This window comes from Patagioenas fasciata, chromosome 4, assembly GCF_037038585.1.
Source record: "Patagioenas fasciata isolate bPatFas1 chromosome 4, bPatFas1.hap1, whole genome shotgun sequence".
NCBI lineage: Eukaryota > Metazoa > Chordata > Aves > Columbiformes > Columbidae > Patagioenas > Patagioenas fasciata.
The window spans coordinates 21,009,074-21,081,162 of record NC_092523.1 but is presented as its reverse complement, the minus strand read 5'-3'; the positions used below and the strand labels follow the sequence as shown (position 1 = coordinate 21,081,162).

The following is a 72,089-nucleotide window of genomic DNA, read 5'->3' as shown; positions in this document are numbered from 1 at the left end:
CTTTTTGTTTTCCCCTAACTTTAGGTTCTTGATTTATCTTTAAATTCTCAGAAATTTGTATGGCAACTTCCTGAATATTAATCTTACAGTCCATTGACATTTTGGATAATTATTTGGTAGGTATATATAGATTCAAATTTAAATCCTAGACTGGGAAAACCCCAGTTCAGTATGAAATATTGATTCTGGGGTGTTTTTGTTGGTTCTTTTGGGGAAATGTGGCTGCAGATATAAACACAGATATTTCAAATGTGTGCATATGTATATGTCATTAGCTTAGTTCAGAATTTTTGTCATTATTAAAAAAGGACATAACAATATAGATCCACATTGAGCCCATATATATGACATCTTTTATGTATGCTATACTAATATGTGTACTTCTTATAATTAAAAAGGCCTTTAAGGTATCATGTAATAATCTGACTTTGCACATTTTTGTAAAATTAAAGTATCCAGAATAGTAGCGTTCTAAAGGTGGACACAGCACAGAAAAAAAAGGTATTGTTTTAGAGTGACAACTGACCTGTGGTAATAAAAATAAAGGTTGTGTTCTGCTACTACAACTTGTGTTGAGTGGAAATATTCTTCCAAGAATGATGCAGTTGAAGGTAGATAAAGTATGGATGATAATTCTGTATCTACTCACATAAAAACATACCAATTTATAATTTTTGCTAAGGCCAAAAAACATAATGACAACCAAAGAATTAACATTTCTATTTGATGGACCTATACAATGACTACTTAAAATGTGTTCTAATAGCACAGAAATTGTCATTTCACAACACAGGAATTTTACCAGTTATAGATCTAAATTCAAAACAAGATGGTTTATTTTATTTTTATTTAGATAATACAAATTCTCCCTTGTGTTTAAGTGACCCAGAGATAGAAAAAAATAAATGATCATATTTGATATTATTATGGAAATATCTGTATAACGACAGTTTTAAATCTGTCAGTCCTGCACTAATGAGAAAAAAGACTGTTTGCAATGAAGATGCTGTTAAAAGCAAAATGAGTGCTGCAATGGTCTTTTACCTCTAATTGTATTGTGCTGACATGTGGTGTAATTATCTGAAGTTGAGTATAATTTTATCTTTCATGCCACTCAAAGAAATTCTGGAGTGAATTGAGGTAGCTATTTGTTTTCTGATGAATTTGATCACTTTATTTTACCCTAGTCTCAGGATTTAGTTAGAGAGGACTGAAACCCAGTATTTATCATAATCTGCTTCATTTGTTCAGTCCCCATGCGGCAATACCAATTAGAATTTTATCAAAGTCATCCTTACAGCAATAATGATAATCCTTTAGCATCTATCTGGATTAGGTCTCTGTTTTATTCTACTAATGAATACTCCAGAGGGGTCTGGGCAATTTTATAGAACAAATGAACCTTAGAGCATAGCCATTTAAAGTATTCATTATACTGGACACCTGCAAAATGTACTGGGCTTAAATGCAATTTAATAGACCCTTCTAGGCCTTCTTTAAAGTATCCTGAAGAGAGTATGAATAAGATTATATTTAAATTATGAGGGTTAGAATGGTTTTTTTTTTCCTAGAATTTTTGATAAATATCAGATGTGCTATATATGAAATATCAGTTTTGGAGTACATCAAACGTCATCATGTAAGTGCTACTTCTCAAATTTAGATTTAAAAGTTTCAAAACACTGAAATATGAAATGAATTTGTCTCTTCAATTCCACCTTTGTATATAGCATGCTCAAATTGAATGTCTTATTCAAAGGCTCCTATTATCACAAAAATACATTAACTGTAATTCTGAAATAGTTTTATAATGGAAAGGGATTGAGGAATAGAGGGCCGAAGAGTGGAGGGAAATGGAGAAGCTAATTGATATTCTCTGTTTTCAATGATTCGTTTCCCCAAACCTCTCTAAATTAAAAAAAAAAAAAAAAGTCAGAGTCTCTTTATTATCTCATTACGCTGAAATTATAACATACTCCAGTGCCAAGGCCCAAGAGTGATTAATTTACATTGTTCATCAATCTAAACTTTTGCCTCTAGAACTAAATGCAAACCCAATCTGAACACATCAGACACTGCTTGCATGACTATTAGTGTCATATTAATTCAACAGGCAAATAATTTGGTCTTTATTAACAGACTTCATATTTGAATGTTTTAAATCACCTTCTAAAATCATGGACAGATTTTTTCATACATGACCAAATTGTGGTCCTTCCATGTTATGAAGATTGCTGGCAGCACTTTATTGAAGGAAGACTTGCTGCATCCTTGGCTAGAATGAGAGAAAATGCAAGCAAAACCCCAAAGCAAGCAACTTTGCATATCTTCTTAATTTATTTCAGGACAGAAAAACTTAAGCAAAAATGTCAATATGTAGTTAGGTGTGGAAGCATAAATGTAAAACTAAGTAAGTATTTTCCTCATTGAAATCCCGAGCAAGCTCCTGTAGTAGAAGACCGTGAAAAAAGAAGGCGGCACAGAGGACGCTAAGATTTCTAAATTCAGAATGCACTGATGGGCAAACAGCGAAATACCAGGACTGAGAATTTCTGAAAAAAAATCTATATTTTTTCTAAAAACCCTGTTGGCATTTTTGCTTGGTCCTGAAATAAGCTACTATGACCTCACAAAAGTTTTCTTCACTCTGTTAACGAATTCTCAAACTTCCATTTATATAAACAATATAATTTTTCTCTGTGTTCTCTTTTTTACTTTTTTAAATGTGTTACGTATTTTAAAGTACATTTTAGCTAAGAATTGATGTCTATTGATCTATGTCTTCCATTTACAGGGGTTTTTTTTCAGTATGTTCCAAAAGATTGGTTGCATACTCTGCTGCTGCTGAAATCATGAATATGTTTTTACTTCTTTGATCCACTCTGCTCACAGTGATGCAGCAGCCACTATTCTGCAAAACAAGAATGTACAGAAATCTGTTGCTAAGAAGATCTGGAGTTTCAGTCAAGATTATACTTAGCTGTAAGTCTTCTTTGTGACTAATGTGATATACATATAAAGTCCTAATACAGACACAGCCAAGTTAGCTCAGGTACTGTGACACGTGAATTAGACTAGCATGAAGATGAGACAGCTGTGAAATGGCTGTCAGTGTCATGTAGATATGTCATGGGGGGACTTAGAGTGGGGTTATGTCAAGAAAAGAACCACATCATTCAGTGACATAAACTGAAATTTATTTACTAAGCAGGACGGGTTTACTGTGTGGATAGCAATGCCTATTACAAACTGTATAGTGTAAGATTTCTATTTGTCGAGGGTTAAGGTTGCAGGGTGACAATCAAACCCTGGCAGATGTATTGTTAACCTCCTCTCCCCCCCACTTCCCCCTTCTGCCCCTCCCTCTCCCCTCTTCCCACTCAGGACAGGCGATCGGGAGGGAAAGAAGGACAGAGAGAAGAGAGTTGGAAAAATTAAAGATATTTTACTAATGCTACGAATAAGAATAGAGAAAATAATACAAAATATACAAAACCAATCTTGAAAGTCTCAGCAACTGCAGAGCCAGCACCCAAAGTCCTGGATTAGACTCTGTAGCCAGCCGGAGCTGGATTCAGTCTCTCTAGGCCTCAGTTCGCAGGGACAACCAGCAAGGTCCTCTCCTAATGTCAGCCATGAGGAAAAAAGGAAAAGGAAAAGGAAAAGGAAAAGGAAAAGGAAAAGGAAAAGGAAAAGGAAAAGGAAAAGGAAAAGGAAAAGGAAAAGGAAAAGGAAAAGGGACGAGATCCTTGTGATCTCCCACTTTTATATGAAGTATTCACGTGAATGGAATGTTATACACCGTTGGTCAGTTCCTTGGACACTGGTTTCTCGTTGCCCCTCTCGTGAGATGTCCATCCGTGCTTATCAATAAGTTTGCATTCCATTGCTAGGTTTACCAAAACATGTGTCTGGTTCTCCAGGAAAATGCAGTTAATATGAAGGCTTTAGCTGACAGGCAAAATTCACTGAAAGAGAAACTTGGTTTTTAACAAAACCAGGACACTATTCGATGGCACTCACACACAACCAGTCAGGGCTCATGTCTCTCCGGTCCAGTTTAAACAGCCAGTGTAAACCCAGGGAAACAGCATCTTTCTACCAACATGTCTGAGTCCTGGCTAATATCCTGGTCTCCTCATGTTGCCTGCACTGGGGTTGGATGTTCATGCATAGACCCCTTTTCCCACCACCTCCACAGGGCTACTGTCTTAAAAACATATTTGTTTTTAAATTAGATTGTCAGCATAAGTCACCAACGGTCTTGCTAGTCTTACAGCTCCAGGATAATTTCTTGTTTTTCCCTATATTTAAAGCCATGTAGTGGTTGTTTTCCAAGGTATTATAATATCACCTTCTGGCTTCTTATCCCAAATGTGCTACAAAGATGTTAAGCCCTGTGTTTCTGTGCTTTCTCAGCTCATACCAGAGTACAGTGTGCCTTTACAGATAGAAATGGGCAGATGTGATCTTAGCCTCATTTAATTCCATGACGCTTTCAGGAAGTTTTTAGTCCCTAACAAGCTATATAAAAAAGACATAATGAAAAGTGGAAAGCAACTGAACATAACTTTATACCATAGCTGATCTATATATTTTCTGTAATAGAAGTGGTCTCACACACATGCAGAGAGGAATTTGTAAAGATAACACAGCTGTGAATCTCTTCTTCTTTCTAGGAAAATTGCTACAATTCTGTCCTACTCGAGCATGAGGACTCCTGTTTCAGGGTGGCATCATCCCACCAAAACAACTATCTGAAAATAAAACTGAAAATGTAACCTAAGGCTCGAAATAATATTTTAATTTGCCCAGGCTAGGGTTGCACTGCTCTTGGCTATTTTTCATTAAATTGAAAATTTCATCATTTCCCTTTTATTTTGAACAAACAATCCTTCCTATTTTTTCAGTTCAGAAACACTATTAAAAACAAACAAACCCCAAACCACAACACTTTCCCAGCTGCAGATAATATTTTAAATTTCTTATGAATTACATTCTATGAAAATATTGTATAGATTTGATTAATAACATTTTATATGTACTAAGTATCCAGGTTATGATTTTCTGAGAAGTAATTAGTTGGAAGTCAGTTATCATCCTTTACTTGGTTCTGATCTTAGCACACACTGGAAATACATAAGGTCTACACAGCAAATTAGTATAATACATACAATAGCAGTACAAAATTTGGCATATCTTACTTTTCTTTCACATTTCCTTCTTTTTTTTGTCTTTACACCAGGTGTTCCTTCTTTTGTCTTTTGCAAGGGTCATCAGGGCATGCACTATTACCCTTAAACATTTTTCCTGGGCTGTGCTTTGAATGTAAATTGTTGTTCTGCAGTACAATCAATAAAAAAGAGAAAAAAAAAAAAACACCCCACACATCACACTGGAAGGACTTACACTGATATTCTGTGGTCTGATTTTTGTGGTGTAACTTTGGGACGTGATAAAAAAGACTAGCTTTCAGCTGTTGGACACTGAGTGTGGAATTCAACTGCCTAAATACAGACTATCTGAGATGCTCTAGGGTAGCTGAAATGAGGCTAGTAGGTATAACACAAGACCTGCATGATAATTATACCTTTTTAGGGTAGTAGAGGCCCAATGGATCTGGAATATCTCAAGTTGCTCTAGTTACCTGTGCTTAGTCAGCTAATGGCCACACTCAGATGGTCTGAGAAGCCAGTGCTTGGCAACTGTCCTGAGCTGAACCAAAGGTGAGTTCTAGGAAATCATGACTATTAACTTCTAAGTATTCAGACCAGAGCTTTTATTTAGCTTTTACTTTTCTGTAAATAAGAGAAAAAGTCTAAAGATAAAAATAACAGAAAATGTGGTTTTGTTATGAGTATGCTGTAATAGTATTTCTTTCAAGTTTCTTCACTTACACCTTAAGTTTTCTTAGACACTCTGCAGGTACAGTGCTAAAATCCTCTGTTACTGCATTACATTAGGGACTCATTAAATAATCCCATCTGCCTGAAGCAGTAACTACTACAGGAATAAAGCGATTATCCATTGTTGCCTGATTTGCACTTCCTTTAAATCTAATGAATTTAAACACACTTTACTTGGTGTAAAATATCACCATAACTTTAGTTGTCATTTACATATGTTCATATAGTATCTACAATTCAAACTAACATGTTCTGTGATATAAAATCTGGTCACTTAATGCAGCATGGAAAAGCAATTAGAACTAAAATAAGAAAAAAAAAAAACATTGATTTTCAAGTGACTTGAAGGTACAGAGGATTAGTAATGAATAAGAACATATTTGCTACAGATCTAAAAATTATTTAGCATTGTGCATATGCAGTGGTGGTGAGCCTAAAGTGCAGGCAAAATTACCATGAAAATCATATAGCAAAAATAGACAATTAGATTTAAACTTTGAGCCTACGATACTGACAAGTCTAGATTCTCAGAAACAGCACAAGAGAATTGTCTCAGTCACCTAACTTGCACTTGCATGAGAGTTGCATTTATTCAGGCATAATTAATCTTCCTACAATAAAGAGGGCTTGGTAATGCTCACTTAAGTTCTAGGTTTATACATCAGATGGGGCCAGCTCCAGCCATGTCCTACTACACACATACTTTTGGATCCAGCAAGGATGACTCCCTGTCTATCCAAGGATAATTTTTAGGGGGAACAACAAAAGTAATTGCCCAGATGTCTAGTCATATGAGTTGTCTGGATCAGTATTTCACTGGAAGATTCTCAGATCCTGACATGATTAACAGTAGAATAGGCTACCTAGAAAACAAAGGAATTAAATGCAAAATTCATTCTGAAGATGATTCTTTGGGTGATTCATGAAGTCAAAGAGATTCTACATGTGCATCTGTCTGTCACTGTATCTATCTTGATGGGAAACTTCCATCTCTGTCTTAATTTGGGTGGAGAGATTTTGAGTATTTGTTGTCATGCTGGTTCAAGGGCTACATAGCTACACAGGAGTATTGCACAGCAGGGTTAAAAAGAAAATGTTCACAACAAATTACACAACACTGCATTGCTTTTCTGCACACACTTATGAAACTGAAAACAGTGATTTACACTTAACACTGGTTTTCGGTTTTGGTTTTAGCTAACTTTTATATAGAAGTTGATGTGTTCTTGGAGTCAGAATTACATTTCTGACCAAAACATAAACTTTTCAAAGTGATATTTAATATACAAGAGTGCTTTGTAAATCATAGAGAGACACAATAGAACCATGCATTTGTGAGGAACTTTAAAAATTAAGGAAAACAGTCTATCACCCTCATACTCTTAGGTAATTTTTTTTTTATTTGCTGCACTCTCTATTTTTGACAAGTAAATGGTATTCAAAATTTAGGGTAGATAAATGCTTCATTTATAAGATGATTTTTTGGCTTTCAGTGGCTGCCTGCCTTATATTGTACTCTGAAGATGGTGAAAACAGTCATGCAGCATAAATAGAATGTTTCTTAAACCTGCAGAGAACTTTGAATAGCATTTTTTCTGCTAAAGAATGGTACACGTGACAGCATTACTTGCAGAAAATGAACTTGATGCAGTGGAATTTCAGACACCAATCTTCTCTGCAAAGGGGAGTGAAGAGAAAAAAATTAGTATGTATTTTCATTGTATGCATAGAAAAACAGACAAAAAGGAGCCAAGACAAGGCTATTAAAATTACACATTGTAAAATATGCATTACCTTCACAGTAATATTTTACAGAAAACCCTGGTTTAAACTAGTTTGGCACTGCCCAAAGTGTGTGCTTAGTGCCAGTATCAGTGGCTGTCTCAGTCCAGCACAACAACTGCAGTTTCAATCTCCTTTAAATTTCATGTACTGTCATATGAGTTGCTTGAGAGTTATTCCTTTCTGCTTTCCTCAGAATATCATATTTTTGGTCACTAGACTGCACATATTTGTGGCTTGACATGGCCAATTACAGTTGGCATTTCCAGTTGCTAAGGGTTAGCCCAGTATTAATTAAAACATCATACTAGACTACTATCATTTTTCTTCTTCATTGTAATGGATCTTACACTATTTTTAAAATTCTGCTTCTTTCAGATAGAAATAAATCCTAATCTTACATTCCTAAGCAGAAAGAGCAGGTTAAATTAGCAATCTTACTGACACTTAATGAAGTTGTTACACTGATCTTACCTCTCCAACCCTTATTGCTGGATTACCCTTGATCTTTAAAGTTCTCAGAATGTGAAAGAAAAAACAGAGTGCCAAATTAATTGTTTGCGATTTAAACTGAACATCTATTTTCAGAACACCAAAATCTAATATCTATACAGAAATAGTTTTGCAAAACTAAGTCTGATTAAAACCCTAGTTGATCATTGAATGCACTCAGATTACAAGCTGACAGGTCTCATGACTAAACAATATATTCTTCTAATAAAAATCACATGTTAAGGAGCAGATTTACTATGAAAAGTCAATACTCAATGATTGTACAGTCTGATATATCCCACTAATTCCCTAGACATATCATATCAAGGTCATGCTTGGTTATCTTCATGACAATAATGAGAGTTAATTGCTTATTGCCTCAAGTACAACACCAAAGTATTGGAGCTTACTCCATCTGGTACCTCAGTCTCTTTTCGATGTCTATGTGGAAACAGAGGAGACACTCTTACGTGTGCCAGTCATGCCATGATTGGATCAAATACCCTTAACTTTATGTCAGTATAGCTTGAATTTCATCATTACTAGCGAAAATCCATTATCCAGTAAAAAAGTTAACAGCAAGAAAGATGTCTGACAAGTCTATGTAGGTCAAGAGTTAAGGTAGACTATTGCACTATATGTCTAGTTTGCAAGAGATAAACATTTCTTGATTTTCATAGAATCACAGAATCGTTTTTGTTGGAAAAGACCTTTAAGATCATTGAGTCCAACTGCTAAGCTAACACTCTCAACTCAGTCTTTAAACCATGTCCCTAAGAACCTCATCTATGCATCTTTTAAACACCTCACTGGAAATTTCTTAGAGCAAAAACCTAGGGCCACAAAGACATTATAATATAATTGCTGTAGCAAAACCAGACTTCAAACATGGATTTTCATGTCTCTTGGTACAGAAGACAAAAGGAGATATTATGTGACCTGGGATCACTGAGACTTTAGAATCTGCACTATTCCACCTTTAGAAAATTTACGTTCGTATTCAAACATATTTGTGTGTGTGGATGTTCTTGTACCCATATGCTTACAAAGCCTAGATATGGGATTCAGCATCTTTCAAACACAAGAAGATTTACTACTGTCATCAAATAATCAAAAGGGCAAAAATGCCATTGACGATGCTTGCTTTGAGTAATTATCCCTACAGTGCTGGAATACACTACAAAATCTCCACTTCAGCAGATTACACCACTATTCTCTCATACATCAGTATCTCTCTGAAACTTTGAACGTGACTGTTTCATAGCCACTGCCTTCAAACTAAGCTATCTAGGGCTATGTTTATGAATTCACTCCAGAACAATGCCATGTACCTTGCTTAGGAAGGAACACAAAACCTTTTAAGGATTGTTTAATTCAGGTTAAAACCATTTCATCATTAGTAATTTGCATAATATGAATGGAAGAAAATATGTCTGACTGCAAAACAGTTTTTCTGCAAGAAAAATATTGTGAGTTTCTTTTCTTTTTGCAAAACGTTATGAAAGTAATTTTCCTGCAAAATTCCCACTGAAACAGATCTTAGCTTAACATTTCTCTGCTATACAGCTCAGCTGTCAATAGTTACCTTTTAGAACTTCAGGTATTACTTTAGAAATGACCTAGTGTGCCAGTCATCTTTACAAATGTTTCGCCTAGTCTCATCTGCTCAATAAGCTATGATTTTTCAGGTAGTTGTAATAAATTTTACAACATCTTCACAACAAACAAACAAACAAACAAAACCACCACAACCAAACAAAAACAACATAAACAAAAACTGTCAAAAAAACCAACCAAACAAACAAAAAAACACCACAAAAAAAAACAAAAAAACCCCACACCCACAATTATTATTTTAAGGCTGGCTTCCTGCAGTTCAAGCTTTGAGCTTCTGCTTTTAGTGTGGTATTTTCTAACTGGCAAAAATGGTAGCTCTGAATATTTTTTAGATTAATATTAAGTTACTTATAATTTCAGTTCTTGTTATGAATACAAATAATTAATACTTATTATTTCTTCTGATTTTAAATCTTTGGATAAATCTAGTAGTTAGTACTTATGTTTGGAAATTTCCAACTTTTCAAGAGCTACTAGCAATTAAAAATATTACTTTTACTAACTGACAGTAATGCTTTTAATTTCTAGCATAAAAATAAGTTTACATTCGTTCTGGTTGCCACAACAATATGGCTTAGTTGTAAACCCACAGAATATTCTTGGAGCCTTTAATAATTTTGGAGTTCGAGTTTACTTGATAGAAAGGGTCAGTATTTTGAACTCCTTAGTTCTTTAATTTGTTTTGAAGAGGCTATTTTTATATCCTCTTGGCAAAATGCAGTTTGATGGGAAGAACATAATGAAAAATGAAGGTAATTTGTGACATACATCCCATAAGATACAATGTTCTGTTCCTAAACAGTTGAATTCTAGCAATCTGGTGTAATTATCACTGTATCTTTTAAATCAGTGGGAAAAGAAGCACATTCAGTGTAACACTCATTTTAATCAGATTTGTTGGAGAAGTTAGACATTAAAAATGGTAATGATTGTTTCCTTAATGGAAGTAGCCAGAAACAGAACATGACATAAAAAAAAATAAAAAAGGTGGTTAAAACTGGCATAAGCCTGTAACTTAACAATTTAATGTGATATGGAATTTAAGAGGCTTTAATAAATTAATCAGAAAATAGAAAAGCTGTTACTTTCAGTGTGCTTATTCTGTACTCATAAGGCCAGATTTAGATGTGTTGACTATATTGGTATTAGGAAATTTTAAATTCCAGAAGTAGATCCATAAATGTGTTGATATGGCAGTGTTAGAAATTGTGCTAAACATCCTGTATGCTGAAAGGCTCAATATATTACATGGAAGCTTTAAGCAGCATAGCAGGGATTTACAACAGACTCCATCTTGATCTGATCAATAGAAAATGAGAAAGCAGAATGCATCTGATCCCCTATATCTTTCATGATCTATAAACTTAATTCTGAGCTGTAAGAAGAGGTTATTGTCAGACTTGGATTACTAGACTGAGATCCTCTTCTTAGGTTAGATGTGCAACCTCTTCCTTTTGTAAAATGAGACATGTCTCTTTCTTTTAATACTGTTGTGGTTGTGCCATTGTCTATTTATGTATCATCTCAGATATTAGACCAGTGAACCAAGAAGTAAGAAACCTGGATTCTGTGCAATCATCAGCTTTAGATAATTTTTACCCATTGCTCTCAAATCCTTGAGGAGGATTTAGCTTACTGACGTGTCTTCTCCCCTGTACTGCTGAACTGTGCCATCCTGGGATATATTTCAGGACTTAAGGGATCAGGAGGAGAAAAGTGAATAGCCTAGAGATCTGAGACACAGGCCTGGCAGAACGGATCTTCTGGCTCCAGCCCTGTCAAGGCTGTTTTATGTATTTCCTTTAATAACTGCTTAATGTCAACTGCATTATCTGAAACTTCTGTTCTCATGGATAGTTTCCAAACATAGCAGAGTTTTCACAGTGCTTAGAAGTCAGATAAAAATTATCAGCACTATTTATTAGCAGGAACAATTAGGAAAAATTATAATAGTAGTGAATATAAACATACACACACAAAAAAAAAAAAAAGAAAATAGTGGGGAAGGGAAGGGAAGGGAAGGGAAGGGAAGGGAAGGGAAGGGAAGGGAAGGGAAGGGAAGGGAAGGGAAGGGAAGGGAAGGGAAGGGAAGGGAAGGGAAGGGAAGGGAAGGGAAGGGAAGGGAAGGGAAGGGAAGGGAAGGGAAGGGAAGGGAAGGGAAGGGAAGGGAAGGGAAGGGAAGGGAAGGGAAGGGAAGGGAAGGGAAGGGAAGGGAAGGGAAGGGAAGGGAAGGGAAGGGAAGGGAAGGGAAGGGAAGGGAAGGGAAGGGAAGGGAAGGGAAGGGAAGGGAAGGGAAGGGAAGGGAAGGGAAGGGAAGGGAAGGGAAGGGAAGGGAAGCTAGAATGAAGATTTATTGTTTGTCAGCAGAATGGAGAGTTGCTGTGACAGGCAGCAGTATCACAGTCTCTACCTGCCTGGAAGTATTTTTGCTCAAGGAGATCATTTGGCTCCTTTATTTCAACTGATAAACTACTTTTATAGTCTTAAATCTATTCCATATTGGCAATGTTAGTTACAAACTGCATAGTTCATATACCACTGTTTACAATTAAAGCTGAATGCAAGAAAACCCCTTTAAACTCTTTAAGATGTCTTTATTTTCCTCCAAGATCACCTTCTCCATTGCACTACATCTATGCTTGTAACTGCTAATGCAATATTTGATCCTAACCTACAAAACAATATTGGAGTAATCAGTCTGAATAGAAAAAAAGGTCTGAGCTGTTATATAGGTATATGCAGTACCTGTTGGTAGTGAACATCTCATTTCCAGCATATGCCTATTTAAAGATGGAAATTTAGAAATGTTGTTACTGTGGTAGAATAAATCTTGATATATGAGCATAGTTTAGCTAAATGATTCCCTCACAGAACCAAAGCTGTGGCCATTAGCTGAACTTGAACTACAAATGTTACACTTCGCATATTAGTTAAAAGAATTACAACGAAATAATGTTTTAGGCAATTAATTTTTTTACTCTCACTCTACATCACCAAGATTTATACAATTTAAAAACCATTTGTTGGCATGGAAACATCAGCTTAATTAAAAATGGATTAAACTAATTAACCTAAACCATATCATACTATGTAGAACACATTAGAGGAAACAGAACATTTTACATTATCATTTTGTGTCTCTTATCTATTGCAAATACTTTGCTTCCATGAGAATTTACATGCTTGATCTTCAGGCTGTCTTCCAAGTAATTATAAAGGTTCCTGTTTCGGCAAAGGTGGACCCCGTGTGTATATATATATTGTATATCCCTCATGCTAGTTCTGCTTTATAATTGTCCATCAGGCATCACCATGTGGTATTTCATCTTCTTTCCCAGATGGAAATTTTATTTCAGATTTGAGGTTCTAGCACACCAGAAATTGATTGGGTTAAACAGAAAATGAAGATGCAAAGTAGCAAAATGATCCATGCACTACTGCCAATTTGTTAAATTACAGGATGACGGAAGAAAATAGTAAGTATTTAGCTAAACCACTTGAAAAAGAAGCCTTAAAGATTCAAAACTTCTTTCCGGGAGCTGCCTTCTCTCCCTATAATGTCATCATGCTATATGATCTTCCACTTGTGTTGGGATGAATAAACAGCTGTTTCTCATGCACAATTTCTTTTTCATTTGAATGTCTTTGGATAGCAGCCACAGTTTTCAAAAGAAATATTGAAAAATTTCATTCAGTCTCTGACATTACATCAGTTTTATTTCATGGATCTATGTATATTAATTAGTGTAATTCTGGCTAGATTCTGAGTTACTCACTATTAACTTCAACAGGAAGGTCAATTCTTGATGCAACCTGTAGCCTAAGCCTCATGAAAACAGACTCTCTTTCTGCAAGGGCAGAAGAATAACGACCTGGTGATCAGGCTGAAAAATCAGAGTGCAAGGTCAGATTTATGGGGGGGGGGGGTTGCTTTTTTCTTTGTTTGGTTATTTGTTTTACAATTTTAAATAAATTATAATCAAAGGGTGCTTGCAGATTTTTTTTCTAATAGGAAGCAACAGCTCTTTGTAATAGAAATCTTGTAATCCAACAAGCAGCTGCTGCTTCATTCGAATGTAGAACTTAGATAATGTCAAAATGTCATATCTTAGGCATGTACCATGACTATAAATGTGGAGTAAAAAAACCAAATATCTCAATGATGCTTGAATTCTTGGATTTCACTCCTCACTTCTCCTTACTCTTCTTATGCCCAGTTGGGGGCTGAAGGAGATAGAAGACTGAAATCCCATTTAAAAAATATAAATTTTGCATTGCTCTCTTGGGTGGTTATAGATGCTTGTCTTGAAACACTAGGGTTTCATTTCTTGCAGGATGTGAAATATCTATTTATTGAGCAACTCAGTGTCAGCCTTACCATTCAGCCCTTAATATGGCACAGAGCAAATGCTGCTATGCCTAGCAGGTGGCCTGAGGGTTCCCTGTCAGCATTTTTGTCATGCACTACAGGAATAGTAAAACCATTCACACAGTTCTGAGAACTCCAAACATTTTAATATTGCTCTAAGTTTCCACTTGAAATCTAAATATAAGTGATCTTTCAGAAGACTTTCTGTTTTAAAAAGACCTCATTTACGTGACTGGTTGATGAAGTGACATCCATACTCAAAACAATTTAAGGCTATTGGTTTCTCTTTGCTAGCAGGAGGCTTGTTGACTAGAAAAACATAATAAGACACCAGGGCCCAAAAAAAAAAATACACAAATTCAGTGCCATAGCATAAGTTTTTGACAAATAAAGACATAGGAAAATCCAATGTGCCTGAGCCTTGGCATGGTTCATATGAGGCTTCCAACCAGCAGAGAAGGTATGCTGAATACTAAAAATATAAAGAGTTGAAAAAAACTATAGACATCATGGATTTTATACTGTGTGCTGAGCTGAAATCCTGATGGTGACCCACTGAGGAAAACCTGAAAGCTTCTGAGACTCTCCTTTGAAAGGAAACCCCAAACTCTGAAAAAGATTAAATGAGATTCGGTTCCCGTTGTTAAGATTTAGAGCAAAATATACATGTGTATGTGATGTAAGCTATGGCTGTGATTTTAACCGGAGAATTGCATAGGACCAGAAGCTTTAAGGTTTTAAGCATCTAAGGGTATAGATGATAGTAACTTAGCAGGGTTTTACAAGCATCTTGAGCACCTGGATACCTAATTCCCACATGAAGATGCTACATTCTATGTCACACCAGCACATATTTACAATATGACTTAAGCTTTTATATCTCAGAGACATTTTTGATAGTTTATTCTAATCATCTTGCTAAAATATCTCAGAAAAGGATTATTTATATCCTAAACACATTCTTCGAATACACCCTTTACATGACAAAAAATCAAACATTAATGCTAATTGTGGAAAAGCAGCATTAGGGATTTGGCAATACTTTGTTCAGTATCTGTACCCTTAACAACAGACTACATATTTTAAAAATGTTACTGCACACATTTATGCCACTGTGTAAATTTTTAAGACTTTGTTCCTCAGGGGAAGAAAATTATTGTTTTCTTTTATGGTCTGAGCAGTATCTGGTAAATAGTTAAATGTATGTTACTTTCACTACAACATACACCCCCCACAGGTAATGGCAACCAAATTCTCATGACCAAAATTTATTATTTGTGTAACAAGCTGATTCTGCAGGTAGTTTGATTCTGGGCTATATTTTTCTGTGGCAAATTACCAGGCATGTTCATTCATGTAGACTTTTTTTTTTTCCCTCACCAACTAATTTGGAATCAAATTTCATAATGAAAGAGTAAATGCATAAATGAAGAGTACATGCAGAACCATCAGTAATAATAATAATAATAATAATAATAATAATAAAGTAGACTAATTTGACTATGTTTTTACTTGGTCAAAAACCTTATGATTTGGCTATAACACAGAAATACCTTTATTTTCTAATAAATAATTGGTTCATTTTCTCCTACAAATACTAATTCATTAAGAAATACCAGCATACGTAACTATAATTATGTGTGTATTTGTTCAAGAAGGTTACCACTTCTTTAAAGATAGACCCATTCTTGCACACCATGTTGAACAGATACCTAAGTTCATGTTTATTATTTCAGAGAAATAGCTTAAATAACTATGGTAATATAGCACATTCCATCCCAAAACTTGGAGCACATCTTATTTTGATGCAGGTGTACAGACGGATAGATGGGTAGATGGGTGGATGGATAGATAGATAGATAGATAGATAGATAGATAGATAGATAGATAGATAGATTGTACTGGAACTAGAACATTCAATCATTTGTGATGGAATTTGGTACTATAAACACAAGCAAGCTGGAATTTACAATCATATAAAACATATTTCAATAACAGTGCAAGAACTCTTTACTCAATCCCTGAAAAACAAACAAACAAACAAAAAATGCCAGAACTGCAAGTCACATATAGGTCGGTTATTACTGTTGGTAAGATATTTTCATTAGATGAAATGTAGTAGCAATCCTGAGGTGGGAAAAAAGACACAGTTATTGCAAGTGCAAAATTTTAAACAAGTTGACTAGACGATAGTATCCAATACTTGTCAAGGTGGGAGTGCAATACATTGCAGTCACACCATTCTCAGCACTAACTGGAAAACCTAGGAAGCATCATGTCTCCAGATTTGTTTCTTGCATTTTTTCTTATAGTGCTAAACATTTGGGCACAACATCTTGTTTGGGCCAGATGGACATTTCAGTCAGTTATTACTTTGGTTGATAAAAACAATGTTTTGGCAAAGCATTTGTCCTAGATCACATTTGATGGTTATAAATTAAAATGTAATGTAGGGTTAATATTCCCATTCTTTGACAATTTTAACAACCTTTTGAGAACATGAATTCAAAGATTAAGCAAATCCACTTGCTTATGTAGGAACAAACTCTGGTCCCCATGAAGAATCAAATTTCCAATGCCATCAACGGCAGTATAATTTAATTCTCAGTCACTTAGCCTCAGACAGGAAACAGAACACAATAAACTTAAAATTGAACTGTTAATCTATAGAATCTGGTCAGAATCCAGATATAATGTACATTGCTCTTTTTGAGGTGAATGATTGGCAAAGACAGCCACAAGGAGAAGACACAATTTTGCCAGAAGCTCATTATCTGATGTCAAAGCAAATTTTATGTTTTATATCTGTGGCTGACAATGTTCTGGCTTGTGCTGAAAAGGCTGCATTTTCTGCTGCAGTGTGCCCCTGATAAAATGTTACTGTGCAGAAGGAAGAGAAAAATGCTTAGTCTCTTTTCTTAAGGGATCAGACATTTTTAAAATAACATTAAATCACAAGGCTGGGCACTGTTTTTGTTTGCTTGTTTGTTTGTTTGCCAGCTTGCTTGCCTATTTGTTTCTTTAATAATCACTTGTGTATTTGTTGTCTGCCTACTCCCATGGTTGTTGTACACATTTATATTTTTAAGGAAGACAGTGAGTAGATCAAAAATATCTTAAGGCAACTGCAAAAGATCACACAACCCTCATATTTGCTTTGTTATTTTCTGACTTACATTTGACCATTATACTTTGATTCTGACCTCACCATAATTTTACATTGTTTTGACTTCAGTAGCATTGTACAAAATTCATAAAAATCTGAGATAAAAAGTGAATTATCTTGTCTGTTCAAGGAATATTAAAAGAAACACTTACTATAAAAATGTAAGAATTTTATGCTCCAGAAATTGGAAAAATGCATAAATTTGACAAGTAAAACTGAATTTTAATAGAATTTCTGTTATTAAAATTGCTGAAGTTTTATGGTATAAAGAAGGACAGGTAGATATTTCTGTTGCTCCTATGATATAACTTGCAGCTTACTGAAATTAATAAGCAATAGCTTTCAGAAGGATAAAATGTTCTCTCTATAATTCACTATAAAGATTTAGTATTGAATTAGTAGGTATGATACCTCTACAGTGATTTAGCAATACCCACTATGTAGGCTGGAGTTCAAAGGCACATCTCTCTTTTTGTAACTTCTGAAAGATTTACATCCTGCTACTGATTTCTGCTAAGTAGTTTAATAACTGTAAAATGGCACTACAGTCACATACTCTTTTTTCCTCTCTGTTTGTGCTTTCAAGGGGAAAATTAATCACACACAGGAATGAGTGTTTAGGAAACTGAGACTATATCTACATATCAAGTAGTGTTCCATGAAAGGAGCAGACCTGCAGAGTGAAGCAGCAAAATTTCCTTACATTTTTGAGTATTCTTATGTTCCAGTTGAGCCAGGAGGACTGTTTTCCTCAAAGTACTTAAAAGAACATTTATTTTGCCAATGACAACTGCTATACAGCACAGTGATGAAGAACAAAGAAGCACCTTAAAACTGTAGATGCATGAACAACTGAATAATAGATAAAATCAGGGAGATAATTTTCCAATAACTCTTCTGGGGCCAATGCAGAATTTCTTACATACTGAACTATGCAAAACTCTAAGGCAAAGAAAGAAATAGATGCTAATTTCCTCTTTATGGGATGCAGACAAGCCACCATATCGGAGACTAGATTCAGATATAAGCTTCTTGTTCTATATATTCCACATCTTCCCATTTCCACCCCGATATTTTCCATATTATCTGAAAGAAGAAGGTGGCAGAAAAGGGACAGTCCATACATGACTGAATACAGAGGCAGCCCTACTAGTTGTATAGTACTGGGATGTGCTAGATATAAACAAAATTTCTGTGAGTTTCCCCTCATTCACTGTGCATTCAGCACAATGGGTCTCATTCTGGCCTGTCTTAATACAATATGCACTCTACACTTACACTTATCAAATTTTTTGAAAAATAATATTTTACATAAGCTATTACTGTACCTTTAAAATTACAAGTAGATGAAATAATTAACTTGACTGCCATGTCTACAACTTTTTAAATCCAGTTTATTCGAGATAGATAGTTTCTTTTTAATTAGTTCTTGGCAGGCACTGCAGCTTTGATAGTAATTCTATGCCATATTCCAGTGAAGTGTTTCAGCAAGTTCCTATGTCTTAAAGCTACAAAATAAAATTTACAGCAAAATCCATTGTCCCTGTTCTGTAAACTGTCTCTGGTGACTAATCCACTGAAGATTAGGATCATGCATATGTGCTGTGTTATGCAGGATCATGCTCATAATTGTAGGTACAAATTGCAGGTATTGAGATGTTTATTACGTTAATTATTTGGTTTTAGCTACAACCCAGAACTCTGATAAGTAGAAAACTGTATTGAGTTTGCATGGTTTTGGTAGGCGTGTGGCCACAGGGGTGGCTTCTGTGAGAAGTCACTAGAAGCTTTCCCTATGTCTAATAGAGACAATGCCGACAGAAAAAATAATTTAAAAATCCCATGAATTTTCATCTAATGAGGGGAGTGAGAATATGTGAGAGAAACAGCCTGGCAGACACCCAGGTCAGTGAAGAAGGAGGGGCAGGAGGTGCTCCAGGCATCAGAGCAGAGACTCCCCAGCAGTCCATGGCGAAGACCATGGTGAGGCTGACTGTAACCCTGCAACCCCTGGAGGTTAACTGTGAAGCAGAGATCCACCTGCAGACCGTGGAGAACCCCACACCAGAGCAAGCGGATGTGACCCCAGGGAGAGCACATGTTGGAGCAATCTGTTCCTGAAAGACTGTACCTCATGGAAGGGACCCATGCCGGAGGAGTTTGTGAAGAACTGCAACCCATGGGAAGGATTCATGTTGGAGAAATTCAAGAAGAAGTGTCTCCCATAAGAGGGACCCCACACTGGAGCAGGGAAAGGGTGTGAGGAGTCGTCCCCCTGAGGAGGAAGCAGCAGCAGCAGAGACAATGTGTGATGAGCTGACTGCAATGCCCATTCCCCATCCCCCTGCATTGCTGTAGGGGAGAAGGTAGAGAATTCAGAAGTCAAGTCAGGCCTGGGAAGAAGAGAGGGCTGAGGGGAAGGTGTTCTTAAGATCTGGTTTTATTTCTCATTATCTTACTCTGATATGATTGGTCATAAATTAAATTAACTTCCCTGAGTCAAGTCTCTTTTGCATGCGATGGTAATTGCTGAGTGATCTCTCCTTGTCCTTATCTCAGCCCATGAGCCTTCCATTATATTTTCTCTCACATGTCCAGCTCAGAAGGGGATAGAGCAGCTTTGGTGTGTACCTGGTGTCCAGCCAGGGTCAAGTCACCACAAAAACATACAGAAGTGGATAGCTCAGTGTACATAGTTTCCTTTACATTTTTCTGTTTGTAGGAAGCAAGTGTACTTCTGGCATATTACCCTGGAAATTGTTCTGCTCTTCATCATCAGAGAAGATAAAATCAGCTTTAGTACAGATGCTGAATCTGACATATCAGAAGCATAGATCTGTATTTCTAACAGCATTTCTTTGTACGTATATACCACAACAAAGTAGGAGCCAATTGGTGATGGATGTTGAGAGAAAGCATTGTAGATTTCTATACCTCACCCCAGATGAGAGATGCAGACTCTACAGATAGGAAATTACAAGACCTAAAATAGAACTGTAAGCTAAACAGAGCACAATAAAGCATCATCCTGTACGAATTGTGTTCTTTAGGTAGTGATGAAATATCATTGTCACAGCTGGGATTTGACTCTTACTTGGCTTAAAACAGTTTTTGTGCTGAATTAGAAAACCTCAAATTCGCTTTCTCATTGTGCAGACAATCCCTACATTACTGGGAAAACCCATAAGTCTATGAGATACTGAGAAGGTTCCTTTGTTTTGCTCATATTTCAGCTTCTGCTGTTGGTATCTCCTGTCTCTCCACCCAGAAAAAGATAAGCTCAGCAATTCATGATGTCATTAATTTTAATTCCATTCCATAGACAGCCAAGAAAATCAGACAGTAAATACAGACTTTCACTCATGTGGTCATACTTAATCTGAGAAAAGCCTAAAGAGCATACTTGAATAACACCTGGATAAAAATGCTGCTGCCTTTTAGGAGTATGTACACATGTAATTTTTGCATTTTTCTGGTATACATAACTGCTGTCTTGTACACTCCAAATAGTTTGTCAATGAAAGAATAATATACTAATTTGCTAGTAAACATCAGCCAAAACATATACCCATCATTTTGTAATTCTACTGGAATCAAAATGGATTGCCATCGTTCCTATTTCTGCTTATATAGTATGATTTCAGAACAGAAACCCAACAATACAAAGAGTTATTGTCAGATTTAGCATAGATCTTAGCAGAGTATGTTCATACTGATGAAACTTGCCAAGTTTCATCAGTTTGCTTCAATGTTTTCATTCTGTTTGTATGACCCAATTTTAGCTCATTGATGATAATACATTTTGATTTAAACTCATTTTGATGTCAAGTCAGTTTGATTCAATAATCCTGTTGAATGTAACTCATTTCAGTGTTTCCTGATGTGATGTTCTTGTACATCAGCAAGTATAGAAAGTTTATCTTTACATTTTTCTGAAGTAGAAATGGTTACTTATAAAATTGTCAAACATAAAACTTTTATCTAGCCATTTTCTGCTCAGTGATGAATAATCAGCTTCAACTCTCCCATGAGATTTCCAATCAGTTTTAACTTCATTCTTGGCTTGCTAAACATATTCTTTAGTTCTCACTTAAATTTTTATTCATTCCAACATTATCTCTTGACAAGATGCCATATTATTTAGACACCAATTTTTTTTAACAAACAGAAGGAGAATATGCAAACATGATGTGCCAAGAATGTATGTTAGTGCCCTGAAAACTGCCAAGTTTTATAAATGATGATTTGCCTTGTTAATTATTTTGACAGGACTATCCATTGCAAAACCTTATGACTATTTTTTTCCCATTCCTAGATATCCTTAAAACTCACACCTAATATTTTCAGATAAATATCAAGCTCTCTTCTGTCTTTTGCTGGCAGAAATATGTGAAGCCTGGGGCTCTAGGATTGGCCATGAATTAGATAAAGTTCTAGTGCTACAAGTTTTAACTGCAACCTTTGTAATTTTAACTCGGAAAATGATCAAAACAATTTATCAGGAACATAATGTATTGCATTTAAAATCTTGTTAGACATAGTCAATAGTACTTTATTTTTAAAAAATACATACTGCATTCAAGATTCTGATTTAATAGACAGTGACACTCAAGATAATATGAGGCAAATATAACATGTAGAAGGCATAAAAGCTTTTTAAAAAATTTGTACATCTTATAGGAAAATTGATAATGCATGCTCTAAACTTTAAATCAGAATCAGTGTTTAGTTTTTTTAAGCATCATCATTTTATTTTCTGAGAAGCTCAACATTTCACATCTGGTTTGGGACAAGATCGTCTACCTTTCTATGGAGCCATTTCACTTCAAACATTGGAGTTTAGGAGGAACTGAAAATGGAGGCCTCATGAATCACATTACTGGACTAATTAGTAGATTTCATATTCAAAAGAATGTACTGTTGTATAATCTGACAGCCTTATTCTGAAATCATAGGACTGTTTCAAATCCAGTTGCTCGGTTTGAACAAAAACTACATCTTTTATAAATTCTGCCCTATTAAGATATTTCTTACGATAAAATTAACCCACAATCCCTTGGCTAGCTCTAAAGGTATCTCTGAACATTCTGTGCTCTTTTTCTATTTTTTCCAGCTATTGGACCTTACTGTATGGTTGTAATTTTGAATAACCTGTTACTTCAAATCGCTTTCCTACATGGTAAGTAAATGATTTAATCACCTAGACATAGCCTTCTACTTAGTTCAAGATGCTTTATGTATTCCCTATGGACTATAGTCCATGCCAAACTGTTGCCTTAGAGAGCTTACTCTTCCACAGGTCCTGTGACATATATGTCAGTGTTAATGTGGAACTCTTGACATCCTCAGATATCACAAGCTAACATTTGAGACTTTATATATGGTGATAAAATCATACCTTATACTTCAAAATCATGGTATTTTATTGGCAAGCTAAATATTTTGAGGTTTTGAAGGCTACATCATAAGTAAAATTTTTCAATATTTTAATCACTCTTTGCTGACCTTCAATACATCAAGTTCCAATCTATATGGTCTACTCTTCCTGTGTACATAGTACATGTGTATCTTTACTGAAATTATTTTTCTCATTTAGTCAATAAAGATGGTTTCTAACACTTAAGAGTATAGAATAACTGGTAGAGTTCATCTCAGTTTAAAACTATTATATTTCACATCCATGTTGAAATAGTTTTCATTATGTATTCCTTGCTCCATATTAATTCAATTTTTTGATGGTGATTTCTTCAGGGTTAAATAATGACATGAAGGCACAGACATGCACTGGTTTCACTGATTCCTTGTTTCTTGAAATGTAGTTGCAATCTTGATCCTAGATAAATACGTTGTTTGTTCTGTCTCCAAAGCTGAAATGGTTCTCAAGATAACACAAGTTCTAAGACAAAATCTTTAATCCAAAGTCAGTATCTATGATGCTGTTTGCTTCTAAACTTAATTGAGTAACGGGTTAGTTGTGACTGCAGTCTCTCTTTCAAAGTTTCAATGGATGTGCTAACATGCAATAAATTCAGATTGTGTGATTGCTTCTTAAGATAATCTCAAGTAGAGTCTGTAGGAAAAAAAAAATCACTTAATTTAATATTTTAAGTATGAAATCCTAGAGTTAAACTCATCAGCATGAACATTAGTACATTTTTAAGCAGAGATCCAGATTACAGTATCCTGTGTTTTAAATATGACATATTTACAATATACTGTAGGAAAGTATTTTTAATTTTATTCACTGTGTACAAAACTCTTGGCTTATTAGGTGTTGTTAGAAAATAATTTTCTAGGATTCAACCTCACAAGACACGCGGACTCAAAAAAGTCCTATGACCTGCTTCAAAAGACTCTGGAAAGTCTCATTGAAACTAGTAGTTAAATTCTCTTTCCACTTTGTTTAATGATGAAACAATGATGCAGCAAAGCACTGAGAAATCATTTAACCTACAGAAGGATATTGGTACAGATACTCCAATTCCCCTCTGTGCTCCATCAATACAGGATAATACAGTACATTCAGGTTTCTGCTATTCTTAGAATAACTCCACTAGCATTAGTGGATTTCTGACAGTGGAGTAGTATTCTACAGTAAGTCTGTACAACTGGGGAATTAGTTACAGTTATTGATCATTAATTTGTCTGTGCTGCTGTTTCAGCTGCTAATCCTTAGTTGTATGGGTGGTCAGAATATTGCTTTGTGCTGTTAACTCTGACTCGTATTTGATGGACTGTCTTTGATGAGTAGAATTAAAGATATAGCTGTGTATTGTCCAAATACCATCTTCATAAAAAAAGCTGTTGTAGTTTTATTTGATATGTCTGTCAAGTGAATTGATTTGCTTCGTTACTTTTCTACATAAGTTGCCAGCTTCACTATGAACACTCCAAGTCAGTTATTACAGTTCTTTAAAATGTTTTTCACAATATGATTTCACTTTTTATGAAGTTTCCCATGACATAGTGTTCAGTTTAGTGGGTTTCTGCAGTAGGAGGACCTGAGTTGCCCTAAACCTCACCAGAAGAGGACACAGAAACATGGATTTAGGGAGTCCAAAGATGTCAAGGTTTAATGCAAGGCGACAATAAACCATGGCAGACACCCTGTTACCCCCTTTACCCTCCCTCCGCCCTCTCCGTTAGATCGGAAAGATGATAAGGAAGATAAGGAGGAAGGAACAGAGGCTTAGACTTCAAGTTGGAAAGATTTAAAGGGTTTTACTAATGCTACTAATAAACAGAGAAAATATACAAAATATACAAAATATACAAAACCAATCTTGAATGCCCAATATGCAGCTACCGTCACTCCAGCAGCAGTGGAGCTGGGTGGGCGGAGCTGGCGTGGCTCCAGCAGCTGCAGGGCGGGCACCCAGAAGTCATGAATGGGACTTCACAGCAAACAAGAAACTGGATGTCAGGGATGCAGGGCCTGAGGCCTATAGTTCACAGACAGACAGACAGGGTTCTCTCTAGATGTCGGCCATGGTTGAAGGGAGTTTGGCTCCTGTGATCACCCTCTTATATAGGGGGTGTGATGATTATGGGGTGGAATACTCAGTTGGTCACCTGTTCTGTCCACCCTTCCTTCCAAGTATGTCCTGTTATCAGTTAACCTTGGTTACCATAGTAATAAATCTAAACATGAGCTTCTTCTGCATTCTGTTGGTCCTCTTATCAGCACTGAGTACAGTGTCGGAGAAAAATATGAAGGCACTTAGAAGGCATTTAGCTGAAAGGAAAATTCACTAGAAGAGAAACTGGCCTTGTTGTTAACAAAACCAGGAGAAAAGAAAACTACAAATCACATCTGAGACTAAAAGGGGCTAAACCCCAAAATTATTTGCTGGAATTCTGCCTTCATAGAAACCTTAGTAGATGGTCAACCAAAGGGAAACATCTGGTTTATGCTGGGTATACATAGGATATAGAGACATCCAGGTGAAAACAAGGACAACCAGGTTTTCTGAGTCTTACAGTCAAATTCTCTGAATTCTGTAAAATGAAATGTTAATGATGAAACTTTAATATATAAAAGCATTATAAAATAATTATCTAAGGGTGAAAATTAGAACATGTATTTTTGCCCCTATCAGTGCAGGGCTGTTCCTTAATAGTCTTTCATAACAATTTTGTTGTAATCAGGAAAAATAATGGTTGTCATTTTGACTGAAACTGTTGCTGCTTAGGTTTAAGACATAAAAGTCTCTGGCAGATATTGCAGACATGTAAGATTACTTACGCTTTAGGAGAAGCCCCCTTACAATATTAGCAGTAAAAGTCATTAGAGTCTTACAATTAAATCAGACTCTTTCAGTAAGGGCAACAGTTCACTTGCCTATTAGAAGTTAATCATGTTATTCTTGAGAACTTTTTCGACCTAAAATCTATAACCAGATGACTGGAATTATTTAGGTAATACATGTTTCACTATCAACAAGTCATGCTCCTGCAAGGAAACAAAGGAAGTAAAACACCTTTTTTTTTTTTAATTTATGGCAAATGAAAACCTGAAATACAGCAGTGGAATTGCTGATAAGTTCCTAATTCTGCATCTTTAACCTTAGATCATATTTTATACCTACTTCTTGAACAAGTTCAACTTTTGGTGTGCATCACATCTGTTTCTGTGTCAAATTCAACTGTCTGTTGCAGCTTGGATTCAGAAAACTGCCTAATTTTGAGAGCAAACAGCAACACTTATCTCTTTTTCATGAAAACAGACAAACACAAGCAGCAGAAACGAGTGAGGCAAGTTGGCTATTAACCTAATGGACAAAGAACAGGGAAGTTCATGTGGTGGAGTTTAAATCTCTGGGGTATGGCTCTTTGAAGCTCTAATTTAACAATTTGTTCAATTTCAAATACAGTTAAGAAACATTATAGCCAATTAGTTCCAGTAGGGTTATAAGGCTGTATGTTTAAATACCCACTTGTACAGCTTTCCTGATAAACTGAAATATGTCTCATCTCTTTCCAGGCTGTTCCACAATAGCAGCTGTTTTTTTAAATTCTCACTTGGGACAGAAGTTAAAAGCCCTTGAAAATTAAATTACATTCATTCAAATAGGCTAAAGAAACATCTAATCCAACTATTAGTTAGAGGAATTTTATGTAGGTTATTTCTGTCAAATTGGATCTTTAAAGGGACTTCAAATTCAAAACTACTAACATGTGAGCTTAAATAGCAAGCGTAATTTTAATTCTACATTATTTATATATTTATGTTCATGCATACAAAAACTACATTTCCTGTGAATCTAGAAAAGAAGAATTCAAAAATAAACAGTACAGGTTTGCCTAGAGAATGTTTTATAACGATATCAAGTACATTTTTTATGTCCATCCAGTGAGTCTGTTACCCCTAAGACTGGTATATATGTTCTTCTGTTTCATATTGTTTATATTTTCTACAACTTTAAATGCAAAAAATGAACAGCCCTTACTTTGGAGTTTTGTAAGATGTGTCTACTTATTCATCCTTCTAAAATACATCTTACAGATTTATACCTGAATAACTTAACACACCAAATGAAAGCATGACAGAGAAAAAGGCATACTAAGCACAGCAAAAGAAGATGAGGCAGGCATATTAAAACATTTTTTCTTAAAGCCTGAGCCCAAGGATTACTTGCAGCCATATTCTTAAGAACATTTCCTCTTTGTTATTCCAGCCAAAAGTATTATGTCCTGATCCAAGTCAAACATGAATTGTCATCCATATTTCAAGTTTTAAGTAGACTGGTATCAGATACCATAGAACACAGGCTACATATTGTATATAATTATACGTATATACTTATATATGTATATGTATATATGTGTATTTACTAAAATTATATGTTATATAAACATATACATATTCATAGATACACATATTCGCATACGTACACATACACACACATATATGTACATATTGGGCAACCAAATGAGTTATCTGCTGTCTAGTAGGCTCAAAGAATATAGAAATTATAACCTGTATCTTCAGGAATATTTAGGATATTGGCTACTCTTGAGTTGAAATAATAAAAAAATTGTCTTCACAAATTCCTTGAAGGATTTGAGAGTCTCTGTTTCGCACAAGATAATTATTTTTTAACTGATTTATAGGGACCTTTTATATTAAAACCAAACAGTTTCAAAAAATCCACCACAACAAATGCATCCTGCTGGAGATGCTTCACATTAGACCATAGTGTTTGTGTATCATCCCTTTTCACAACACAGAAAACCTAGAGAAAAGTAATTCATATGTGTTTTCTATGACCAGAGATTCCTTAGTCAAGTCATTGTGTCAGGTCCAAATAGATGCAGACTGAGGGAGACAATAAAGAAATGTTAGGCCAAAGGAGAAGTCCGCTGCCATGTAGCCTCAGTGGAGTCCTTGAAGAGACAAAAAAACATGGACACCCAAGAAAAGATCTCAAATTTATATCTCTGAAGACACATTAAGTGTGATAAACATGTTTCACATCTAACACACCAGAAGGGAGACAGATCAGTTTAGTTTTACTTAATACTGCTCTTGGTCAGTCATCCCACACTCTGGATCTATTTTTCTCATGAGAATTGGGATAATTAATATCTTCTCCACACATCACTGCACAGCAGGGGCCAGAAGCTTCCTGGGGTTGGTAACTGGAAGCTTCAGGAGTTCCCCAGAGATGGCGAGGTAGGGCATCACCAGCCAGGCCTGTCCCACCGCCCCAGCTGGAGAGTAGGGCAGGTGGAGGGGCAGCCAGGGACAGCCCCAGCCATGGACATCAGGCACTTCCCCAGGGATGGGGATGGGCCAAAGCTGCACTGTATTGTCAGCCTACGAGTGGGGTCAGGATCAGGCCTGAGTGGGTAATCAGATTCACGTGCAGCCCAAGATGTCCAGGGAGGGCTGTGGGGATAGGGACAGACTGAGGTCTGGCTGGGACATCAGCCTGCAAGTCATTGTCTGGGCCTAGATCAGGGATCATGGCTCAGCACAGGTCAAGCTGCAATGAATTCAGCACCAGCCTTCTCAGTCTTGGTTGGACCACCTTATGCTGATCTTCAGGGCATGCTGCACAAGTCAGTGGTATTAAGTTCTTCTCTACAGACAGTAGCTTGATCTGAAGCCTTACATGGTGGAAGTGATATACAGTTTCTATATCGTTTTCTTATCTGGAAAATATAATTACCTTAAATGCAAGAAGATGCTAATTAGTTTTTTTATCACAAGATGATATACTTTATATGATAAACAACAACTGACCATCATTATAGGAGTTTCCAATATTAATTTTTTTTAATCTCAATAAATTGTGTCTTCAGTTTATTTTAAATTTTACGAAATTATGTCTGATTCCTTTGATCTTCTCTAACTGTGCGTGAAGGCAGTGCTCTGCTCCAAATCAAAGCACAAAACAAGAAGCAGCATCCGCTTTTGTAACAGCTGATTCCTACCTGTGGAAGAGAGGAAAGAGCTTCCTCTGATAGAGTTTGCTTGTGACCCAGCCTCAGATAGACTGGGGACTATGTCTGCCTGATGTAATTACATGCTAGCTGACAGTAATTACACGTACATCTTGAAACTAAATAAGGGAGCATATGAGAAAAAGCTATTTTCAGCTCTTCTCATCTTTTATCCCTCTTTTCTTACTTCTTCATTTACATGAGAAATCGTGCTTGATGGACAAAACCACTGTGGGCAAGGTAACCAGTGGCTGGTTGAAAAATAAAGAATGGATGTGAGTTATCATTAAAGAGTAAAGGATTGTGATGATAAAGAGAAGTGAAATAAATGTTCTCTAAAATATTGTCCCAGTTTTCATTTTCCACAGAATCTTGAGATGACCAGATTTTGAGGGAAAAAAAAAAAAAAAGGAAGAAATTTTACATGCCTTAGCTGAAAAAAACTCACTATATGTTTCAATCAATCAAGAGAAATAGTCCTAATGAATCTTTCTGGAACATTTTTAAGTTATTAGAAGGAGAGGAGTTATTTCAGGTCTAACTATTAAAAGACTGGATTGTGGAGAATGAATCTATCATGTTTGAAACAGATCATGAGATGCACCAAACAGCAATCTGTAAAACATGGCATTATCTTAAGTGGCCGAAACAGTTTGATTTTTTACATTTGAAAATATGCTTTTGTTTTGTTTTGTTTTGTCTTTTTGGGGGGAGGGAGGTGTTTTAGTTTTTGGTTTTTTTGTGAACTTGTATCTTTAGCTTACTGTTAAAAAGATTGATTTGTAAAAATAAATTTAAAAATACTCAGATTTTAAGATTTTTTAGCTTTTTAGTCTTCTAACTTGGATGTTATTAACATGAAAAATGGCTAGATCAGCAAAGTGTTCATGAGTGAGCAACTGACAAAATGTTACAGTAATTAGATGCTTGGTAATATGTATGGAATTTTTCATTTCAATTTTATTGGCCTTTATTATGGGCATTAAATGTGTGCTCAGAGAGGGAATAATTGCTATGAGTTTATGTGCAGGCATAATGTAAAGTAACCATTACAAAAATCCGTAGCTACAAACAAAGAATTATAGGAAACCATTAACAAAAAACAGTGTTCTGTAATGGAGTTGTAGCTCACACATAAATTGAGCTTAGCAGTGTCACACTGTCCTGGTGTTCTTTTATCCCCATGACAGACGTATTGCAAATTCTGCTGTTCAGTCTTCTTTTTCCTATACTAAGAAAACCTTGTTCTTACAATTTTCATGGCTAGGTCACTTTTTAAAAACTTTAATCATTCCTATTACTGTGCTTTGTCTTCTGTCTAGTTTGTCCTAATGCTTCCTATAGTGTGCTGGTCAAAACTAAGACCTCTGTTCCCGCTGTTATTATAGTACCACATGATAGGACTCAATAATAAATCTCTCTATGCTACATGACAGTGTTGTTAAGGATATCCCAGAACTGCATTTTGCTTTCCACAAGAGCATCACCAATTTGTGATTCTTTTTTAAATTTTTTTTCAATTTGAACATCAATGACTGACAAATACTTCTTATTTCATATTTGTATGTTTGATGTTTCCAAGCTAAGTGTGATCATGTACCTTTTCTTTATTGCATTTCATAGTCTTTATTTCAGACTGTTTTTCTGATTTGTGAAGATCATTCTGTCTTCTCAGGTGTTTGGAAAACCTCAAGTTTGCATTACCCGTATTGTTTAGACTTGTATTCTTAATGCCATCATCTCAGTCTTTCATGAAAACACCACTTAATGCCTCATCAAGTACAAACTTCTGTGATCCATGCAATTTATAACGGAATTTGACAACATAATATTGATAACAGGTCTTTCTACGGGTTCGAGCTTTCTTTTTGTCTTGTTTTAACTATGGCCAAATAAAACATAACACTAATTTAAAGAAAAGACAGATTTACTTTTCCTGTGCTATAGCTCTGGAGATAATGTCTTTCTGTAAGGCAAAATTTTCTACCTACACCAAGAAATGTCTTAGCAATATATTAATGCTAGTGTCTCAGAATGATTCCCTTAGCAATAATGGATTATGCAGAAGTAAAAATAAAGTGTTTCCCACATATTATAAAAATTAGATATTCCATATAATGTGCTAAAAAGATTTATCTTGAATTTGTGATTCCAGAAGTCATCATAATGCTACAGCTTATAAATTTGCACTGAGAAAAGAGAGCAAATGGTAATGGAATACATTCAGAAGATGATAGGTGGAAAATTAACCTTATTCTACCATTAAGTTTGTCATAATCAATAGCTTTCACAAATACCATAAAGTATCCCTAATTTCAATCTATGTGCCCTATAAATTAACATCTAGAATAAATTATTTTTTTATTATTATTATTGTGTGAGACCTTCTCCTTGGAATTACTGTTAAGTTCACATATAATAAAAATAAGTCTTTAAAGTACAAAATGAGTTTGATAAGGAATGCAGAAGCCAAAAGTTAATGGTTCCAGATAAGCCTATATTTCAAATATATTTGACATACCAGCAAATTGTCTGATATTCAGAAACTGCGAGTGTCGGGGAAGTATTTCATACTGCAAACTCACAGCCTTTTTGCTTGTTGAAATATAATTAATGGCAATCCTATAGATCAGATACACATTGTTAGATTTCACAAAGAGGCTAATAGTTCCTTCATTTATGAAAATAGGTTGCTTTTAAATGCACAGCCTGAACCTCACTTTACACCCATAGGTTCTCAGGATTCATTCTCTTTCATGCAACTTTAGGCATTTTGTCAATGAAAAACACCAGGACTACAAGAATTAAAGAGTAATTTAAATATATATGCACACAATAGAGAGACAAAAGGAAAGAAGAGTCAAATGTGAAACGAATTTAGTCTTTTCATCAATACAATACAATACACTATTTCTTACAGGATAAAATTCACTTTACCCTGAAAGTCCAAGTAGTCATTGTGTGAGAGAAAATGTGTGAATGGGATGAAAAGATAAAAATCAGACAGCTGTCAAAGTAAGCTAGGGTAGGGGGTTATAGCAGAACTTCCCTGTGATGGTTGTAGGAACTAATCCAACATAGAAATTAGGGCATCATTCACACTATGGCTTTTAGAGAGCTTGTTGCACTTTCCTAAGGTTTCTTGTATGGTTTCTAGGTAGTTCTGCTCAGACCACCTAGGCTGCTTTTCTTCCTAACTTAGGCTTGATACATCAGAATATACCCTTCCTGCCCTGGGCTCCATACTACTTCTTTGTGCCATGATTATAAGACAATATCACAAGCGTTTTCTGCTTTTGTAAGTTATGTTTCTCTTTATCCAGTTATAAAACTAGAAGTTCCATTTAGACTGGATTTTGCAAATTCCAATGCTATTGTTAAGCATTTGGGACCCTGTCCTTTAAAAAAAGTTGATTCTGATTAGAGATATGTAAATAGTCTATGTATAGCATAGGTAAAAATGCCAATTTACAAGCTAGATTTTGCCCTGGAGCTATGAAAAGAAAGTCTAATTTTCTGATGTCTCAATTTGGCATGGTCTTGTTAAATAGATGGAAACATCACAGCGAAAGGCAGAGACTTCATGCTTTACCCATTAAAACTCATTAATTAATATAAAATGTGAATAATCATGGAATTTGGTCTTTTAGGATAAATCAGACCCATGGCAACTATAGAAAAGTAATGTAATTACCAAACCAATATTGTATGTAATAGATATTTGTGAAGATTCAGTTTTCTGCCAGATATTGGAAGTTCATCCACTCCTTCACTCCTTTTTTTTCTCCTCCATTTTCTTAATTCTTCCTTAAATGTGCATTTGTGAAGAAATCAATAGTACACAGTTACAAGACATCATCTAGACACTGCAGCTCACAGAACTTTCTTTCAAAGGGCTATTTATCCTTCTAGCATTTAATAGGTACCTGATACTGAGTATCTGTAATCCTCAAAATTACATTTAAAATTTAAGTACAGTTGCTTTCTGATAATCTCAGAGAAGAATTTTGAACAATGTTTGGGTATAGGTTAATTGTGATGAAAACCAAAATAGAGATTTGAGAAAGGTAAACACCTGCTTCTTTTATTTTGTTCTGTTTTCTCTCTCTGTGTGTGTGTGTGTGTGTGTGAGAGAGAGTAGTACATCTTAATTTGGTTTGGGTCCAAAGGACTTCTTTCTTCACATCTCCCAAGCTATGCATTCTAAAAAAAACCAGGCTTTTGACCTGTGTGAATTACATTATAAATTGTTACAGACTAAGATTGACCAATGAGTAACTGTATGTTCCACCCTTGCATGCTTACTTGATTTCTTGTTCTATTCCAAATTAGAACCATTACAAAGTTATGTTAATGGGATTTCTAAGGAAAACTGATATTGAATGAGCAGATAATTTACTCTTGGATTGGTTTTCAAGTTTTGTTCACAAAAGAACACAAACTGCTATGACTATTTACTATAAACTGACTATAAAAGGACTTACTGAAGGGCTTACTCAAGTTCTGCCTTGCTACCCCTAAGTCATGGACAGAGGTTCTGCAGCAATGTTTCTCAACATAATAACGGGTAGAGGGTGAACAATGTCATCTATTGAATCAGTATGTTTCTTAGGATGCTTTTAGGAGAGCAACAAGAGACTAGTTATTAATAGATCTGTGTCTCATGGCAGAGACACAGTCTAATGTATGGTCTTTGGTCAATTAATAAAAAAATGTCTGCTCAGATAATATATGCAAATTCATACTACAGCTCTTTTTTTGGCTTTGCGTTCTTACTTCTACCATTATATTCTTCCTCTATGTCTCATACATCCTGCCAGCTATTACTATTAGTATATGACTGCCTATCGCCAAAATCATCCTCTAGTGGAAGAACATGAGTGTGTGGAAGGTACTTCCTGCAAAATTTACTGCACTTGGAAAGGCATCTGTCATGAAACTGATGTGAACAACTATCCTGCTATTTTCTACTTACGTGCATCCATATTTATTTCAGCTGTTAGCACTTTGAAATTCTAGTCCCTGATTCCTTGTCCTCTAATGTACCACATTCTGTCTTGTCAGGGATAAAATCTAACATTTAGGTTTGTTGACTGGTTGGTTTGATTGTTTACTTGCTTTCTTTTTTGTTGTTGATGAAATTGGGAGGATATGTACAAAATACTTCCAAACATACACAAAATAATATAATCTCAGTGATCTACATTGTGAAAATGCTAATGGAGTTACATTTGATCCAGTGAACCAAAGACAGCAGTTGAAATTTGACCTTAATCATTTAGGACAGTAGCTGATATTGAGAGGAATAGTTCAGAGGTTTAGGAAAACTCCCTCTGAGAATTCAACACAGGAAATTTTCTTTTCTGATATCCCTCAACAGACTTTTTCATTACCTTTATACAGACAGCTATACAACATCCAAAAGGTATTTGACAGTCTAATTTGGAGGTATAAATGCTCCTATCATTTGACTAGTTTTCTTCACCTACTGATTATGTCTGACATAGCACATTTCAGAAAGTCACAGTGCATGCAAATAAAATGACAGAATCACAGTACTTACTTACAGTACTGCACTTACATTGATTAATCATGGTTTAACTGGTAATAAATTACCAGCAAATGTAGCAAAAGGACATTCTATTATATTAGAGAGAATCTAAACTATCCAAATCAGCAAACAAGATTAATTACTATAGTTTTTATTACACAAAAAAAAAACTTGCTTTCAGTTGGACTATATAAAAGTGCTTTGGCATTTGCTTGTATTTATTTTTACTGGTGTTCATTAGGATTTTATCCTTTCTTTTAATGAAAGATCAACACCAGACGCATACTGAAAGAAGGAAAAAAATGTTAGCTCTAATGCTTGCAATTTGTTTCACTAAGTGTAGATAAATGCAGTGTATTTTTTGGTTCCTGTGATTTGCAAGTTTTCTACATTATTCAGGGGGCAAATCCCAGGGATCGAGGAATAAAATGGGAACAATATCACTGAGCATTCCTGGCATTATATACAGCAGATTCACTGCTCTGACAAACAGAAAAAAAAAAAAAAACATTTAATATGTAACTGAATAATCATAACAGACAATAACATTCAGAAATGCATTAATTTATTCCACCGCTGAATAATGTGTATAACAGACATTATGTGCATCATATAGTTGTTTTTTTTAATGTTATACTCGTTACTCAAGTGCCTTACAACATATTCTATAGTTTTTACAAACACACAAGAGGCACAAGAAAAGGAAGAAATGACAGAAACAAAGAGTGGCATGTGTGTCCGAAAATGTTATGTAGGTAACTTTCTACCTGGAAATTCATAATATTAGTAAAACTTGGGGCAATTTCTTTATTTTAAAAATGTCAATTACTGTTGAACAGAAATGCTGGAAAAGCTCAATGAATAATGAAAAGATTAATTAATTTAAAATGAGGACATAAGTCATTAGTATCAACTATAGTGTGAGGGTTTTTTTTAAAAAAAGAATTCTTCTTAGAAGAGAGGATGAGAGAATCTGCTGTCATTTAAAGAATGAGTTCTATAGGTGTTTCCCTACAATGCAGGCAGGACACTTCTTGTTATGCGCTTCAAGGCTGAGAAGGAACTAGCAGTTTTGAAGCCAAAAAAACCCACAGCAGTCATAATAGGCCCTGAAATCTCCCTGAATATCTCTTGGCAAGCTAAAAATATTTTGCTGTTCCTAGGACAATATTTCTAAGTATTTTATTATTTTAACTACACCATACATTTAGCTGAAAATAATCATTCTCCATGGTATGAGATGTACATAATCATTTCAGTGGTAAACTTAATCTTTGCTCCATAATTCAGAATTTAAAGTACATTTACAAATGAGGGAAAAAATCCAGGCAGTGAATTCATACAAAAGAAACTTCAGCATTGTAACTACAAGCAGAAGTGTCTCTAACGCTTCTCAAATTCCCTAGCTGATTGTATTATCATCTTTTTAAGAAGAAATGATACTTGATGGTGGCTGGAGTAGCAGATTGTGCTGTTCTGTGACAAATTTTATGCTTACAGAAATAGTTTTTTCTATGGTTTCAAAAGTTCATCTTGTACTAAAATTCAGCTATTTCAATAGTTGTAACAACAGTTTCTTCCACCTATTCTTGTATTGTTACATAATTTCTTAGATACAATAATGGTATAAAGACTCTCAGATTTTCCCAGCAACCAACCATCTCCTGAGAATATTATTGTTGGCTAAAAAAGCATAGCATTCGTTCCTACCTTTTGCTTTAAAGTGTAGTAGATAGTCATTTGTTACTCAAGAAATAAAACCATTTTTTCACACTTCATCTTCCTTCTTCCAGATCTTTTATCCTTAAACCCTTCAATTTCAATCCATCAATTAGATCTGAAAGCAGATATTTATGTAAAAATATCATATTGCTGCTGTGAAGAATTTCCAGGTCTTGGTCTTCTGATGTCGACATACTATTCTGTATGTACTTTTCAATAAAAAATCGGACAGTTTCACCTGTTCACTCTGGCATATGAAATAGTAAATAATATGCTTTCTAATTAATTTCTATGATATGGAGAATCCTGGAATTGAAGACAAATGTAGTTTTCTATAATCTTCAGTAGATGTGAATATTTGTTCTCAATTTCTGGATTTAAATTGTAGTTATCTATAATTGTATCAAATCTATAATTTTCCTTTTCACAGAGGATAAACACTAGTTACTTCAATAATGCACCTAAAATTCACCTCAGATAGAAATCTCTGTAACCCATCCTTTGTGGCAGTATCACAATCTGACCTTCTGCTGATAGGCTGGTGGAACCATGCTGTGCCCTCCCTGAGACAAAAACAGAACAAAAACACAAGATCAAGGGGATGCTGCATCCTCCCCACACCAGGGACAAGGCAGACTTGTCTCCAGGTGAACTTGCCCTTTAAAGATAAGGAATCATTGGAGGCAAGTCTACACTTGGGACAGCAGGCAAACCCCTTTCTTCCCTTCCCTGGTGCCTCTTTAAAACAGGTATAAGGCTCTGGATGTGGAAGGTCAGACAGCTGATGATGTGGATGATGGTCCATCTACACCAGAGGCATTGCTAAGGTCAGAAAGACTTAACCTTGTATCAAAAACACCTTCACAAGGAAAAAAAGATGGTTATAGTTGTGACTCTCTTCTAAGGGGAATAAAAGTTTCAATATGCAGAACAGATCCTCTTCCTCCTCTTAGGAAAATCTGCTGTCTTACGGCAGCCCAGGTGAAGTACATCACTAGGAAATTTCCTAGCTTGATATGGCCCTTGCAGCAGCCCTAGCTTCTGACACCGAAGGTTCTTAGGTCCCTAAAATTGCCCCTTTTGGCATTTAGGATCTCACTGACCCTAAGGACCATCGCAAGTTATAGAAAATACATTTTTCTGTCTGTCTTATATTGGTAGGGTCTGATCTGATAAAGTGCTCTGAGAATATCTCAACATAGAGATGCTAAAAATATAGCACCTTCTTTAACTATATTATGATTCCTGCTTCTACCCAATATTTTAGCTTCAGAATGCTTCTGGAGATCCTGAAAGAAGTGTTTTCAGTCTCTGTGTCTGAGGGAGTCCAAAAAAATATGTCTAGTTTTTTCAATATGTCCAACTGGAAAACCTAAGATGAAATAAATTCAAGAGAAAGCACAATGGGATGGAGGTGGGTGAGAAAGACATTTTCCCCAAAGGAAAGAGCCAGTTAAAAAAAAAAAAAACAAAACTGTCATTTAGAAAGGCATTAAATGAGCTTTTCTTATCCTGGGTTAGTTTTATCAAGTATGGTACTGAAATCCTATATTAATCAGGATCTTAAGTAAGATTGATTGATATTTGATTGATATAAAGTGGACATTGATGCTAATTATGCATAGTTTATACTGTTGTCTTTTTCCTCCATATCAGTTTCTTAAGGTTCATAAATCACAGAGTGCTTTTTTTTTTTTTTTTTTTAAATACCCAATAACCAAAGTTTTCATATATAAGACTTCTGTACCATTAGCTTTAGGTCCTATAGATACTGTACCATTAACTTTAGGTCCTATAGATAGCTGCTAGATGTTCATATGTTTGCACAACAGAAGCAACATAGTTGTTTCAGATCAGTATCCACAACCAGTTTTGTATTTTGTGTAGAATTTTATATGCTTCTACCTCTCTCTTTGATTTTCTCATATTAACTACAAACTTTACTAATAGCAGGGAAGGGGTAGAAAAGTATCTATTACTGCCTTGTGTAATATCTCAAAATTGTATGCTGAATTAGTAAGAGTGGTTCAACAACAGTTTTTAATAACTGAAGCTACCTCTGAGTTGTTTGACATGCTCTATTCATTTAGCATTTATGTAACACTAGGTTACTACCATTGCATGTTTGAACAAAATGTCATTTTGTACTGACAGCTTTCTCTTCAACAGGTAACAGAAGACGGCAATGTGCTCTCCTAACCATACAGCATTTTAAGCTTAATTACTTTCTGCTTCCTCTCATCTTGCACAATCAGTACGACCACAGTTATTCTGAGAACTGATTTGCTGTTCCTTTTGTCATATTAGTACCTAGACTTTGGTCCATGAAACAAACCCAAGTCCCTCTATCCTGTGCTACCTTCAGAGGATATGAAAGCTTTTCCTCTCTGCATGACCATGTTACAGTCCACCAGAAATTCTCACAGAAATCAGAATTATGGGGTTTACGCCACTCCAGATGAGAAGAGAATTGAATTTTTCTTCCTGATCATAAAGCTATCTTCTGTAAATTACATGACCCTCCAACCATGTGTAGCTTTGGAAGCATTTTATGGTGAGTCCAGATCCTGTTGGTATGCACTGGCTTTTTCTTCCAATAAGCTACTTTTGCAGGAGAAGAAGTTTTCATTCTGCATTTTTATGAAAGTGAGACAATGAGCTAAACAGAGTAAAACACTTCTGTGTCTGCCCAAGAGAAGAGATGTAAAAACCAACAGATATTTACAATCAAATACTGAAGTTGCTAATATGCTTACACAGCAGCTAAGAGGATGATGGGTGAGACTCAATCATTACTTCATGTTCAGGTTTCTCAGTTATCACTATAGATATATAGAATTCTTTCAGCTACCTGATTCTTTCATTCAAGTGCCCTCCTGCAGAGAGGAAGTTTGCTACTGTGCAGGGCAATATGAGTCTTTCTTTTTAATGATTAAATATAACTTCTGGCTCTCAGTAACATCGTGTTACATTTCTGTATAGTAAGCTAGCTTCTACAAAGTTCTTGGTCTCTGCTTTGGGGATTAAATATTAATTTTGAATCTGCTGAAACTGAGGCTTAGCTCATTTTTCCACACATTTTTAAGACATTCTAGCATAAACAAGGTATCTGCATGGAGTGGCAGATATTACAAGGCCTGTGGGAAATTTAGACACTTCTAAGGTTTGATCCGGGAACTAGAGAGTTTTCATACTGTCAAATGGTATTAGACATCTATATATGACCAACTGGCTCAAGTTCTAAGTGTTCATATTTTAGTCCTATTTTATCCAATGCAAAAAAAGTGTTTACTGTACATATTATTCTGAAGAACTAATTCAGAATAATTATCTGTTTTAAGGAGGAATGTAGTTCATGAAGAACAGTTATTTTAGTTCTAACATGAATAAACTATTCCCTGTATAATGTATGATGCATATTTTCTTCTTACAGTCTCAAATATCATTACCTTGGGTGAATACGTGAAAACTGTTGAGCCTTGAAAGCATCATTTACTGTTTCTGACTGATAAATTAGTTAAGATAAACTGACAGTGTTTTAAATAATTACATTATATGCTTGTGCTGAGCAAAGTGTGATGAAAGATGGCACTTCCTTTCTCACTTTTTTCCTACCTAGGGATGCTTGCTTTTTTTTTTTTTTACATCCACTTTTGCCTTCACTATAGGGAGAGAAGGGGTCTCCACACGGCTCTCCAGCAACCTCTGTCCAGATACCTCAAACAATGGCATTGCCACTAACATGGGGCACTAGCTGTTACGGAAACTGTTTTAGGACAAGCCTAACAATAGAGGATTTTCAGAAGCATTTTATCAGAGACCAATAACTCAAGTTATTATTAGCCAGAGGTCCTGTAGATCTTTAGTGCGGATTATGAAATACCATCAAACCGAGAGGTCCCTCTGTTTTTATTGAACCTGTATGCAGAATTCAGCACCACAGACTCAGAAGGAAAAAAACAGAAATGTCTCTGTATAGTGTAAGCCTGAGTAAACATCACCTTTCCAAAATGATGACAAGTTCTTAAATGTAATTGCATATATTTCTAATGCATTTTTTATCTGCTGCAACCTTGGTGCAAGGTTTTTATTTTTTTTTGCTTCTTGTAAATCTTTGGCTGAACTTTTCTCCTTTCTACAGTGTGATAACTTCAAACTTATCCTCAGTGCTTTCCTGATATCAGTTCTGATCCAACAGCATCCTGCTGAATTGCATGAGACCCAGCAAAGTAGCTTTTATGTTTTAAGGTACAACTACCATAATCTCTTAAGCGATCTGATAAAATTTTAATCTCTCTGCCCTTCTCTTTTAGAAATCTGCCCAGGAAAGATGCCTTGACAGCATCTTACTTTATTTGAATCCCTATCTCTGTCATGTTTAATCGTTTATCTTCTTCCTCCAGTTTTCCTCCCCCCGTCTCCCTCACTACAATCTTTTCTTTCCATTCAGCTTACTGTGGCTGAAGTCCAGCTTTACCTTATCCTAATTATTGTGCAGACTATATTCCATTATCTAAACACACTCTTTGTCTCCTAAAATGCTCCTGTACTTTATCATTAGATTTTCCCAATGTCATCATAACTTGTGCTTTTACTGTCTTGATTATTTGATCACTGATGACAGAAAGAATGAGCTGCAGTTTATTAGATTTACTCTGTGGACCATGTTGTTGCTAGGTGACACCCTCTAGCCACTGCTATAAATACTTAATAATCTTAAGATTAAATTTCCTTGTTACATTTCATTTAAATAGTGTAAGGCACCTGGACTTCAGTGATTTAAAGTGCATTAAAAAACTATTTGGATTAAAGGAGAATTCTGATTGGCTGCTAGATTACTGCTAAGGGATGGATTAATTTGTATGAAGCACACAGTTCTTCACTGCTGTTCAGCATTTCAAACTGTTAACCTCATCTTTTCCCAACAGTTTGACATACCTTTTTTCAGAATAGAACTGTAAGGGCAGAATAAAGCACAGCTAAGCAAGATATTTAGTATTCATGAGGTAACACTCAAGAAGGATTGGAAGTATGAGACTGGGCTGAGTTGTATGTTTGTCCTACGTTAATCACACTCCTTATCTCACCTTGCTGCTTAATATTCATCCAAATAAAATTAACTTCATGATACTAATTAACTCGTACATGATCTTGCAAATGCTCCTGTGTGAAACACAGAACCACAAGTGTATATAGGAGTGTACTGTGGTAGTTTTTATGAGAGTGTCTATGTAAAGTCATAGTCTTTTTAGTCTCTGGATTGTTTTGTAGTTAAGAAGAGAGTTATCCAGTTTAAATCAAGATTTTTACCAAAAATTGGAATCAGAATGGAAAAATTGCATGTGCTTATCTAAGCTAAATAAAAAAAAAAATGAGCAAATAATTATTTTTCTGACATTTCAATATTTGGACATCTTGAATGTAGACTTTGACCAATCAGTACTGAAGGCTATGTACATTTTATAATGTGTTTTTACTCTTGCCTCATTTTACCTTCAGTAATTAACAATTTTATCTGTTGATTCCTTGTGACTGATGTCATGAATAAAACCTAACACTACAATAATATTTCATGGGGATTTTGTCCTTTATATTAGCTGTTAGGCTATATTAGTTTTTTCCCAGAATACCTGTTCAGCATTTTTCTTCTCATTTGTATCATCATCAGGAACTCCTTGGCTGTTTTGTCCCTGAATATTTTTTCATTCACTCTTTGTTTCTTCTTTCCTGCCACTTGCCTGCTCTTTGGAGCAGGAAACATAGCTATCACATAGAAATCAGAGTATAGATATGTAATGTGATAGAACTAATGCTCTCTACAATTATAAAAATAGATATTTTTAAGGCAAAAAGAGGTTAGGAGACCAATATTTGCAGAAACACATCTCACACATTTTTCAGCATATTTTCCACTAATGAAGGCTGCAGTAGTGCCTAAAACTGCTGGAGCTACTGAATATAATTGATTAAGTCTTCCATTTCCTATCTCAAACATTCATAACTGGAAAGACATTTGTGGAACAACTGTTTCCAAAGCAGTCACTTATAGTCTGGGACCACTACTTACAAATCCATCATGAAAAAAAGTTTCATCTATTTTTGCTTTAATTGAGACAGCTGAAGTGATTCCACCTTTTTTGTCTTGCAGAAATATCATGGTAAAGATTATGAGACTCAGCTGTACTCAAAAATCTCAAACTCAAAATTAGATTCTAAAATAAGCTTTGAAATATTTGAATCCAAGGCATGCAAACTGTCAGTGTAGGTTTTGCAAAGCATTTAGTCTAAAAAGACGGATACTTCTTTTCCGATTTGTTATGACCTTCTTAAATGAAAATCTCCCTCAAAACTTTCACTGCTGTTATCAAAGTATTATTTGCTTATAGCTGAATTCACTGTCTAATTTAGAATATATCCTATTTAATTCCTAAAATATCTGAAAAGCATTTGTCATCCACTTTGCTTCCAATTATGTAATTGCAGTTGATGGGAAGTAATGAAAGTAAACAAAGCAAAGGTACAAATTACTCTGTGATGATTTCACAGACATGTTTGTTCCTTTACTCTGATATTTAACCCAGATATGGGTCTGGGGATAAAGTCTTATTTCAAATATCTTGATTCTAGTACATAAAAAAGAAGAAATTTAAATACATCATCCCCTTTGGATTTTTTCATTTGCATTCCATTTCATAATATTTCGATTTTGGTGAAATTCTAGGTAACGTTTAAAATGTGAATGCTTGTAAGAACACAGTTCTCAGAATAAATATTTTGAAAAATGAAAATAGTTGTAGATGGATTTTTATCCCAACAACACAATTTTTACAGGTAGGTATTCAGAGTTATTTATATCACTGAAAGTAACTTCAAGGATGTTTTTCTTCTGAAGAGTTATGTAATTAGATTGTTTCCAGTGAGGCTTCTTGTGTATTATTGCAGTAAAACTGAGTGAACTCTCTCTAGGCTCCATTGTGTGGAAACAAGAAACTATTCTCTGTATTTTGACTTTTCAGTCACTTTACTTCCTCTTTTTTCTCCAGTAAACTGTCTCTTTCTGAAACAATTTCCATTTATTTCTGACTTTTTAAATTCTTTTTACTTTGCTTCTCCTCCTTGTCTTCTTTCACTTGTAGGAATTCATACTTGACTGTTTTGCTACATAGGTTCAACACATTGCCATCAACACACTTGTGCACAAAAGATTATATAACATAATGTTACCTCAGAAATACTTTGAAAAATTATTATTTTTCTCAAAAAAAAAAAAAATTGAATGAAGTGTCTCAAAATCATGATGAATATTTATTCACGTCAATGGATTCTACATTCTCAAAGTCTTTAAATAATTAGCTATAAAATATTATATTTCTTATATTAATAATTTGAAATATTTGTTGGTTTATTTTAAAATAAAAACTTTAACTATTATTTTAATAGCCTTTCCACTATAAACTTTTAAATTATTATTTTTCACTTTGCAAAGAATACAAGATACCATTATTTTTTTTTAAGAATTACATTTGACTCTGACTTTTGTGTCGAAGTAATAATAACATAAATTAAGAAAATATCTTCACTTTTTTTCTGTGGAGTGATAATTGCTCTTGATCTTACTTTGAGATATTTGTCACTGTTTTCTATAAGGAAAAGTTCAAACATATTTTGCTTAGGTGTGTTCTCTCATTTAGGTTAAATCCTTGTTTCCTAACCCTGTCAGTATAAAGGAACCATAAAATAAACACATTTTAAGGAAAATTATGTTGGTACAGAAAAATAAAAGAGCCTTTTATTCTAAATTATAAGTGAGTCTCATGTCTGTTGTTTCACCCAGACCCTCAAATGTATCTATTTTTCCCCTCCTACTTCCTTTTCTGTTCTTGCTTAGTCTACTTAAGGGCTTCTGAAATATTACTGAAATATCAAATTTACCAAGTAAATTATTTAAAATATTGTATATATAATATTCTTTCCTGCTAGGATATGTCTAGAGAAAAGAGGAAATCCCTGAGCAATTAATATTTCAACCATTTAAGGGATTTCAATGAAAACTGAATGAAATCATCATGAAGCCATAAAGACAAAATCAAAGCTGTCCAATTTTAATCTGTCTACACGGGGACACTGGGGCAAGAAGGTAGCATATTTAAAACAGAAGCAGTGTGTATACTGGTATTTTCACAATAACAGTGTATTCAACATACGATAACAAGCATAAGAATGACAATACCACTGGGGAGAGGGGGTGGGGATTGTAAAAAGAAGATAAAATTTATCAATTAAGTGGAGTTAATAGGAAGCTTTCACAAAGGTCAGTTGGCCATGAGTTAAGAGACATAAAATACTGAAGAAAATGTTCAAACTCATAAATGGTCTTCAGGGGCTGAGCCACAAATGAATTACGAAGACATCCCACCTAATGGATCATTTAAGTAAGATGTATAGCTTTACTCAAGCCATTTCTGAATGCTTAAGCCTCACTAAAGGTATAAATGTAGAAAAACAAAAGTACAGGGAAAACCTCAAACATATACTTGAAAAATATAGACAGAAATTAAACTGGAAAAAAATGTGTAAATGAAAAAAATTTAGACCTTAGTATAACGTAGCAATACAGTGAACAAAACTATGTGGGAGAAGCATGCAAGATGAAGAAAAAATATCTCTCCAAAAGGAAGATGGAAAAAATACAGCAAAGGACAAAATATCTCCATATTTTTATTTTGGGTTATTAGAGAGAAGGCTGAGAATTCGTTTCATTATGATGCATAATTTTTTCCATGTGTGAAAAATAATAACTGTTAAGGGACCCTTCACGTAAGAGATTAATACAGTCAGTATAAAAGCCAGAAGAACTCAAATAAGAAACCTTTCAGATTTATTTAACACTAAGAGTATTTTGCCTCTGGAAAAAATGAGTAAGAGGGGAACTAAATTTCGTGTCACTTGAAGTTTCTTTATATTTGCATATCATGCAGCCTGAAGTTCCACACGATTTATTAGTGCTTGTATGGTGTAACTGAGTAATATGCAAGGACCTGTCTTAATTTAAAGGTCAAACAAGATGATATAGTCATCATAAATATGGTCATATATACATATATATGTGCTTATGTATATATGTATATACATACATAGAGTCAAGAGAGAGCTTAAAAAATAATACATAAAGCAGATGGAATAAGGCAGAAACACAACAGGACAACAAAAATTATATCCATTGCATAGTACTTGATGTTTTCTGTCAGGGATTAGAATCCTACTGTACCAGATATAGCAAAAAGAAGTAACACAAGCATAGAGACTGTCCCAGATGGCTTATATTCTAAACCATTGAGAAAACACAATCCCTGAACAAACAAGGTCTTCAAGGGAAGATAAGGTTACTCTCCAGGCAAGAACATATGAAGAAATTAGATGTGACAGTAGCTCAGCCATCATACATGGTCATTGATCTAATCAATGGCAAAATAGCAATTATTTGTAGGAATATTTTGTTAAATATTTTCCCTTAAATCTAAGACAGCCAGCTTAACTTATATCCCATGGCATGTAAAAATAATATTTCCAGGCCATGCCTATTTATCATGTCCTGACTTACTGATGTAAATTAAAATTCACAAATGAAAGAATGACCTTGATTTCCACCAACAGATTTTCCCCTGTCATTGCTTTAACATTTCAGGTAAAGAAGACCACTGTCACCAGCACTTTCCTAGGTTTGCTGACCATGGGTTAGCATTACAAACCCTTAACTCTGATGGGCCAGTTCAATGACTAACCCCTGCATTTCTTATTCATGTTCTCAGTAAAGATATGATCCTGTCATCTTCAAAGACGTATCTTCAGCATGTCAAAATATTACACCTCAAATATGCAATATAATCTAGTATTAATGGGATCTGCTTGATGAGACCAACTTTTTCACCAAGAGACATGACAGAAGAGAGAAAAAACTTCTGACCAACATTTTCATTAGTTACAAAAACAATATCTAATCTGAATTGATTTGTATTAGTTAACCATAGTGAAGGATGGGAAACTATAAAACTGCAAAAATAATCATCAATGACTTGAGAATTAATGTTTTTGTCTCTGTGATAATTATCCCATAAGCTGACAAACATTCTGGAATTTTGTTTCAGGGTTTACTTACCAAAGAATTTAGTTATTGTGCCAGAAACAGGTAGCAAGCAATCTTAGCCCCTTATCAAACACATTATATGCCTAAGGGGAAATTTCAGGCAGAAAATAGAAATCTAGTAAATTCAACATTTAGCTACTCCATAAACAGTTATAACCAGTAAGTAGATTACTATTTAAACTAAAATTTGTACTAATGAACAATAATAAAACTCTGTTTAGAATCACAGTATCACAGTATGTTTGGGATTGGAAGGGACCTCAAAAGATCGTCTAGTCCAATCCCCCTGCTGAAGCAGGAACGCCTAGGTGAGGTCGCACAGGAATGTGTCCAGGCGGGCTTTGAATGTCTCCAGGGAAGGAGACTCCACAACCTCCCTGGGCAGCCTGTTCCAGTGCTCTGTCACCCTCACTGACAAGAAGTTCTTTCTCAAATTTAAGTGGAACCTCTTGTGTTCCAGCTTGATCCCATTACCCCTTGACCTATCATTGTTTGCCACTGAGAAGAGCCTGGCTCCATCCTCGTGGCACTCACCCTTTATATATTTATAAACATTAATAAGGTCACCTCTCAGTCTCCTCTTCTCCAAACTAAAGAGACCCAGCTCCCGCAGCCTTTCTTCATAAGGGAGGTGCTCCACTCCCTTAATCATCTTTGTTGCCCTACGCTGGACCCTCTCCAGCAGTTCCCTGTCCTTCTTGAACTGAGGGGCCCAGAACTGGACACAATATTTCAGATGGGGTCTCACCAGGGCAGAGTAGAGGGGAAGGAGGACCTCTCTCGATCTACTGACCACCCCCCTTGTAATACACCCAAGGATGCCATTATCCTTCCTGACCACAAGGGCACAGTGCTGGCTCGTGGTCATCCTGTTGCCCACCAGGACCCCCAGGTCCCTTTCCCCTACACTGCTCTCTAATATGTAATTTCCCAACCTATACTGGAACCTGGGGTTGTTCCTGCCCAGATGCAGGACTCTACACTTTCCCTTGTTAAATTCCATCAGGTTATCCCCCGCCCAACTCTCCAGCCTGTCCAGGTCCCGCTGGATGGCAGCACAGCCTTCTGGTGTGTCAGCCACTCCTCCCAGCTTAGTGTCATCAGCAAACTTGCTGATGGTACACTCAATTCCCTTGTCTAAATCGTTAATGAATATATTGAATAACATTGGCCCCAGTACTGACCCTTGAGGCACTCCACTAGATAATGGCCTCCAACTGGACTCCCCACCATTGACCACCACTCTCTGGCTTATCTCTTTAAGTCAGTTTGCAACCCACCTCACTACTCTGTTGTCTAGACCACACCTCCTCAATTTAGCTGTGAGGATGCTGTGAGAGACTGTGTAAAAGGCTTTACTGAAGTCAAGGTAGACCACATCCACCGCTCTGCCATCATCCATCCACCTTGTTACATTCTCATAAAAGGCTATGAGGTTGGTCAAGCATGACTTGCCCTTGGTAAAGCCATGCTGGCTGCCCCTAATGACCCTCTTATCTCTGATGTGCCTTGAGGTGACACCAAGGATAAGCTGTTCCATTACTTTCCCAGGGACAGAGGTGAGGCTGACTGGTCTATAATTACCCGGGTCCTCCTTCTTGCCCTTTTTGAAGACTGGAGTGACATTTGCTTTCCTCCAGTCCTCGGGCACCTCTCCCGTTGCCCAAGACTTGGCAAAAATGATGGAGAGCAGTCCAGCAATGACTTCAGCCAGCTCCCTCAGCACCCGTGGATGCAACCCATCTGGACCCATGGACTTATGGATGTCCAGACTATTTAATTGCTCCCTAACCCAGTCCTAATCGACTAAAGCAAACTCCTCCATTGACCTGGCTTCATCCGGGGTCTCAGGGGTACAGGGTTCCCCAGGACAGCTTCCAGCAGAGTAGACAGAGACAAAGAAGGCATTCAGCAATTCTGCCTTCTCTGTCTGCTATTCATGTTGTCACATCAATGTAAGACTGAAGGTTGTGTTTGTTCATTAGAGTAGAAAGCATGTACGATGGTAGAAAATAGACAGTCTCTTTCTTATCCCTATTTTCTTCATATTTATTGCAATATATCAGGATGTATCCCCAGGCCATGTACAAAACCAATGAAGCTAGAAGTAATTTGCAAGGCCTTAGGATTATCACTAGTGAAACCATACATAGAGTCATAGTCTTTGATAGTTCTGAAGGATGCAGTGGTGACTTGAATACACATTTTCCTTTTAAATAATAATAATCTAAACATGTTTCAGGTATTTCAGATATCACATGTAGCGATGTATTGTTTCTGAGAAATAGTGTGTATTTTTTATGACATAAGGCTTTAGTTTTTTATACATAAGGTTTTAAGACAACATAAAAAATATTTACAGACAAGATTAAAATATATTCAAAACCTATGTACTCATATAACAAAAAAAGAAGAAACCTGTCATGATTTTCCCCAGATTAATTGTATATGTTAATCAAAATATACTGTAAATTACTAAGTGTTATATTCAACACTACATTTAGTAAAAAAATCATGTTGTATAATTAAAATATTTATCACTTGTTTAGGGCCAGAGGCATTGGCATTCATATTTTCATTTTAGATTAACATGTTCTGTTTCATCATAGTGTATTTGTAGAAAATAATCACAGATCTATTAAATTTTTATTCTTCTGCATGCAGTAACACCGTTAGTTTCTTTATATTGGGGAGTTTAACATTCTTTACTATTTTTATATTAAAAGAATGTTAGGACATTAGGGTCAAGGAGATATTTAGATTCATATTTGTCTACATAAGAAAAACATGAATAATAACATAGAGAAGTCATCTATGACCTTTTGTATGAATTTTTGACTGAATCTCTGTAAGAAGTTATATTTGTAGAACTGCCAGATAAGTGTTATTGGGAAGCTTCTTGAATTTAGAAGTAACATTTCTTATTTTAATTTTCAGAACTCCTAAAAATCTGGGGACTTAATTTTTGATCCACTGAAGTGGCATTTTAAGAAAAATCTATGTCGCATTATCTCCTGAGAAACCCGGAAAACCATGTGTATGGTGAAGCAAACTCATTCCTAATCCTTGTTGTTCAGATGGAAAGAGCATTTAGCCTTCTGTTGGTTCACCCCTCCCCCTCTCTTTGTGAGGAGGAATAGTCAGCATGGAACAGGGGATTTACCTTTTATTCTTAACACACATCTTTTTACATCCACTCAGAGATTAGCCAAAATATCAACAGCACATGAAAGCTTTGAAAAATTGCTGAGGAAACAGTCATAAACATGTGGAATGCCATGCTCTCTCTATCACCCCCCCGCCTTCCTTTCTTCTCTAAAAACATATTTGGAAACTTTACATTCTGGATCACTCCTCAACAGGCATGAGGCCTATGAAATCCAAAAATGGTCCACAGAAAATAAAGACTGTAACAGAAATTACTGCAGAACAATAAATAAAGACTGCTGCAGAAATTACTGCAGAACAATAAATTTAAATATGACATGTTTAAAAACAAAAAGTTTCTTTCATGGATTTAAAGTATGTTATGCATTGTTGACTATAAATATAATATAATAAAAAATTATATTCCCATCTTTTTCCTGTTAAGTAGTGTCATTAACATCTGCTGGACAACCTAAATGGGTAAAGTCAGATAGATTTGTCTCGAATTGATTTTCTTCTCTGACTTATTTTAATGCAAACATCTTCAAAGAGCTTGTATAACTACTTCAAAATTTTAAACAGAACCTCAAGAGAGGGTGTGTAATTTTCAGTTCACTGAACCAGACAATATTCTCTCAAAGACATTTCAGCATTGTCATTACTTCCACCTGCAAAAGAAACAGTGACAACTCAAAGTCGGAAACAGGAATAAATAAGCAAATACCTCCATAAAGGAAAGCTTTCAGAAGGTGCTTATTCAACTTTCTTCTGTATTCTAGAAAGTTTTACCTATGGCAGATAATTGGAACTTTAATTTTAGTATCTGAAATACACTGAGTGCCTCTCAATATATTTCATCACTTTGATACAATAATAATCATACAATCTGATTTCAGTTCTAAACTGAATCAGTCAGAATCAGTCAGAATAAACACTTTGCTGAACACCATAAATTTAAATCAGGACCACAGTGCAGTTTCCAAGTCTACATAAACTAATGACACGTCTAAGGAAGCTGTAGGTATGATGACTACTTGTGTGTATGCTCTCAGATAGGAATACAAACAGACATGTTTTCCTTAGAGAATAAGGTGTTTTGAAATATGTGTGTTACTGACCTGAAGGCTTCACACATCCTGAAGGATGTTTTCATGAAAATTACATTAAAGAGCAGCTTATGTTTCAAGAAAATTATACTTTGACCACAAATTACTGACAGGCTGCAGTTATATTCGACTAAATCAAATTTGAAGCATCTTATTTTCCATAACTGAGAAAAACTTGAAAATGTTGTTTCTGAAAGAAAAAAAAAATCCTTTAAATTATATATCCCATGAAAGTTTGAAAATATTCTACTTTTTGTATTTGCTGTGCACATTGTGAATTAGCGTGACTTCCTACACAAATTCAAAGTGACCAATCAGGACTCTATATCCCATGATGCCATACGTACTTGTGTATATACATACATATGTGTCTGTGCATACTTGCAAAACAAATGCTGTCCAAATGTTATGTGGAAATTCATGAAGTACTTTAAAGGTGTTGGGCTCATTCACATTAGCAAAATCAGTGAAAATTCATTACATTAACAAATGCAGGAAATAATTAATTTAAGAAGCCCAGTGACAGTTCTCAGATTATCTCTTAAGGAAGAGCTTCATAGAAGTTTGCTTCCTTTTGTTAGAAATTGTTACTAATAATCACAGCATCTCTGAAATGCTAAACTAGCTTTTTTTGTAAGTCAGACAGAATTTTATTCCTACATAAATCTTAGATCCATGATAGTAGTTACTAGATGACCAAACTAAAATCTTCACAGTATGAAAAGATCCATAAAATGAGATAAACTGTCAACTTCATAAACCTGACCTAGTCCAGCAGTGAGCCACCAAGCCAGACAGGGGCTGGAGTACTTGCCCGATGAAAAGGGGTTGAGGGAGACAGATTTGTTCAGCCTAGAGAAGAAACAGCTTGGAGAGCACCTCTCCAGCACCTACAGGGAGGTCATTGAGAATATGAAGACAGCCTTTTCACGTTGGTACATGACCAGAAGATAAAAGCCAACACATGTAAGTCAAAATAAGAGTGGGTTCAGACAGGATATAAGGAAAAAAACTGCTGTGAGCATCTTAAATATTGGAGCTAATTTCCAACCAATGCTGGTATCTCTTTTTTCGGAGGTTTTCAAGGCATGGACAAAGTTGTTAGAAACCTGGTCTGAACTCATTTAACGCTGCTTTCAGCAGGGGATTGGATTACAGACCTCCCAAGGAACCTTTAGAAATCATGTATACTACAACTTCTCTATGCCACAACTTGATATACCCACCAGTGAAATTCAAAATGCAGTCATATTCTATCAGACTCATAGAGTATATAAGCAGCAGATCATTCTCTTCTCTTTGAGGTAATTCTTTTACGCAAATGTAATGTCTTCTAATCCTCTCATTGCATGTAAATATTTTAGATCTCCTTTTTTCTAGTGTGTTAACTCCTACATTACTGAGCTTTAATTTAATTATATTATGTTATACTAATATTTCAAATATCTATTCACCCCTTTTCACTATTTTTTCCATTGCTGTACAAAAGATATTAAAATGAAGTTTATCTTATAAAAAAAAAAAATAGGTAAGAAGTTTTCAACATAGTTTACCACTGAAGATACATTGTCTTTTTTGAGAATTCTGTCATGCAAACTTACTTATTCATACTGAAGAAGGGAGTAAATAATAAAATAAAAAACTTTGCTAGTGAGTCAAAACAGCTGAGAATAAGAAACAAACAAACAAACAAAACATTGGCTGCAAATAGTTGCACAAAGCTGTTTTATAGTAATGATTATTCAATAAGATAGGAAGTGAATAACTTAAACATGTTGAAAATTGTGTACATAGTGAAAAAGATAACTTCTACACCTACCCTGTGAGTGAAATTATCTGATTCTACTCACTAAAGACAACTGACATTATTATGAGCTACCATATAAAAATATCAGGTTCATACCAGTGGTAATGAAAAGGAGATGAAGAATATAAAGTATGATTAGCAAACTAATTTAGAAATCCCACAATATTTAATTACACTGTTGTATAAACCCGTGGTACATCCACATCTTGAGTGCTTCATGCTATTCTAATCATCTTCTCTTAGAAAGGCACATCCTATGCAAGTACAAAGAAAGATGGCAAGGATGATCAAAAACACGGATCAGTTTTCATATGAGGAAAGACTTAACAAACTAGGACTCTTCCGCCTGCGAAACAGACAGCGGGGAATAGATGAGACAGAGCAGTACAACACTGTGAAGAGTATGAAAAAAATGATTAGGGAACCCTGTTTAGGCACAACTGCGCACAAATCAGTGTTTCCACTTTTCAGAAAATTAAGGATTCCATGAAGCTTTTTATCTTCTTGTTGGATAATATGTATCAGAATTTTTTTTTTTTTTTTTTTTTTCAGGTAACAGAATAGCAGAAGGTATCAAGACTTTGTGTAAATGTTTTCCTGAATGTTTCATGGCTAACTCTCAAGAGTAAAATTTTTGTGGTTTTGTGTTGATACCTTGTTATGGATTTACATGCCTTAACACCTTGTTGAAATGATCTTATAAAGGTCTGTCACATTTAACAATAAACCTTGACAAGTATTTGACACCAAACTTAACCTGTAGTCATGTTTAAAGGAACATGTCTCCGAGCATTTACACCAACATTAAGGTCTGTGGGGTTACAATGCTACATTGGAATACATATGTATTAACAGTCAAGAGCTACAAGCAGGTACTTGAAAAAAAACATAGGATCACAAGATAATCAGTTTGGAGGCAATCTCAGCAGGTCACTAGTCCAGCCCCTGCTCCGAGCAGGACCAGTTCTGAGGTCAGAGCAGGTTGCTCAGGGCTTGATCCCTGTGGGTCTTGAGAACCCCCAAGGATGGAGACTGCACAGCTTCTTCAGGAAGCCTCTTCCACCACTGAAATGTTTCCTTGAGGGAAAAAAAAAAAAAAAAGGCTTTCTTTGCATTCAGCTGAATCTTTTTTTTTATTTTTTTATTTATCTTCCTACTTCCTATCTCATATTCTTACCTGATGATCAATATTAATATAAACAGCAGTTGCTATGTAAACAACAGAAAAGCAGCTAATAGTTTATTTCAGTTTGCAAATGTATTTATAAAGGTTCCTTGCCAATTACTATTACAGACACTTAGAAGCTATAAGACACAGCATTAACAGTTATATTCTTGATATTCGTGACACAGGATACAAAGTGCATATGAGACAAAAAGAGACTGGACAAATCTATCAAGGTTTATTTTACACAATGATATTGTCTCTGAAGTAGTTAGTGTCTAAGCCACAGACTATTGAATGCTCAGGGAGGCAAAATGTCATTGTGTATTTATTCTGGTTTTGTACTCTTCCCTAATTTTCCATTCCTGGAGACTGTCGGAGACATGATATTGAGTTGGGGTACAGCAAAACAGTCATATAACTATGAAATAATTAAATTCTCTGTTTCACTACTGGGCACTGATCATCTGATTACACTCAATTAATTCCTGGGCTCACTTTCAGAATAAATGAGCCAATTACCTTTCCTGTAAGAGGAATAACGAGTGTGGATTTTTGAGTAACTGTGCCTGGAGTTGCCTCTAACAAGCAGGATCACACCATTTTTTTTCTTCCTATCCTCCCAAGAACTTCTATTCTTCTTTCAGCTCAGTCTTCACTCCCAAACAATTCACACCCTCACATGCCACACCCTGTGTCAGGCAGCCCATATCTATAGCATCATATTATAAATTAGCTAATTACCTTAACTATAATCACATTATCATAATATAAGAATAGTTTTCTTATTCTGAATATTTTAGCCACAGATCCAACACACATGACCCAGACAAGACCTGATCAAATGCTAGATCATGTGGATGAACTATGCTTTTCCTGATGCATAAACCATACAGGACCATTCAGCCTGCAGTGTAGGGATCACTTTCAGACATGGACACATTTAACAGTTCAAATGTAACCCATATGGTTGGCCCAGCAGAGTAATTTTCATCCTCTTTACATGAGTTTAATCTGGATTACAAAATGTGCAATGTGTGCACAAGCAGGAAGTCATCTGGTACCACCTACATGTGCTTATTTGCTTGGTTTACTCTTAACACTTCTGCTAATACCACGTTAATCTCTACATCAGATTCCAAGTCCCGGGGTATCTTTTGTGCCTTTGTAAACCATAGAACTGCTATTTATGACATCCATGAAGGACAAGGAAAAGAATGGATATACTAAATATCAGATAACACAAGAAAATTTGTCAGCAGAGGGAAGATTTTTTTTTTGCCTTCACCAAAGCTTCTCTTACATTTTTGAGAGCCACTTGTCGCTTGACTGTTACTGAAGAATCTTCAGGAATGCTCAACAAAAGTGTCTTTAAGCACTCAAACTCAACCTGGAAATGAATGTTAATTAAAAGCACTTAAAAATTGCTTTGTGCAACAAAAGCATTTCCTATGCAATGTTACAGCCCTAGATATTGAAAAAAAAAAACACACAGGAATTACACAGATACTTCAAGAAGCCCTGGAATAGTTCCTAAATTGTTAGAATAAGGGTATTGGTTTACAGAATTGCACCACATATTTAAATGTCAGAAGCATAACTTAAACAAATCACAAACAGTTTTCCACTTTGTGTGTAAACTACACAAGTGACATAGGGTTTAAGTACTCAGGGTTTTTTCTTTTCTTTTGTTTTTCTTACCAAGTTCTTCCTATTACCACTTTCGACATTATCTGAGTTTATAAAGTAGCTTGCTGTTGTGAACATAAAAGAAATGGCTTCTACAATCTTACTTTTATGTGCAAATTTTATGTATATTTATACTACAATTGGAGGATCTCAATCGACACAAATTCAGAATTATTTTCATTTTATTTCTCTGTCAAATTACTGTTATAAGAAAAGTAACTGTGATACAACCCAGTTAAATTAAAACGTCTTTTTACTGCCTTTTCAGCTACTTTTACAGTGGTAAAAATGGTTGCGTTTCTAAGGATTTAACACCTTCCTGGCATTATTAAAAATAGTCTTTGAGGCAGCTTTATATGGGGTGGGGGCAGCATTAGCTCCACTGCTTCTTGTTCCAGGAAGCTGAACCCAATAAACTAGAGAACTTCTCCCAAGATAAAAAAAAAAAAAAAGTTTTAGAACCATGAGCAGATACCTCCCAGGAAACATTGTTTTCCTTTCTCCTGCCTCAAACATGATGTCTTACACTACCCCTCCCATTTGAACTCTCCTATAGAGGGCAGCTACACAACGTCATCAGCAGCCTGATGGTTTTCCGGAGAGCTCACCAGTATGGCCAGGGAGTGAGTACACTGCCTTGCTCACTTTTTTGTATGCTGCCCTGTCTTCCTTTTGGAATAGCTATGTTACACACAAAAGCAGTAAAATAGATATTTTTTTTCCCTTTTTGTTTTTTTATTTTTCACGGGGAAAATCCTGGAACAAATATGTTAATCAGTTTGACTGTGTGACCCACCTAGTGAAGTCCTCTTCAAAATTAAAATCTTATTTAAATATACACATCTTTCATTTTCTTGTTTTCTTTTCCTCAGAATAAGCTATTTCCTGGTTTGAACTGGAAATCTGGAAAGTAGAAGTGGAAAAACATATCTGTATAAAGCAAACCAAATCTGTCAAGCACCGGCAAAATTACATATTAGAAAAAAACTGAGAGCAAGTCTCCACTGCAGAACAGAATTTTTCTTCAGAGGGTTTCACAAAAAACATGAGAAACCTTGTTTGAATATAGTCTCATACAGTGTTTCAGTAGTTGACACCACAGACCAGGGATGCCCACACCCCTCAGTCTGACTCCAGCTGCTGGCCCCAAATCCACTCACTGTGGTGCCCCAAAGAAGCTGGGACCTAGCTGAGACCTAAACTCACAATGAGTTTACACAGTGAGATTGTTAGGAAAGGATTTATTCAGAATATCTGTCAAACTATCGTCATCAGGTGCAGGGCTCAGTCAGACAAACGTACTGCTCATCTCTGTTTTACATGAAACTGACCCCTTTCATACCCCTTTCTATTCTCCCTTTGATCCTCCCTCATCCCTTCCTCTGCACGTCCTCCTGTACGAGTTTGTGTAGTACCACCAACCCCCTGCAACAATCTGGACCCTCAGGATTCCAATATTACCAGTTGCAAAGTCCCAATTTGCCTGCAGTTTCCTGATAGCCCATCAGTTAGGGTGGCAAGGTTTGTCTCTTGTCTTTGTACCATTAGGTTTATCTGTCATGTTTGTGTCTCTTTATGTTTTGTTTATTGCTTCCTCCTTCTCCTTTTCGTTACATTTGACAAGGAACTAGATCAGATAGTCTCACTGACATAAGGGTTCCCATATTCCACATAACTTTATCAATTGATGTGACAGACCAGCTTTGGTTGTCTTTACTGCATCCCTTAACATTTGTTGATCAGGTTTATGTCTCTCGATGTTCTTGCTCACAGCTTCCTCCTTTACTCCTTGTTGCTTCAAAAAGATCCTTGACTATACATTATTTAAGGAGCAGATGGTCTCTCCTTCCTCAATATTTTTCCTGAAAGTTATAGCCGCAAGCATGAGGTTATTCCTGCACAAAGACTGATAGAATAAAGGGTGTATTTTGCAGCAGGTTGATGTCTCCCATGTCTACATCCATTGATCTGAGTTAGTTACAGACAAGATACATTTACATTCTATAAAAGGAATTAGGCATTTCTAGGGTGTGACTTACCTGATTTCAAACAATCACTCGCTAGAAATACCTGAATTTCCCCCTTGAATACAGAGATGTCTGTGTACAGTCAGGTGAATCTTCAGGGCATGGTTGGAATTCATGACCAGCTGTCCCGTCCCAACAGATGGGGTGAGGGATGAGTTAACTCTAGACGTGACACACGCCCTGGCTCAACAGATGAGACCAGGTGTGAGTTAACTCTGGGTTAATTCTGCACGGTTATGTGAAGTGAATGACAGACAATCACTCCAGGGTCCAATTCAGTTGTGAGTTTTACTAAAAGTACTTGTTGGAATATTGGTTACAGTGAATGGTGACTTGGCAAAAGCATAACAGAACTTATCAACACATTAACAGCGAAAGTCCTACTACGAGTGATATACTGGCAACCATCAATAGTTATAATATGAAATTTAACCAGAAATCAACAGCAGAGCTTAAAGATGGTGTTATCCTTATATGTTCAAAAGGGAAACAGAGAAAGAGAGTGGTAGGGAAGGAAGAAAACTAAGGTATAAAGGAGAAAGAAAGAGAGTAATATGTATATATATATATATGGGAGGAAAGGCAAAGAGATGTGGGTATAGAAAAAAGGAGACAAGGAAAGAGCACAGAGAAAGGAAGAAAGAAAAGAGTGAGGGATCCAGTCTCTTACGGCCCCGCAGTGTGGATGACAGGACTTGTATGATGATGTGTGGCCTTGGTGTTCCACGGCGAGGATGCTGGGGTCAGGAGCGCAGCGTTCTCCGATGTCTGGTTCAGAGTGAGGGTCCTCAGGGTGCTGGTATTCTCTTGGTGAGGCCAAGTTGGTATTCCCTTGGTGAAGACTGGTAGGTCCTGGTGAAGATGATGTTCCCTTGGTGAGACTGCTATTCCCCCCCCGCGATGATGACTGGACAGGTCCTTAGATGAGACTGGTATTCCCCCACTACCGTGCTGTTTTAGCTGGGCTTTTTATAACTCCCAGAGTAAAGTCGGGGCGGGGGGGGAGGGGAGGCAAAAGCGGTGATTGCGAAAGAGGGACAAGTCTGGACAAGTCCTGGGCCACGTTGAGGGTCTGCCTTTGTGTTGTGCAGAAATCCAGGGGGAAATAGTGATTGCAAAAGATCACCACGTTTCGACAAGCCCTGGGCAATGATAAAGGGGTCTCAACTTTTCCCCTTTGTTTGCCAAGCTGGGCATATCAGGAGATGGGGCTATGTGCCCTCCAGCACATCTTCCATCTCCTGTCGGTCAGCCGGTCTGATCTGTGGCTTATTAGCTCGTCATTGATGTGCAGATCTACTCTGAATGTGTCTTCTTCTGGCTGAACTAGTCACAATGTTTTCAGTCATGATCCTTATCAATGCTCAACACTAGCTAGATTGGTAAACTGAAATGTATTAAAATAAGATGTGTTTTAACACAGATAATACTAAGTTTTTCATCTAGGACCATGGAAGGGAGCCCACAACCACGAAGTGTGAGTCTGGACTTCAAAGAATATGAATATTCTCATAAGAAGACCATGATGGAAAAAGAACTAATGAGGACCATGAATGTGAAAAATGAAATAGTGCTTATTAAGAGTTTCTACCTCTTCAGTGTCCATTACAGAAACTGATACTGAAATAGTCCACTCATTTCTGCTGTGCACATATATTAAAGGATATTGGGAGGTGGGAAGAAAATCAGGCAGAGAAGTGCCAAAAAATTTAATAGAGAGATGGAAAGAAAGAATCAATCAATAGTAAATTTATATGTATATAAAATAATGGTATAAATACCATATATTGACAGAAATACTTTCACAAGGGAAAACTAGCAGCTTATTAGTTAATCTGTTTATCACTTCATTAAAAAAGGTCTGTCAATAACCTATGGCTGAAAACTGAAGTCTGATAAATTGTAATTTAAAACAAGGCTTCTGTCTTTAACAGTGATCTTTAAATGATTTGCCATTTGGAACAGAATATCAAGAGAAGGTATGGATGTTCACAGTCTTTAAATTACAGAAGGACCCCTGCTGGAAAGCATGTTTGGGGAAGTACAAGTCACTGGCCTTATCATGGAGCAGCTGAGCTGATCAATAACTTGTGCTATACACTGGGGTCAGGCTAGACCCTTCTGGCCTTAAGCTCTATGAATCCATGAAAAATCACAGGAAAGTGTAAATCAGAGGTGCCTGGGTACTCATTTAAAGAGAAACAAAAAGTTCTGACACTAACAAGTAGCTCAAAGATAGTGATAAAAAGTCAGTATAAAAGCAAAAATGTCCTGAAGACATTGACTATAGCTTTATGATCATAAGGAAGGGGCGTGCTATAACAGCAAAGCCTTTTTAATACTCTAGAATGCCTTAAAATATTCCAAGGCTTAAAATGGCAATATACTTTGTTAATGGTCATCTACAAAAAGGTGACAAAACTGTGTAGGTTCTTTGAGTGTGATATAAAAAGGATTTCTGTTTCCTAAAGCTTATCTTTCTACAAGTTCTACTGTGCTATAGAGAACATTCATACAGTAAGTAGGTTTTCTTTTCCCAGAACACAAAGACAAAAACTATAAACATTGAAAGCTGGCATAGGAAACAAATAAAAATCTGAAAATTACAGCTTGAATTTCATATGTATGTTTCCCAGAGTACTCCACATTTTAGATTACACATATTTATGTCGAGCTAAATGGAGATTAATGCTTTCTAGGTAGGTCAAAGGTAACAGTCTGTGATGACATGTGCAAAACACACTGTTAAATTAACATTCAGTCCAGAAGACTGCTTCAAACTTCTGTATACAGTAGAAGGCTAAAATAGTATATATTTTTTTCTCCAGAGTGCTGTGAAAGAAACAGTTTGAAAAACTGGGTAGCTCATATTTTTTTGTTTATGGCAGGTGATTAAATACCTCATTGAGGAGTGTCTATTTCAGGGCTTATACTGACTTCCAGAAAATTTTACAAAAATATTATCATTCTTGCAGTCTATTTTTTTTTCTGTTTAATAGTTTGTTTCAAATTTATTGTTTAAAATGTGGAACCAGGAATTTCCAGCATAGTGCATCTCTCCTAGTTTGAAAATGCTTATCGCAGATCCGCAAAATAACAGATGCAAGAAACAGTGAATAATTGTAGTTGATGATTTTTTTTTTTAATTTTTTTTTTTTTTTTACTGTCTTATTACCTTACTGGGCCAATTGGCCCAGCAGGTGTTGCTACATGTTGTTCTCAAGGAGGCTTCCTGCTGGCAAATTGGTTTGAATTCAAGAATTGCATTTATGATCTTGACAATAATACCTATGAGAAACATGCTAGTGAAGGCTGGATGAAAGGCAGATCATCTTTTCTTCCAAAGCTTAAGCATGAGTGTTTTCAAACTAAACTCCCTCTTATTTTTAGCAAAGAACTTCTAATAAACTATACACCAGCCAGAAAATTTAGATTTTAGATATTCTTTTTTTTTAACTGTTGAATTTGTACATACAGTTGATAAATCTGAGAATCAGGTTCATAGTTTTAAGTACTGAGTAAACACTGTGACCTCTATTATGTACATGAATATAACAGAAATGGACAGAGATACTGGTCATTCTATGCATTTTGAAATTAATTACTTTCTTGGGACTTCTTATTGTTTGTATGAATATTACACTTATAACTAAATTCTTTAATATCTCTGTAATTTTCTGTATCTTTAAATATAAGCTTCTCTAGTCAACTCCTGTCATCAACATGTATTCAGGCAAAATTCCATCTGAAATAGATGAGAATTTATGCCTGTGTAGGAAGTTAATATTAATACAAAATATATGTGAACATTTGGGGAGAAAAAAAATACTCTAGAACAGAAATTTAATTTCACAGCTCCTGTTTAAAGCCTTAAGTCCCTTAGAATAGTGAATGCCTGTAAACCCTAGACAAGGGACTTACTATCAATAAAGAGGAAAGAAAAACTGCCTTCTTTGCTTTGTACTGCAATTGTACCCAGATGGGCATAATAATCTTTTAGGTAGGATTAATTTTCCCTAGTTTTAAACATCTACAGTCTTACAGGATACAGGATGGGATGCTTTTGACTAAATATGCACCTGGACACTAGTTCAGATGCAGAGAATTGCATTTAGTGTAAAAATTCCACCTTTGGTGACCATTTCCAGTTTATCCAGGTTATATTAATCTGGGCCAATGTAAGGCAGTAACCCGAGACCTTGATATAATACTTCCTTTATTTTCCATTGCACTCTGAAAACTGAATGCTCTAATGAGGAATGACAAACAGAAGCACTTATGCTTTCGTTTCATACCATCTGATTGAAGTAACTTTCTGACCCTATGTAGACATATGGCCTGAAGTGAAATTTTCATATTGGAAAATCCAGAGATAAACAAGATTTCAAAGGCAATATGGCACTTGCTTCTCCTGCTGACTTCAGCAATGGTGTTTCTTAGTAGTTTTTAAAACAAGATTACCTATGTATGCACCCATTCTTCTTCCTTTTGAACTAGAGCCATCATCACAACAGTCTAGCAGGACTCAGAACCACTCTTTTGACTGAAATAATGCATAAATGTTTTTGTAGAGCTGTCAGTCTCATAGGCACTAATGGATAAAACAAACCTTCCTTAGTATTGAAAGGAAATTAGATGAGAATCTTGCCATGAAGGGTAGAAAAGTACAAAAAAAAAAAAGGAATTGGGGAAAAAAATAATCCTGTGATATGCTGGTGACATCATGATGACGTTTGAAGAAAACAATCATGATCATGTTGTTAAGTGAGATTAAGACATGAACATATACAGTGATAGTGAAATACACTGAGAATGGCAAAGTAAATTAACAGTGCAAGGAAGAATAGAAAATCTTGAGCAAATTTTGTTATCATTCACTTCAAATCTGGCTTACAGGCATTACTTTAGGTCTCTAACAGATGAACAATCCTGTAGAAGTATAAGTTTGCAATATGAAAAGTCAGTCCCATTGATTATCCAGATAGTATATTTTACATGCCTCATTTAATACACCTCTCTAAAATAGTTCTCAAACTGTCAGACAAGTTAAAGTGCTCAGCAGCATTCATTGCAAAATGCTAAAATTGCATGCATAAATTGGCATGGCTCCGTGAACTCAAATAGATCTATTTCAGTTTTAAGCCTAAAAGATCAATGTGTTTTAAACTCTCTGAAATGCACTGCTGAAAACTAAATCCAAAAATGAGGTCTTCTCAGTCTCATTTGGGGATCTCACCCACACAGCCTCCTCTATCTGGGCCCATAGCTGCATTAGAGCTCAGGTTCTGGCCCTTGTCAAGCTACACTATGTATGCTTGAGCATCTTGGTCTGGTCTTGATTTGACTTTCTGATTCAGCACTACTGACTCATCTTGTAATCAGTGGACTCTTGGCTGACCCAGGTTACTGTTACCAGATCTGCTCTGCTGTTCATGGCTGGGACTGTGCACCTGCCTTGTGGTCTCTTTTGGTTCCCACCTTGTCTTCCCTTGTGAAGACTCCACCTCCTCCCTGAAATAAATGCTGTTACCTTCCTTTTTGGAGGGACTACAGTGAAAGAGAAAATACCTTTGACCCAGATTTTAGATGTATTTTACTCTGACACAGTGCTCAGAGTGTTCTGAATAAAATAGAGCTAAAGCTTCAGTTTCAGAGGAGTAGACATAATTCCATTTTTTGGCACAGAATTTGTAGACATAGCTATCCCACAAGCTCAAAGACATCCAAGACAGGACTGCATTCTGACAGAGGCAAAATGGGTTCAGTCATCAGGGGAAAAAAAGACTGGGAAGTAGCTTCTGCACTCTTGGGGATGTTGTGCTCATGGCTGGGTTCTGAAGGAGTTCCTATATACCATTCACCTCCTGGGCAGGCAGTCAGCCCTGAGCTCCTCTTGGGTGAAGTCGGCAAGCAGCCGGGCTGAGAGTGTCTGGGATGGGGTTTGCTTAAGGCGGCTCTGAAGAAATAGGTCTTTACATATACTGGTCCAGAGATCCTATTCTCTTCTATGAATGAGAACCAGAGTGCTAAAATTTTAGCATATCGTGATAATTAAATACAAGGAAGTGTCTAATGTTGATAAGTCATCAACTCACTTGCTTATTAACAGCCAGGAGCGAAGGACTAAAGTAAGTGGGAAAAACATAACAGATGGTAAGAGTTTCACCTAATGGCTGAGAATTCTCTTTTTCAAAGTGTTTATGCATTATACTTCCCCATCACCAATAAAGTTGGGTTATTTTTTAACTCTGGAATAAGAATATACTAATTAAACAAGTGTGTGTGTTTGGGTTTTGGCTTTGTTTTGTTTTTTTGTTTTTTGGATTTTTTTTAACAAGGTTATTTTCCTCCTTCCTCAAAAAAAAAAAAATCTGGATATTAGTTCAATGCAGCTATTTAAGAATGTGAAAAAAAAAAAATAAAAACCACACACACAAATAAACCAACAAATAACACCAAACAATTTAATTTGAGACTTTATACAGTCAAATAAGTTGGGAAAATAATTGTATTTCAAGAGTACTGAATATTTTCTTTTATTGTTTGCGTAAAGACCACTATTGCAAAAGCTAAAATTCTTTTTTTTTTTTTTTTCTCAGATAACAAACTAGAAGGAAAAAAAAGTTAATTTTTAACAGCAGACACAGTTTTCATACTAGCCTGGCTATTTTACCTGTGTTTGCAAGGAGTACTTTGCTAGACATTAGCAAACAGGAAGTTTTATTTCATATGACAAGTTGTACACCTTGCAGAAATCCTCATAATTTGCCCTCTGACCCCCAGGTGTACATGTCAGATTTGTGCATGGTGTATGAGATCTTCCTAAGTGGGCTCCTCATACACATGCAGAGAGAGTTTCACACAACACTCGAAGGGAGTGGGTGAAGAACTGGCTTCAGGAGCAAAGCTGGCAGAAGAAGGCCTGTGCAGTCAGCTCACTTGCATGCCTGTTTTGACAGATCAGCCCTGGCTAAATTAGCTCTTAGCCAAATGCAGTGACAGCTAGAAAAGAAGTAATATAGGAGGTAAATGTACTGGCAGGATATTGAGCAGTCTTCACTGCCCTTCCACCTCCAGCACCTTTGGAAAAGGTGACCTCCAAAATGGGGAGAAGGGGAAGGAAGAAGAAAAAGAAGCAATATTTGCTCTTCCTGGTAAATAAAGTTAATGGAACACAAATGTGATATATACCCATGCAAACAATAGCAATATGAAATGAAAAAAAAATGCTTAAATTTACCTGCTTCTTACTGGAAATGCTTTCTGTTTATTATAAAATCTAATCTAATTGGAGCAATTAAAACCTTTTTTGGATTTGTCTTTATCCTAAGAACATTTTTTTAATTTGCATTAATGCTTTGCTTGCAAACAGTAAATATTTGAACTTCATTTGACTCTGCTCTGTACCAAGAAGTTCTCATTTTTTTTCTGATTTAGAGTTTGATTACAAACAGATCGCAGTAAAATCTGAAAAACAGAGTAGCCAGATGGACTTAAGTTTTCCTTTGAACATAATCTGAGTTCAGATTAGAGGCTTTCTTCCATCAGATACATTACAATTACGGATTAGGTAATTAACAAATTTTTTGCAGTACTTTTTGATTCATATTTTTTCCGTTTAATCACATTGAATTTGATCCTAAAGCTATCAAGCCTGCTTAAGCATGGGAAAGCAATGTTTTTCAGCTTTGGCCTTAACTCAGCATTCCATTGCTAATTTAAATTATTATTTTTTTTTTAATTTTAACAAATAGGAATAGAAATAGAATAGCATACTGTTCTGATGAGGTCTTATTGCCAAGAAACATTGAGGTGACAACTGCATCCTGTTTCAGCCCCTCTTCAAAACAGTCTGAGGAGTTTTCAAAATTTAGCACAAAGTGAACTACAGCAGTAGATTCAAAGAGATTTTTTTACAGGACTCAAGCATAGTACTGAGTTAATGTGGTTTAATGAGTTACTCTTCCTTAGCTGATCCATTTAATGAACAGTTAATAAAAGAAGTTTAAGTTATTGCGTTTTACCTCCTAGTTACAATAGCTTGAAAGAGTATGCACAGATCTGTTACTGATGTCCAACTATTATGTGGCAATGACTTTATTACATTGTGATAAACCAGGAGTATTGATTGAACTGAAAGAAATGTTGGAGGCAGCACTATGACAACATTGTGGATCTAGAGCATTGGTATTGAGTCTTGGGAGCAAAAGGTCATATTAAAAATGTTCTTTAGAATGTAATTGAAGTATTTTGTGTTAGGAGAGATGTTTGAATGGGCTGGTAAGGATACAGAAGCAGTATGTAGTTTCCTTTTCTCCAATATGCTATTCCCCTGCTCAGAAGTTGAAGATGAACAACAAGGAAACAGGTGTGCAAACCTCTACATGTCACAGTTACTTCCAGCACAAAATTCACCCATGATGGCAAAAACACTGTAAATCTCAACTAAAAAAGATTCACAAGAGAATCTGACCTTTTGGGTACTGTGCTGGGTTTCTTTTTTAAAGTAATTGAACCCTAAATACTCCTGTCAGAATACAGGATTCCTGTGAAAAATCTGAAAGAGAAACTTTCAAAGTCACAGTATGATTAAATTTATCTTTGATGTCTTAATTTTCTTCACTTCATTAGTGAATGTTTTTCCAACTTTTATTTTTCCAGCTGTTTACTTTCTTTTGCGCACACGTGTCCACCCAGACCACAGTGAAAATTGTAATCCTCTGAATCTGAAGAATGAGTGACTAACAACTATACTTTGCACTCACACACACAAAAACAAGCAGCATGTCAGACAATTTTTTTGATGCATTTCACATTTACATGCACTGATTATGATATATTTACTAGTAGTGCTTAAAAATCTTATCATCTGCCAACGTTGCTACATTGTGTCTTTTTCCACTGGTGTTTGTATCATAACTATTCCAAGCAAATATTCCCATGTGAAGAATGTTTTATTTATATTTCTAAACACCAACCTATCCGCATTTCCTATGGTGAGACAAATAGCCCAGTAGTCACCTGCAAATCTGGGTGGCATTAGGAAGTGAGTGATAAGCAGAACAGATGAGATGCAACTAGATGAAAGAGATTTGTTCTCACAAGCACCACCAAGTGTTTGTGTTGCAGATGCAGCACTTTTATTTAAAAGTATCCAGTGACTATCTGCATGAATCTCCTATGCATAAATCTTCATCTAGCCAGGAAAAAATCCCGACACTGCTAAAATCCTTTGGGTTTTCCCACAGGGACTTCTCTGTCTCTGAACTGCCATTCCTGTTCTCCCATCTCTGAGCTATAGCACACTGCTAGGTCTTCACAATACTGCTGAAGGTACTTAGACCAGTCTTTGCTACCACTGGATGTCTGTATCTGTTTGCCTTCTGTATTTTGAACCTGAAATCCATATACCAAGCTGTTAAGAAAATTTTCTTGCTCATATATTCCTCCAAGGTAATGGTTGCCTGTCAGACCTTCCACTTTTTCTTTTATTAGTACTGAATCTGTCCTGCATTCCTCTTAGTTTACTGCTCAAAGCTGGGCGTTGAAGGATCTGCAAGAATGGATTAATGATTGGACATTGATGATTCAGAAACAGAGGACAGGTATGCTTATTTGTCTTCTTATGAATATGCAAAGCTTAAGATTAAAAACATTTAAAATGAAGACGAGACACTACGTAAAATATTTGCAGATTGCTAATTTTTTTCTTGGCATAAAAACCAAATTTTCTCACAAAACCTGGGACTGTTTCATGAAAACACTCTCTTCTCTACTGTTTGTCTACCCCTTCTATTTATACAGTTAATGGGGAGCAGCTGGATAAAGTTAAGTGGTTCTCATCTTGGTATGATCTTCCTTTTTGGTTTTGTACTTTCAGGAATGAATTCAGGTATTTATATCTGTATAACAACTATAATTCCCTTTCTTGAGTGCAATATGAGGAGGGGGAAAAAAAACGGTTTACAAAATTCTTTCTTCTCCCTATTTATTTCCTGCCACTCTTAATAGCAAATGCTTTTACCCAGGGCTTAAAAACAAACAAAGCAAAGTGCAATGACCAGGTCCCTGTGTACAAGGCCCATACAGAAGACTTTAGAAACTAAAAGCATGCGCAAAATAAATATTTGCTCAGAACATAAAAATTCCATAGGCTGATATTTGTTCTCAGACAGATTAATCAATGACTGATTCATAGATATTTGCTTAATATGTTCAAAGGCAATTTGAAAAAAGATGGGAGCTACAGCTAAAGTTTATGACTATAGTAGAATAATTCTGTGTAAATATTAATATTTTTAATTATACTGGCTCTTTTGGATTCACAGAGCATTTGTGATGCAACCTCAATTTTGTGAGCATGTTGATCATCCAAACAGCGTGACAGTGTTGCATGCCGATATTTAGATCATTGAGAGCCTCAGAGATTTGTCCAGCTCCAGACTTCGTTGATCCTTATTCAAGAGCCTGGCTCCATCCTTGTGACACTCACCCTTTATATATTTGTAAACATTAGTAAGGTCACCCCTCAGCCTCCTCTTCTCCAAACTAAAGAGACCCAGCTCCCTCAGCCTTTCCTTATAAGGGAGATGTTCCACTCCCTTCATCATCTTCGTTGCCCCATGCTGGACCCTCTCCAGCAGTTCCCTGTCCTTCTTGAATTGAGGGGCCCAGAACTGGACACAATAGAACTTCAGTCCTTTGGAGCATGTAATGGGTGTGTGACCAAATGTCTGTTAATGTGATGAATGGACACCATTTTAAACCCAAAGAGCATGATATATGTCTCAAGTGCCACAACTTCTCCTGTGTTCCTTATATCTTTCATAATGGATCAAAAAGCTAGAAAGAAGATGGAGTTTATCATTAGGATCTGGTATAGGACAGGAAAATGTGTTAACACGTCTTTAACCCCAGTGCTACTAGGATCATTGCTTCTAAGTCATGATGCCTAATATTCTTCTGGGCATGTACATGTATTTTGCATATGATACTGCTATTTCAGTTGTTACTTTTGAGATAAACAGTAGCTTTCTTAGTTTGAGATGTTCTATCTTATCCATGGTACAGAAAATTACACCTGACTTCAATAAAATTTTATTTGGTACAAAGATTAGTATATCCTCTGGTTAGCATGTACTAAGATAGTAATAAAATTCTCTATTCTGTCTCCTTTAGTCCATGTGTATAACTGATGCAGAATACCATTTAAAGATAACGAAGAACAGTATTATGAGATAAAAGGGCAATTCAGAAGGCCAAGATTGCTGATCAAGAGGTTTGAATAGTATAAAATTGTTCTCATGGTGACAAATTAATTTCAAACATTTTATTACTCAAAATAGTGTTTCACAATCTAATAAATGCTTAGAAGTAAAGGTTCTCTGTGCTATTCATGTTTTTATGGCACAAACAGATGGTTTTGAAAGTTCCTGGCACTCTATTTGTTATTTATTTTCTTCCCACTGATAGTCTTGTCCGATTTCCAGACTACGCTTAAGTAAAAGAAAGGCAGGCATAAAAGAAAACCTTGCACTGAAGACCACTGGCCCATCTCATTCAGTATCATATTTCTAATAGTGGCCTATGCCAGATGTTCCAACAGTTGACCAAAAAAGCACCTCATACTTATGCCCACATTGCCAAAGTCATTTGGAAGCCTCAGTCACATTGATACTAACCCTTGTGAAGTTAAGCTGTTACGGATAAGCTACCTTGAGCATCTCAGATGACTTGAGACAGCAACAGAATAAAATAGATGTTTATTCCTAACCTGTGGCAATGACTAGTTGGCTTATTCACTGGAGCATAAGGGATAATGTTTTTTTCTGAGTTCATTTGTGAATTATCCTATCTACCATGTACAAGAAAGAATTATATCCTCTGTTCCTCTGTGCAAGAAAATATAAATAGGTATACTGGCATCCAGAAATCTGCTGCTTGGTTGCTGTGCTTTGTGCAGATACTACCTTCTGTTAGGATTCTCAGGTGCTTAGTCACATATAATATTATTAAAGCCTCTCCTCTGAAAAATTTGGTGGAAATTGACCAACAGCTTCAGAAATTACAAGGAGAAGTATACTTCTTCATAATTCTCTCCCACATGAGTATTATGTAAAAGCCATCAAGACTTCAAGCCTTAGAAAACTGAAGATGAAGATAGGTAGATAGGTAGATAGATAGATAGATAGATAGATAGATAGATAGATAGATAGATAGATAGATTCAGTGCTTCCAACAGTGTATTTCTGATACTGGCTCCTCATTTAATTCCTGCTTGATGATTTCTTAGGATTGTTTAATACATTCCATCTGGTACAAGAGAATCATGGCTCTGTAATGTATTTTTTCATTCTATTTTGTCAACATAGCAAACTCTGGCAATATTTCACCATTCTAAAAATCAGAGTTCAAGCCCTACCATTGATGGATGGGAATAGAGTTTGCCATAACATGCTTGACAATTTCTTAAAATTTACAATAAAAATCGTACATTACTGCTACTTACGTTACAAAACTGAGCATTCAAACTGTTTCAGCTCAGAAAGTCTCAAAACACTGAATTTCTTTGTACTTCTTTTTGTTACCTTTGTTCATAATATTTATGATGCAGGATCACAGGTAGGCTTTTGGGTTTTTTTGCACCAGAACACCCGTTTTGTTCAGTGCCGAAGATAATGCATGGAAGAGAAGAGTTAAGGATGAGTGACCAAGTGTGGAATTTTCAGGTCTTATACCTTGATATTACAACTCAGATTAATTGCCAGGAAACACATTTTTCACTGTGAGGGTGACTGATCATTAGAACAAGTTGCCAAGAGGCGTCATGGAATCTCCATCCTTGAAGATATTCAAAATCTGTCTGATCTTAGGCAGCTGTTTCTAGGTGGCCTTGCTTGAGTTGGGGCTGGTTGGACCAGATGACCTCCAGAGGTCCCTTCCAACCTCAGCCACTCATGAAACCATCAAAAACTATGCATCACATTAATCATTTTTTTTTTTTTTCTGAAAACATGGTTTTAGGGACAAACCGTTGTCCTTTTTTTCCTGGGTTTTCTTGTTCACTTTTTTCTACTATTATCAATTAAAACCTCAAGAACTTTGATTGTTGAATTTAAGCTTAAATTTTAAGGAAGTTTTATGGAACCATACAAATAGTGCAACCACTGAAAACCAATTACTTTTTTTTTTTTTTTACAGTGTGTTATATCATGAGAGAAGAGCATTATACTCATAGCAAAAATCTGGGGACCATATTGGTGTGGAAGACTAAGAAGTGCTGTTTGCAATTGTAGCTGTTTTAGTTGGATTTGTGCACAATGTGGACAAAGACTCTAAATCACACCCATGATCTGATTGCAGATTACCATTACGCCGGAGATTACAATGGCTTTGTCTTCCTGCATGTTCTTCTGAGAGATATTAATAAGGCATTTTTATTAGAAAGATTCAGACCCATTTTGGCAGTTTAAGTCTAGCCTCACTGTCCCTATATACAAAAGTTTAACTTATAAATTGCAAGTCCACTTCCTGTCACTCATATAATGAGAAAGTACCCTACATGCATCTTTGATTACATATATGCAACTGATCAGTTCTGGTGATTTTCACACCACCATAGGGGTATTACTTATTACGGTCAGCTGTCACATATCTTCATGTTAGTTTTGGATGCTGGCAACTGAGGATGTTATAAACTATGTGCCACTGCATCTTGTGGATGATCAGTCCACATGAAAGTTAGCTTCCAGGAAACAGAAGAAGACTTGTGGCAAATATCATTTGAGTAACACTAAAATAAGGAAATAAGGGTGAAAAGAGGTATTTAAAATAGTAATACTTCCTTCAGCAATTTTAGAAAGACCAGCAGAGGACAGAAAACTGATTAAGTATGCAAAGAGGCTCTCTTACTGTCAGGTATAGGAAGACTCCACAAAAACACAGGATTTACCTGATGGAGACCCAGTTAGATAATCCAGAGTCCACATGAGCTGCCAAAAGCCTGATTTCAGGAAAGAACTTCACTAAAAGTGGGTGTTCTTCCTGTGCAGTTATCTCAAGGAGAATTGCAAGAGACAATGCATTTCCTTGTCACATTTCTTCATTGAAGTCTTTCAGCACAGGAAACACATTTTGTATATTTTACTCATTTCACTATTTTTATTTTTGTTGTTTCTTTTTCCTGTGTTCTTTGTAATTGTTGGTTTGTTTTGGCTGTTAAACATTTTGAGTTTTTGTTTGGTTTGGTTTTTTATTTGTCTTTTTTCCCTTGTCCATTCTATTTTGCTTGCCTCAACTTTTCTTTCCTTTGAAAAATTAGTATTGGGCTCAGCTTCATGATTATGAGCAGCATTTGCAGAACAAAACTGGGTAGTTAGAATTCTTCATTCATCCTTTGCATATACATACTGCCTAGAGACCTAGATAATTAGAAGATAGGTAAATATTTTCAATATAATTACTGATAATCAGGGTATACCCATTAGAGTCAGATAGGAGGAGACAGAGAATGCCTCTAACAGATTTCCCTACCTGGCTACATTTTTCTGGTTTCAGCTGTTTACTTTCCAATTACAGGAATACAGAATATTTTTATTATTGTTGTGACTCCAGATAGATTTATTTTTTTCATAGTCTCCAACTTCTTTTTACTTTAGTATTGAGAATTTCACAGGTGTCTCCAAAAGTGTAGTCCATGAGTCATTTTCACTACTAAAGTTCTAATAAATTTCTAGGCAAGACACTATCTCATCAGTCAGAAGCAGCATAGCTTTCAATGATTCACAAAGAGTAGTTAGTTTTGTGAAAAAGTACTGTCAGAAAATACTTACCATTTGTAAAATGGCTATAACTTTGAAACAGAAAGCTTACATGAAACTCAGCTATTAATTATCAGGTCGGTAAATAAATAAGTTAATCCAGCAAGCACCTAAATACAATTCAACCAAACA

At 35.8% G+C, this 72,089-nt stretch overlaps 1 long non-coding RNA gene across 1 annotated transcript; it reads right to left on the bottom strand.

Annotated features, from left to right (window-relative positions):
• Nucleotides 1-52,161: 52,161 nt before the first annotated feature.
• Nucleotides 52,162-58,083, bottom strand: LOC139827793 (uncharacterized). The gene is made up of 4 exons (XR_011738756.1): nucleotides 57,809-58,083; nucleotides 55,908-56,014; nucleotides 54,726-54,812; nucleotides 52,162-53,334 (listed from the first exon to the last, which is right to left on the bottom strand). It is a non-coding gene; the product is annotated as an uncharacterized lncRNA (long non-coding RNA).
• Nucleotides 58,084-72,089: the final 14,006 nt, after the last annotated feature.